Source organism: Medicago sativa, chromosome 2 (genome assembly GCF_051527215.1).
Source record: "Medicago sativa cultivar Bolivia chromosome 2, Bolivia_mono, whole genome shotgun sequence".
In the NCBI taxonomy this organism is placed as follows: domain Eukaryota; kingdom Viridiplantae; phylum Streptophyta; class Magnoliopsida; order Fabales; family Fabaceae; genus Medicago; species Medicago sativa.
In genome coordinates, this window is record NC_140750.1 from 77934389 (window position 1) to 77984870 (window position 50482).

The 50482-nt window shown below is 30.9% G+C and overlaps 2 protein-coding genes and 1 pseudogene across 3 annotated transcripts; 1 reads left to right on the forward strand and 2 right to left on the reverse strand.

Moving 5' to 3' along the window:
- Positions 1 to 17697: 17697 nt before the first annotated feature.
- LOC146951027 (serine/threonine-protein kinase UCN pseudogene) lies at positions 17698 to 19164 on the forward strand (annotated as a pseudogene). The gene has a single exon (XR_015027759.1). The product of XR_015027759.1 is annotated as a serine/threonine-protein kinase UCN pseudogene (transcript).
- A 10484-nt stretch (positions 19165 to 29648) lies between these two features.
- LOC146951028 (uncharacterized) lies at positions 29649 to 31678 on the reverse strand. The gene has a single exon (XM_085746991.1). It carries the CDS (start codon positions 31337 to 31339, stop codon positions 30212 to 30214), a length of 1128 nt encoding a protein of 375 aa, XP_085603117.1. The 5' UTR covers positions 31340 to 31678; the 3' UTR covers positions 29649 to 30211.
- Positions 31679 to 45441: 13763 nt separating this feature from the next.
- Positions 45442 to 50131, reverse strand: LOC146951029 (protein FAR1-RELATED SEQUENCE 4-like). Its single transcript, XM_085746992.1, has 4 exons — positions 49939 to 50131; positions 47776 to 49820; positions 47642 to 47692; positions 45442 to 45854 (listed from the first exon to the last, which is right to left on the reverse strand). The coding sequence occupies exons 2-4, from the start codon at positions 49810 to 49812 to the stop codon at positions 45714 to 45716; spliced, it is 2229 nt and encodes a 742-aa protein (XP_085603118.1). The 5' UTR covers positions 49813 to 49820; positions 49939 to 50131; the 3' UTR covers positions 45442 to 45713.
- Positions 50132 to 50482: the final 351 nt, after the last annotated feature.

Sequence of the window (50482 nt, forward strand, 5' to 3'; positions counted from 1 at the left end):
TACGACGTCCGACCTTATAATTTTGGCATTTGTCAGTTGAACTAAGACTTCTAGACGTTATTATAAGTTGTTTTTATAAGCTATATTTAAGAACTTATGAAAATTGTCATAAGATGTTATCATAAATTCTCTCAAAACAGTCTCATAATAATTAACCATATACTTCAATTAATTATCCGATTCATTTTAATGTGAATGTGAATATGCATTCAAATTTGTATCATTTCAATATTATTTTGTTATTTTGTGATCTCTTTTTTTTTTTGTAGTGGTTGGGGTTTGAACCCCGGACCTTGCATATTTGGTAAATAATGTCTATATTAAATATTATTTTAAACACGCACGCGCGCTTACACACACAAATATATATATATATAGATACATACATACAGGGCCGTCTTAACAAATTCATAGGCCCAGTTTTAATTTTACAAGGAATGCAAAAAAAAAAAAATTGAGCGCCAAAAAAATTAATAAGTCATTTTTAAAAAAAAATTAAAAATAAATCACTCTTTAGTGGGTGTTGAACACATGACCTCACAACACAAAAATACATGGTCACGCCACTGAAGCAAGCTATACAAATTGACAAATTCTGCTTTTAATGGATATATATATTCATTATTTTCTTGTCTTACATATAAAAAAAAAATTTTGGGCCCCAAAAAATTGGAGGCCCGGTGTCGTAGCCCAGCCTCGACGGGCTATGGGCCGGCCCTGCATACATACATACATATTAAAAAGGTCACCCACTAACGGAGTTGATTATAACGAAAGAGGATATACTTTCACAATGTGACAAACCAAAGATTGATTTCTAGCTGACAAAATACTCATATTTATTTAGTGTTAACATACTCATATAGAATTACTTTCGATTAAGGGAACTTATGGAATTTTTTTTATTAATTTTGTCTTATTATCTATAAACGCGCTTAATTTGAAAACATTTTCGTGCTCAATTTAAAATATTTTGGTAATCAATCGAAAATATTTTGGTACTCAATCTTTAAAATATTTTAGTCCTCAATATGAAATATTTTTGTACTCGATCTAATTATATATTTAAAAACATTTTTGTGCTCAATTTAAAATATTTTGATACTCAATCAAAAATATTTTGGTACTCAATCTTTAAAATATTATAGACTTCAATCTGAAATATTTTTGTAGTCGATCTAATATGCATGGTACTTGTCCCCCAAGTTTCTCATGGATTAGTTGTGAATGCTCCCTATAAATTGAGAGCTCACGTAGTTCATTCCACACATCAAAGAATTCTATTGAGTTATCGAGAATTCTTTCACTCGTATCTCCCTTTCTCCTGATGCATTATGAGCCACATTTCCCTTTTATTTTTTGTACCTTCAAAATTAAGAGTGTTCTTAAGACCATAGACCCTTTTTAGAGATAATTTCCCTTCAAAATCAAGAATCATTATGTCCTTGCACTCGGATTGTTTCAAGTGCCATCTGACAATTAAAAAACCAAACCAACTAAAAAATAAGTTTATCAAATACAATATTAATGTTTCAAAATACAATATTAATATTTGATCTAATATTAATACAATATTAATATTTGATAAACTTATTTCTTAATTGGTTTGGTTTTTTAACTTTCAGATGGCACTTGAGTTTCTCAAGCGGCATATAGCACGCTTCCAATATTTGATAAACTTATTTCTTAATTGGTTTGGTTTTTTAACTTTCAGATGGCACTTGAGTTTCTCAAGCGGCATATAGCACGCTTCCATCAAAACAATCTGAATGCAAGTGCAGATTGGTTTCTTAAAGGAGCATCTGGAATAATGATCGCCTGTTTAACTATTTTGGGGACTGTTTTAGATGATTCTGATGTCAAAAAAATATCTTGTCATGCTATCAAGGTGTTTTTTCGACAGATCTTTTTTCTAATGACTTTCGTTTGTTCTTATGTTATATCCATGGCTTCCATATTTCTGTCGGACTTTGACTTCAAATATTTCAGCATTGCCATTGTGTTGTATCTTTGGCCATTTGTCTACGGCTTAACCACTTGGTTTCATAGACCATTCTTGATTTCAAAAGGATATTTAAAGGTACAGAAAATAAAAGGGAAACGTGGCTCGAAAATGCATCAAGCAGAAAGAGATATAAGAGCGAAAGAATTCTCGATAACTCAATAGAATTCTTTGATGTGTGGAATGAAGTACGTGAGCTCTCAATTTATAGGGAGTATTCACAAATAATCCATGAGAAACTTTGGGGACAAGTAACACATATATTAGATCGACTATAAAATATTTTAGATTGAGGACTAAAATATTTTAAAGATCGAGTACCAAAATATTTTCGATTGAGTACCAAACTATTTTTAGATAAATAATTAGATCGAGTACAAAAATATTTCAGAATGAGGACTAAAATATTTTAAAGATTAAGTACCAAAATATTTTTGATTGAATACAAAAAACTTACTAATGCTACATTATTACATTTTTTTTGAACAAAAAAACAGAACTATATATAAAGAAAACAACCACTTTCAGCTTTTTTGGCCTGATTTTTTCTCTTTTCAAAAATACCCTCAATTTTCAATACAAATAACGCATGTAACAAATAGATAAGAATAAATTTAAATATTAAAAAAAATGTAACAAACAATATATAATATATATGTTTGGTTTTTTCTCCTTTATCATTTAAAAAGTGTAACAAACTAGATGAGTATATTTATACATACTTACTTATTATTATACCCTTAAACAACTTTTTCCATAATAATGATTGTTGTTGGTGTCATTATAATAGATACTTAGATAATTTGATTTGTTATAACTTGAAAGCAAAAAACATTTATATTTTTAGTTAAAATCAAAATTTAAAAAAAAACACCATTTATAATTTTTAAACATTAGTGTAATAAAAAAAGCGAAAAAGACGGGCACGCCCGTCTTTTCGTTAGTCAATTACGGGCACGCCCGTCTTTTCGCTAGTCAATTAATAACAATATGATATGAATTAAAAATGACTGAGAAAGCATACGCATACACGTTGTGTTACAATTAGCTTCATATCTAAGGACAAGTTATTGACCTTCAACCCTTTTACGTTTAACTTAATATTTTTATGTAACATAAAAGGGTTAAACGTAACATCATTGAATGATAAGAACTTCTGCTAAGATATGAAGCTAATTGAAACATAACCCATATGCAATCATATTTCTGAAAATTATAAAAATGATATTTTGGCATTTTTGTAATTTGCAAAAAAAATGCACATAATTATTCATTTTTAGAATCTATTATCTTGTGGAAGAAGTATGGTGCAATCTTGCAAACACATCAAAAATCACATTTTCTTCATTAACTCAAAGCATGAGCTGATCTTGTTGGACATTAAAGCTTTACCCGTGGTAATAAATGGTCCCCCAAAAACAAAACGGACCTTTGAATCTTCATCCACGTCAAGAACCACAAAATCAAAAGGGAAGGGAGGATGAATAATCAAAAGGGAGTGTGTTTGGATGATATGATTTGGAAATTTTAAAGAATTTTAAAATTCTAGGCAATTTACCTCAAAGTATTTGAACTCCCTCATAACATTACATTTCCTCAACATTGCATTACATTCTCTCAAAACATTCCCCCATCCAAACACACTCTAAGGCTAGTTGAAGGCGCCGTCTACGGTGGGAGACCTTGATAGGTCTCCTACCGGTGAGAGACCTCATTTTTTTTGTTTTTTTTTTTTGCAAAATGAATGGAGCCATTGGATTAAATCCAATGGTTGAGTAAAAAAGGACAAAAATGATGCTTTTGTTATTTCATTCTTAAATTAGGGGTATTTTGGTAAAAGCGTTAATAAATTTAAAATATTAAAATAATTTACCGGAATTTTTCGAAAAAAAATGAAATAATTTTTTAAAATTGAAATTTTCGTAAAAAAATGAAATAATATATCCAGATTTTTCGAAAAAAATGAAATAATTTTTTAAAATTGAAATTTTCGTAAAAAAATGAAATAATATATCCAGATTTTTCGAAAAAAAATGAAATAATTTTTTAAAATTTAAATTTTCGTAAAAAAATGAAATAATATATCCAGATTTTTCGAAAAAAAATGAAATAATTTTTTAAAATTGAAATTTTCGTAAAAAAAATGAAATAATATATCCAGATTTTTCGAAAAAAATGAAATTTTCGTAAAAAAAATGAAATAATATATCCAGATTTTTCGAAAAAAAATGAAATAATTTTTAAAATTGAAATTTTCGTTAAAAAATGAAATAATATATCCAGATTTTTCGAAAAAAATGAAATAATATATTTTCAAAAAAAAACAGATTTTTTAATGATTTTCAAAATTATATATTCCATTTTTTTTCATTTTTCAAAAAATTATATAATTTTCCATTTTTTTCATTTTTTGCAAGGAAAAAAAAAAGGAGGTCTCTCACCGGTAGGAGACCTATCAAGGTCTCCCACCGTAGCCTTTGCCCTAGTTGAAGATCTAAGTTTGTTGGTTTTACACTTTCAACCCCATGTTTTCATCATGGATAAAGGTGTGACAATTATACCGACTCCCAAATCACAATTGGTATTTTTTACTCACACTTGACATTCACAACAACTTTTAGTTTAGGTATTCACGATTTTGGGGTCGGCTATTATAAATCTAAAAATATAGTCCCTAATTTTCAAAATTTATAAAAAAATTCCAACCACGGAATTTTGAACTTATTTTTTCTGACGTGTCATTTTGAATAACGAACTAATATTTTTCAAGTGATGCTCTCGTCAATTAAAAAATTAATTAAAATGTTTAAATTCCAAGAAAAAGAGATAATGGAAAAAATTAATTCATGTAGATTTTCGTTGAAATTTAATTTTTATATAATCTCTAGCAATCGTAATTGGCATATCATTAAGAACATTTGATTTTAATCATAAATAATTTTAAAGTCACATTGATTATGATTTGTTGATAGTGTAAAAAAAAATACACTAACAATGTACTAAAATTAAAACCATTAAAATATTAAAAATTCAAACAACATTATTATACTTTTTTTAGATATTGTAAAAAAAAAAAGGTGCACGGTCATAATTTGTTTCTGAATATGGAAAGTCATACACAAGGTCTAATTGTAAAAGGGTTTTACAGACGGTATATCAAATTTAAACCTCAAAAAAACTAAACGTTTTTTTTTTAAAATAAAAATAGTGACAAAAGAAATTGAAAAAATGTGTAACGTGTGCCTAATAAATGAATTGACCTTCATTTTTGTTCTCACAAACAGCAAAAATACCAAAATACCACCCAACAATTAACTGAGCTAGCGACAGCTAACTGCCGCTTGAGGTATTTTGGTATATATTTTTGCAATGTGTGAACAGCAAAAATAAAGAAATTTTCTCTCCACCCAGCAACTTTTACTCGCACCCTGCAGCCATGTCGAAAATGTCCATGCGCTAGTTAACTTGCGCAAGTGTAAGTTTCTGCGCAAGTTAACTTACGCAACGCAAGTTAAGTGGCGCAAGGATACTTTTTCAAATTATTTTTATTAACTTATTCGAAATTATTTTGTTTATTTTAACTTTATTCAAATTATGTTATTTTCTTAACTTTATTAACTTTATTCAAAATTATTTTATTAACTTTATTTTGAAATTATTTTGTTTACATTAATCTAAATTATTTTCTTAATTTTATTCTAAATTACCGATTCAATATTATTCTTTATATTAATACAAATATAAATAAACGTAAATACAATACAAATATAAATAAAGGTAAATACAACAAATATAAAACAAAGGAACAAAATTGAGGCATAAATAATCTCTCATTTTATTAATAATTCATAAATTACATTACAATAATTCATATGATAAAAAGTAATCTACTTATTCACTAAATCTACTTATTTTATCCTTCTTGGGGTAAAAAGTGAACAATCTTCGTGGGGTAAAATAGTGAGCAGCTTTCTTGGGGAAAATACATCATCAACCCTTGGGCTAAATTTAAAGCTGTTTTTTTACCACACGAAGTTCTTTTTACCCACGGTAAAAAGTTTCTGCGGTTAAAAAAACAGGTTTAAAATTATCCCAAGGGTCGATCATTTCCCCAAGTCGGCTACTCACTATTTTAGCCCGACGAAAATTGATCACCTTTTACCCCAAAGAGAATATTGAAAAGAAAAAGAAGAAAGAAGAGAAATAGAGGGAGAGTGTAACACCCCGTTTTCCCAACGTAAAAATTTCTTAAATAAAATCAGAGTTTTTCATCATAAAACGGAATGTCACATTTCTTAAAAAAAACGTAAATGGAATAATAATTTATCCTTCAAAAATATAACAACATAATCTTTAAAACTTCGCAGCGGAATAGTTTGACAACTTAAATAATCTTTGGCACAAGGGCCTCAATATAAAATTTCATAAAACTTAGTTCAACATCAATTCTTGAAAGATTCATAAAGTAATACGTAAGGAACAGAAAGTAAAGACATAATCCCATCCCGTTACGTATCAGAGCACCTAAGACACACTTGTGAGGAGTCCACTCACGACCGCAACTAATCCTGGTTACCTGCAAGTTACCCATACGAAGAGCAACATTTCCAAGCAGAGGGGTGAGATTTCTCAAACAATAATATAAAGCATATAAATCATATAAAGTACATTCAACAACTTAAACATCTTATAATTCATTAATCATATCTAACAACTTAAACTTTCTTAACTAGTGTCACTATTCTTCCTATATTAGTCATATACTTCATCTTATATTATCAATAATATCACATACATCATCACATATCATCATTAGTAAACATGTAGCATCATATCATAAATCACATAGCATCATACCATAAATCACATAGCATCTTATCATAAATCACATAGCATCTTATCATAAACAACTTCATAATCAACCATCATAAGCAACTTCGTAATCAATCATCATACACATCAAGTACTAATCATAACCATAATCATCAAATCATAATCATCAACTCATAAACAAACATCATCATCAAAACAATCATGAACATCAACAACAATAATCATTTAGCATCTTATAATCATCATAACAGCTTCTTAATCAAACTCATAATCGACTTCATAACGACTCGACGACTTAACAACTTCATATCATATTAACGTCTTAACATCTTAGCATCATGACAACATATGGATCACATAAATAATTCATTTCATATCATAATATAACAATATCAAATGATAATAAACAACATCTTAAAACATCATATTCATCAATCATAAAATACATCATATAACATCATATTTAAACATCAACAATAATTCACTATGTATCTTTGTAAAAACATAATAAATTATCCACAACATATTTTCATGTCAAACCAAAGCTACTGGAAAGGTATCACAAATATCAACAACTTTCATGTTTACAACAAAGATCAATTCAAAACAGAAACATATGAACAAAACGCAAAAACATGAAACAGAGAATGCTGTCACCGTACAATTTTGTTAAGACCTCCCTGTAGTATTTTCATCATAACTCAAAGACCAAACATCATTTTCACGTCAAACTAAAGCCACTAGAAAGCTAACAAAATTATCTAAAACTTTCATGTTTACGCCTAAGACCAATTCTATACTTATCAATATCAGTTTTTATTTTAAATTCGGAAAAGTTGTGCTGAAAGTCCATAAAAATTCACTGTGACCTACGTGCAGTAATTTGACCATAACTGAAGTTCTATAAATCCTATTGATGTGAGACCAACGGCATTAGAAAGCTAACATCCATACCTACAACTTTCGTGTTTACACCTAAGACCAATTCCCCACCGATAAATACAGGTTTTAATATCAAAATTCGGGCAGAATGCAGATTTTCTCCAAGTTTCACCTAATCTCATGGTTATAACCTCCAAACTACTTCCAATAATCATCCTATGGATTATCTAAGGTCTGTACATAATTTCTACATCAATTCAACAAGTTTTCATCATCTAATCATCAAATCTCTCTCAAAACCCTAATTCTCAAATTCTCACAAACTCTCCCCAACTTGTTAGATGTAATCTAATGATTTAACAACTTAATATTAATGCAAGATAGTCTCACCCTCACCTTAGATTAATTCCTGAATCAGCAGCAGCGTTCTTCTTTCCTAAGATATTCTCCTCTTCTCTTGACTTTTCTCTTCTCTTCTCTTCTTTCTTGTTCTTCTCTTTTCCAAAAAGCGGTTTAAGGTAAACTTTTTCCAACCTAAGCTTCTCTATTTATAATACTAAAATATTCTTCCCAAATCTATTTAGGCCCAACAGCTTATTCTTCTTTCTATTCCAACCCTCAAATCCACTCACACTAATAATCCTCATATTCTAATAAATAATATTTCTCTACTAAATATAGTCTTCCACTAAATATATAATAATACACCATATAACAATAATAGCATATTTCATCAAAATATATATGTATATAATATTTTAACACCAAATAACAAATATACCTCTTCATTGAATAATAAATATATTTCTACACCAGATAACATATATATTTTCACACAAAATAACAAATATATTTCTACACTAAATAACATATATATTTCTACACAAAATAACAAATATATTTCTACACCAAATAATATATATATTTCTACACAAAATAACAAATATATCTCTTCATCAAATAACAAATATATTTCTACACAAAATAACCCCACAACTTAATATTTATTTTATTTTCGAATCTTATTTTATTAAACAATAAAATAAGTCACAACGTCTCATAAATTTCTCTAAAATCATATAAATCACATAAATCTTATAAATCACACTAATCATATAAATATATTCTAAAACTCATTTAAAATAATTAAATAAAAAGGAGGGCGTTACAACTCTCCCCAACTTAAAGGAATTTCGTCCTCGAAATTCAAGCACAATAGAAAATAAGTTTAGTCATTACTTCATCAAACAAAACACAAAAACAACATCAAGTTGGTCAGTTAAACATAAAAACATAACTACTAACTAGAAAACATGACGACACGACACAACGACTCATCTACTTGGCCGGACGGACCGACCTGCTCTGATACCAATTGTAACACCCCGTTTTCCCAACGTAAAAATTTCTTAAATAAAATCAGAGTTTTTCATCATAAAACGGAATGTCACATTTCTTAAAAAAAACGTAAATGGAATAATAATTTATCCTTCAAAAATATAACAACATAATCTTTAAAACTTCGCAGCGGAATAGTTTGACAACTTAAATAATCTTTGGCACAAGGGCCTCAATATAAAATTTCATAAAACTTAGTTCAACATCAATTCTTGAAAGATTCATAAAGTAATACGTAAGGAACAGAAAGTAAAGACATAATCCCATCCCGTTACGTATCAGAGCACCTAAGACACACTTGTGAGGAGTCCACTCACGACCGCAACTAATCCTGGTTACCTGCAAGTTACCCATACGAAGAGCAACATTTCCAAGCAGAGGGGTGAGATTTCTCAAACAATAATATAAAGCATATAAATCATATAAAGTACATTCAACAACTTAAACATCTTATAATTCATTAATCATATCTAACAACTTAAACTTTCTTAACTAGTGTCACTATTCTTCCTATATTAGTCATATACTTCATCTTATATTATCAATAATATCACATACATCATCACATATCATCATTAGTAAACATGTAGCATCATATCATAAATCACATAGCATCATACCATAAATCACATAGCATCTTATCATAAATCACATAGCATCTTATCATAAACAACTTCATAATCAACCATCATAAGCAACTTCGTAATCAATCATCATACACATCAAGTACTAATCATAACCATAATCATCAAATCATAATCATCAACTCATAAACAAACATCATCATCAAAACAATCATGAACATCAACAACAATAATCATTTAGCATCTTATAATCATCATAACAGCTTCTTAATCAAACTCATAATCGACTTCATAACGACTCGACGACTTAACAACTTCATATCATATTAACGTCTTAACATCTTAGCATCATGACAACATATGGATCACATAAATAATTCATTTCATATCATAATATAACAATATCAAATGATAATAAACAACATCTTAAAACATCATATTCATCAATCATAAAATACATCATATAACATCATATTTAAACATCAACAATAATTCACTATGTATCTTTGTAAAAACATAATAAATTATCCACAACATATTTTCATGTCAAACCAAAGCTACTGGAAAGGTATCACAAATATCAACAACTTTCATGTTTACAACAAAGATCAATTCAAAACAGAAACATATGAACAAAACGCAAAAACATGAAACAGAGAATGCTGTCACCGTACAATTTTGTTAAGACCTCCCTGTAGTATTTTCATCATAACTCAAAGACCAAACATCATTTTCACGTCAAACTAAAGCCACTAGAAAGCTAACAAAATTATCTAAAACTTTCATGTTTACGCCTAAGACCAATTCTATACTTATCAATATCAGTTTTTATTTTAAATTCGGAAAAGTTGTGCTGAAAGTCCATAAAAATTCACTGTGACCTACGTGCAGTAATTTGACCATAACTGAAGTTCTATAAATCCTATTGATGTGAGACCAACGGCATTAGAAAGCTAACATCCATACCTACAACTTTCGTGTTTACACCTAAGACCAATTCCCCACCGATAAATACAGGTTTTAATATCAAAATTCGGGCAGAATGCAGATTTTCTCCAAGTTTCACCTAATCTCATGGTTATAACCTCCAAACTACTTCCAATAATCATCCTATGGATTATCTAAGGTCTGTACATAATTTCTACATCAATTCAACAAGTTTTCATCATCTAATCATCAAATCTCTCTCAAAACCCTAATTCTCAAATTCTCACAAACTCTCCCCAACTTGTTAGATGTAATCTAATGATTTAACAACTTAATATTAATGCAAGATAGTCTCACCCTCACCTTAGATTAATTCCTGAATCAGCAGCAGCGTTCTTCTTTCCTAAGATATTCTCCTCTTCTCTTGACTTTTCTCTTCTCTTCTCTTCTTTCTTGTTCTTCTCTTTTCCAAAAAGCGGTTTAAGGTAAACTTTTTCCAACCTAAGCTTCTCTATTTATAATACTAAAATATTCTTCCCAAATCTATTTAGGCCCAACAGCTTATTCTTCTTTCTATTCCAACCCTCAAATCCACTCACACTAATAATCCTCATATTCTAATAAATAATATTTCTCTACTAAATATAGTCTTCCACTAAATATATAATAATACACCATATAACAATAATAGCATATTTCATCAAAATATATATGTATATAATATTTTAACACCAAATAACAAATATACCTCTTCATTGAATAATAAATATATTTCTACACCAGATAACATATATATTTTCACACAAAATAACAAATATATTTCTACACTAAATAACATATATATTTCTACACAAAATAACAAATATATTTCTACACCAAATAATATATATATTTCTACACAAAATAACAAATATATCTCTTCATCAAATAACAAATATATTTCTACACAAAATAACCCCACAACTTAATATTTATTTTATTTTCGAATCTTATTTTATTAAACAATAAAATAAGTCACAACGTCTCATGAATTTCTCTAAAATCATATAAATCACATAAATCTTATAAATCACACTAATCATATAAATATATTCTAAAACTCATTTAAAATAATTAAATAAAAAGGAGGGCGTTACAGAGAGAGTGATGAGGGGGAGAAAGTGAGATGGTGTGAGGAATTAGGGAAATATGTAGATGTATTTATAGGTAGAAATGGTAGTATATGTGGTAAATACCATTAATGTGGTCAAAAAACGTGTAAAATTTGGTAGAAAACGTGTGGATTGAATGTTGAAACAATGACCATAGACCAAAAAAACGTTTGTTCTTCAGTTCTGACCACCGGCCAACGTGCGTGACTTAACTCACGCATGACTTACAACGTGCGTGACTTAAGTCACGCATTGCTTACAACGTGCGTGACTTAACTAACGCAAGGGTATATTTGGAAGCAGTGCAGGGTGCGAGTAAAAGTTGCTGGGTGGAGAGCAATTTTCAAAATAAAAGTGAGATGAGCAGCTTTCCTAATAGATGGGTTGCATGAAAAATCATACACTATATGAAGCCCACAAAGTTGGCAAACCCCAAAGTTACACTCACGTTTGATAATGATTGCTATTTAGGTATCCAATAATTGCTCACGGATAACCACTAAACCACAATTAATTGTCATTCGACACTTTTTAGATCGACTAAGATGCTTTTTATATAAGTACACCCGATAGATGTCTAACGGGTAATTGTCACATTCAATTGCAATCTTACAAAGCTAGTGACCCTTAGGAAATGTGCCAACTCATCTTAGCGGTACAAAAAATGTTGAACTATTTCTTATCCCATTCTATAGTTTCTTGTGCTTTATTCGAAAATCCTTATTATTACTTTTGTTATTTTCGAATCTAAAATAGGACGTGCGAGAAGATTGGAAGATAAGATAATGAATGGGCATAAAATATAGAAATTATAAGCAAAAAATCAATGAAGAAATATATTTATATTATATGTTGTCTAATAAATTTGTTAGGACTGCTACTTAATAATCAATTACGTGTGAGATGGACTTTTGGGAATATATTTGCTATGAGATGTATTCTGCTTTTTCAAATTACGTATGGCCAATGATGGACTTTTGGGAATGTTTATAACCAAGTTAATAATGAATAAAAGATGCATGATTGCCCAATATATCTCTTGAAATTGTTCACATTTCTAAAAAAAAAAACTGATCGAAAATTACAACCCTATCAGAGATTACACACAAAAAAGTGGATCGACAGTTATGATCTGATTGATGGAATAATTTGAGGATCTATTGAGCAACCATCTAAAAGATGATAGAAAGAGGAAACAAAAAAAAGTTGGTAGAAAAGCTTAGGCCTATTTCCTTCTTAGTATAATTTCTTTTTCTATAATAATAAAATTTAGATCAGGGAATTAAGGTCACAGAGAATCATCAAACTAATGTTTATAATGAAACTTTAAAATTTGACCGATTGTGAAATTTCAAATTTAAACTCAAGTCAAAATACGTGTGAGCCTGCAAGCCCGTTGCTACCTTTGAATGTTTCATCCTTATTCAAACAAAACCAATCAGTTGGAGGTTTTACCCACCAAATATTAGTGGTGGTTTTGGTTCTCATGATCATAGCGCAATCAACATGTTTAGTCTTATAGTAAGAGTTCAATATATAAATCACAAAATCACAAGGGTTGTTAACAAACTCACAAAGAGGTCATGGACTCGTTGGTTATGCCACCTCCATAACCTATAACAAGTTGTAGCCCACATTTCAATCTAATTACTACTATCCATCCAACAAATCTAACTAAATAAATTTAGTTTGAACCAAATGAGTTTGATAGGATGATGATCGAGCTAGCTTTTTACAAGACTTTGACTTGATTTGGTTGATTGTGAAGTTGAAACATTTCATGCAGAAAGCAAAGCAACCAGTTCCTTACCCTATCAAAAGTGGGTTACCCATCTCTCCTTTACTTCCACTCCACGTCCATATGGCTAGCTTTGGAGGAAAACTTACTCTTAGTACAAGAAACAAATAATTTTAAAATATTCCTTCAAAAAAAAATCATTTTAAAATATTTTTTTAATAACAATAGAGTACTCTTTGTCACTTCACGTTTTCATAATTATAGCAAAATCAAAAATAGAAGCATACGTTCATATATAGCCACATTGTGATCTTCAACCACATCGTGAAGACAAAGTGGAGTCCACAAAGTGAAGACACATTTTACTCCCTCACAAAACACGTGGAGTCCACATTAGTACTCGACAATAAAAACGATCTTCCGTTAATATTTTTGATCTGTACGTAGATTGTGTGGTGCTTGAGTTGTCTTAGTGTCTTCAACTTATATTTAGGTTCCTACATCAATTTTTTCTGGGGACAATTTGGTCCAACCGATTTTGTGACTCAACCACAAATTTTAAGAAAATGTATGATCTAAAATCATTTGTGGACAACAGAAGTAAGGTAGAGAATATGTGAGAAAGCATATAATCTAATACATTCCTCATAAATCGAGATAGCATCTAGTAGCCATGTATGAGAGGTTGTGATATATATACTTTGGAATCAGATCCCAGTCCAACTGTATCATACACAAGAAAATAAAGAATATGTATATAACATGATTAAAAGTAAGTAATACGAATTGAACCACCAAAACAACTTTAGGTTGAAGACATTCCTCTACTGCTCTCTCTATACCTTTTTGTACAGTCGGTAGGTAAATTGTACAGTCGGTAGGTAAATTATCAAGGATTTAGATCCAATGGAAGATCACCTAATTGTACCCAGGTCACGATTCCACGTTATATTTAATAATTTGTCAATTGAACAAATTCAAAGGATTTAAATAAATTAAAATAACTTGTTTTATACGTGAAGTTGTTTCATTTGTAAATAAAATATATCTTTCTCCTCAAATTCACAGTTTCAACTATAATATTAACAAAACCAAAAGCTAGTTTGTTGTTAGTGTTAAAGGAAGCATAATCATCGTGTCCACCACTTGTCTACCCTAGATTTATTTTAAATAACCATAGTCCAATTTATATATTTCAGCATCTTTTATGTTTGCATAAAGCCCGCACTTTTGACAATGAAGCCATTACTAATTTAGCATCCACCTAATGGATCATCAATATGGCAATGGCTCCATGCATCTAGATTATTTAATTGACCATTTCTTTTGTAGTGTGTTTAGCAAAGGGGTTTATGAGGTTTAGTTGTGTTTAATTTAATTTTAGTTAAAAGCCAACTATTATTCAAAGATTAAATAACACCATTGCTCAAAACAAAACAAAAAACGAAATAACACCAAAATAGAAAATAGAAAACATAAATAAACTTCACGTTGTCAATAATAAGAACTACATTAAACTAAAAAACTATTATGTATCATAAAAATTAACAAATAATGAATTAATACAAGATCTCATACTAATAATAAAATAAACAAGTTTTAAATTTATATTTGTAGTTAGGACTTGGTATCGAAAAGAAATTGAAATCTAATATGGGGGTGTAAGCAATTTTGAAAAAAGGAATGTAAAAAAAATCATTAAAATATGGTTCGATGAAGTTTTCAATTTTTGTTGATCGATCTATATATTCACTACTCTTTATGTCAATTTTTATAATTGTCATTTGCAATTTTCACATACATTCATAAAATTAGATAATGTATTTAATACATGTATATTATGTATAGTTGTACCTACAATATTATTTCATATATGTATATAGTTAACTCCAACTTCTCTGTATCGTTTCAATTTTATCGATTGTTTTCGATAAAATACGTGATTTGAGCACCAACTTATCGATTGTCTTCGAATAAACAATAGTTAACTTCAATTTTTCATCTTCAAATATCCTTATTGGTATTAATTAAAGGTTTATTTAAAAAAGTAAATAATTTAAAAATAAGCTTATATTTAGAGACGATTTTTCTTCTAAATTTTTTTTTTGGAGCAGAGTGGATATTTCTTTTTTTTTGTTTTGGATGTGTATGATATACAACCAAGGAATTAACAAAATTAATTGGTACCTATAGTGACTTACGACTCAAGAACAATGAACATGTGAAATGTCACACATCATTTATTGCTTTGTCTTTCTTTGGCACTTGGCAACACTATTCCTCTTCAATTTGTGTGGTTACCCGGGTTTATAGTTCATAACTTAGAAATTTATAAGCAATATATAATAGTATATTTTTTAGGTTTAGAAAATTTTGATGTTAACAAAAAAATATTAAAGGTAAAGATGACAAAATACCTATTTTACTAGTGGACTTCTGTTTCACATAACCAAATGGGTGCCAAGTATAAAAGGAAGCCTATAAATGCAAAATATAATCAAATAATTAACTCCAAAACTCATAGTTGCAGTAAATATATAATGGAGGAGTCCAAGAATAAAAAAACAGTAAATATGCATCTAAGTTTGAAATTTCATAATAAAAAAAGTCAGTTTGACAATATTAAGCATTTTGAGAATTTGAAGTGGTATGATGAAATGATGAAGGGTGAGTGAAATGTCCTGTTTTATTAATACAAGAAAGATGAACAATATATAAAAAAATGGATTAGTAAATGACAAGGTCACAAAAGGTCCCAACAGCGAGTGTTATAGCATAGAAAGTGCACGTTCACGTTCTACATGAATTATTGCTTTTTTTTTTTTTTTTAATACATTTTGCCATTAAGAAAAACAAACTTAGAAATATAGGGGAGCCCCATGTGACTACCGTACGACCAATTCATTTTGTCCTTTTGTTTGGCAAGTTGGCATTATTGTTAGATAAGTGTTTTTTATGGGTCTCACACGTGTGATTACATACATTCATAATATGGTTTCTCTTCTTGAAATCATGTAAAAAATTATGTTATCCCAATATGTCTCTTATTGATATTATTATAATTTGGCTATATATAAGCAATAATGTCAAATAATATTATATTTTTATTGTAAATTATGTTGTATCAAATAAAAATCTCTTCAAGGGCTTCTTCTCTGTGTCTTAGTTAGAAGTCACAAATTTTGTCAAAACAAAGTTAGAAGTCATGACTAATCAAATGAATATTTGTAATCAAGTTGGTTAAAATAATATTAATCCCATGATTCATACTATAAGTATCGTGTATTTGTGAGATAGGTAACTAGCTACAATTATTTAGTCAACTTCTTTTTTTGTTTTCTAGTTATGCTAACAACAACACTATCTAGTGCTTGTTTAGTGAGCAAAACAAAATTACAATAAGCTGCTGTAATATTGCAAAAGCGCTATACTATAGGCATGTTTTTATGGGTGTTCAAAATTAAAATCAACCTAACATAAAATCGTAAATCAAACTAATCCAAAGCAAAAATTGTAAAAAAAACAAAATTGTATGGTTTGATTTAATTTATTTTGCAGTTTTTATTTTATCAACTAAACCAAATCATCGCAACATAAGAGAAACATTAATTAAACATAACTTACCAAGTCGTATTTATAGAAACTCAATGAAAACTTCTATAAAATGACATGATTTTTCTTTTATTAAATTTCTTCCTATTTTTTATTTCAAAAATGTATTTATGTGCTTTAATTTAATTTTTTTTCTTTCGGAAATGTACATTAGTTTGATATACCTGCAAAACGCTTTTGCATGCAACGCTCTCAAAAAAATTGTTCATTATTTTGGTTCAACTAAATTTAGGTCAAATTGATCATGAGACTTATTAAGGGCACGACATCCCTCAAATTTCAAGGGTTCTTACACGACAACATGGTACAGGTCAGCTGATTACTAACTTGATCGACCTCAATCAACAATGTTATTCTTTATATGGATGAAATTATAATTGAAGTCTACTCAATCAACAATGTTATTCATAGAAAATGGAATTTTTTTTTTGCGAAAGGATACCCTATAAGGCTAAGCCTATATCAAGTAGAATATATTTACCCAAACAAAACAAAAGAGAAAGAAAAAAACAAAAGACACAAAAGATAAAAGAAGTGTTATAAAAGCCAAATGGGAACAATCACAACCATATATCTCTCTAAATTCACTATCTGTCTCTCAAACCAACCTTCACTTCTCTATCTCACTCAAGACAGAAAATGGATTCACCAACATCACCTAGTACACAAGACCTTAACCTCAACAACCTCAAACCACTCAAAATATTAGGCAAAGGAGCAATGGGAACCGTTTTCCTCATCCAACAAAACAACAACAACGTTAACACCACCATGGCACTCAAAGTAGTTGACAAATCCTCCACACACGACGCCGAACGTCGAGCCCGTTGGGAGATCGACGTCTTATCCACTTTATCACATCCATTCCTCCCATCCATCCTGGGCAACTTTGAAACGGCTCAGTTAATTGGCTGGGCCGTTCCATATTGCTCAGGAGGTGATCTGAATGCGCTCCGTTACCAACAAACGGACCGTGTCTTCTCAACAACAGCAATCCGTTTCTACATAGCAGAGATTCTCTGCGCTCTTGAACATCTTCATACCATGGGCATAGCTTATCGCGACCTTAAACCAGAAAACGTTCTTATTCAACAATCTGGCCACGTCACGTTAACTGATTTCGATCTCTCACGTAAACTTTCACACAAAACGGTTAGAACTTTAACCGTCGAAGATAGCAGAATCCACGAATCTCAACGTAAAACTCGGCGATGGAGAATTCCACTCAATCGTCGAATTAGTCCGGTGAGTCGTCGTGGATTGAGTTTCTCCGACGGTGAAAAGTCTAACTCGTTTGTTGGCACAGCAGAGTACGTCGCCCCGGAAGTAATCCGCGGCGACGGACATGAATTCGCAGTTGATTTTTGGGCTCTTGGAATTTTAAGCTACGAGATGTTGTATGGGAAAACACCGTTTAAGGGGAAGAATAAGAAAGAAACTTTTTCAAACGTGCTTTTCAAGAAGCTTGAATTTGTTGGAAGGAAAACAGCGTTAACGGATTTGATCGAACGGTTGTTAGAGAAGGATCCATTGAAGAGATTAGGTTACGTTGGAGGAGCTAATGAAATTAAGGAGCATGAGTTTTTTAGAGGGGTAAAATGGGAAATGTTGACGGAGGTTGTACGGCCACCGTTTATTCCGTCGAGAGATGACGGTTATTTGACGGCGGAGGAATTCGGTGGAGTGGATATAAGTGATTATTTCGATAAGCTGAAATTGCCGTCGTCGTCGCCGTTACGGTCACCGTCGTCTGAGTTTGAGGATAGCGTTTCATTTGATGAGTTCTGACACGCACGTGTGGGTTTTTATTGCACGTGTGATGAGACGGAGTTAGTTATTCTTTTCTTGTGACTGGAAATTCTGTTTGTGTAGAAGTACGTAGAGAATAACGGTAGAACGTGTAGAAGCGGCGTTGGTGTAATAATAATTACCTGAATTTTGTGGTCATAAAATAATGTATATTAGTACAAAATACGTATATAGAATTGTACAATACTATTGTTTATACGTTAAACACTTTTTGATGTGTTTTTTATACGTTCCTTCTACTTATCTTTTTTTGTCGACAATCATCGCTAAAACTCAATTTGAAATGTTTAGGGTTTAAACCCTAAACCTTATTCCTAACTGAATTAAGCCAACGAAGACGTTAACACTTGTGTTTATAATAAAGCATAATATTTTATTTAATTTGACATGAGTGCATATTGCAGCATACGTAATTGCTTACCGTAGTTGGATTCAGTGGTTGATACTTGATACGTAAATTTATTGGTAGATAAAAATAATAATATTATGTAATATTTTATTGAGAGACATGTACTCGAATTAGTTTGAATTAGACCATTAATGAACCAATCTTGAATAGATAGGGAAGAAAACTAGTCGTACATGAATGATGAAAGAGATCTTATATTTGTCTTAGTGAAAGCAAGATTTAGTATTTGGAATCATAATGCTGTTTTTTGTGGTGTGCAAAATTCATGTCACCATTATCCAATTTTAGTATTTGTACTTGAAAAACTGATTTTCAGATTGTTTGAGGGGTCTTTGATGCCACATATGAAAACATTGCTAGTTTACTACAGTTGAGTATAAGCACTAATGGGTTAAAGCTTAAAGGCATTTCTCTTTTGAGAAGAAATTAAGCAGTGGTTGTACCAAAAATAAAAAGAAATTAAGCATTAGTAGCAGTACCAATGATTCTAATTATAATTCTTACTGACAACATTTGATTCGAATAAAGATTATTATCATTATAATGACACTGTTTAGTGTGATTATCGAATAAAGTCTATGTGCATAATAATGAGCTACTGAAGTAATAATTCCATAACACGTGCTCAAGCTTGTTCTCTTCTTCCGGTAAAAAAAGCTTATTCTCTTGGTAATCAAATGCTTGAGCTTTTTCTTTTGGACAGATCAAAAGCTTGTGAGCTAATGAAGTACCCTTCTTTCTTTTTTTGAAATATTTGTTTAAATTGGAACCATAAAACTTTTTTTTATTATGATATGCAACATTTTGTTCCAAACTTACATAATACATAGAAAAATTGACTTCAATAAACGTTGGTTTGTGAAATTTTCAAATAAAAAAATTACACATTATTCACTTATTATTGAAAATTGTTTTGTATGGCTCATAGGTTGTTTAAGTTGTAACTATTGAGGAGTCCAGGGAGCGCCGAGAGCGACAATGGACCTGATCCACACTAGGATTCCGCGCCGGGAGTGACAATGGGTCTGATCCACACTAGGATCCTACTTTCGCTCCCCCGCTGATACCACTTGTTGGGGAGTCCGGGGAGCGGCGGAAGCGGCAATGGGCCAAACGTACAGGACCACCAAGAGACTTAGACACCACATCTTCATCCAAAACCTTAAGACATTAGGTACATAAAACTCATCTCTTATATATCCAACGTTTCCTCGATTCCTAGTCGATGTGAGACATAATCACTCACAGTTAAAACCCAACGGAGTGTAAAACCCAACAGTAACATGAATTGTAACATTTCCATATAATTTGTACATGGTAAACACTAATCATTCATTGATAATACAAACGAATTGTGGCAGCTTCTTGGAGACATAAACACAATTAGGCGCACTTCGTTAAAAAATATCGTGCGTTCATTGTTTGCGTTTCTTTAATTTTTTGTATTAGGTTATTGTTCTAACAAGAATTTTGCCAAATCTTCTAATCTAATATACATGTACATGGTGAGCAATTCCTGGATGTCACTTCACTTAATTGTCCTTTACGCAGAGAATCTGGTGCTCAGTTGAAAACAAGAGGTTAGAATAGGAACAAGTTCCCCTACACCTAGCAGTAACGTAACCAAGTATTCCTTGTGTCGGCTAAATTTTGTTTTTGATAAGGTATGAAATTAATTGATTATACAAGAGATTACTTCTAAATTCAAAGGATCTACAGTTTTAAATTATATTTACAAGCTCATAGTTTATGTTAGTCTTCAATTTATTTTGCTAAGTGCCATATTTTCATTTTTTGGATTTACTAGTAACATGTCGTGACTCGTGATAGATACTTGTGTGGTATGGACATGTTCTATTTAATGTTTTGTATTGTATTTCCCTCAGCAAACAACAAAAACCTACAATGTTTGATAGATATTTCAACTATTTGTTTCTATCTTCTAGCTAGATTTGATATCTTCTCTCGTGTTGTCTATGTTCTAAGGTCTTACTCATAATTTGGCTCTAGTCTTTATTTTTATTTTTAAACTAGTACTATAATGTACTCATATAAATATAAGATTACATAATTGAAGGAATAAGTTGCCGAAAGCTATACCATAATTATAACTAGCAAGAATTTAGTCCAAGCTTTTAGAAAAAGGATTATTACCTTTTAATATTGGATGTAGAAAGTGATTTGAAAGACTTTATATGTGCTGAAAGGAAAAGTGGTGACTTCAATTTTGTTCTATTGATTAACTATAAGTAGTGTATAATCCCCCAAATTATGCTTTTTTTGCCGTCAAAGTGGAGAACAAATTATACAATCATTCCTTCTTATGAATAAAAGTTCTCTCATTCTTTTTGGACCATAACACTTGATTTGTTGTGAATAGTTTATTATGAATTTTACCAATATATAGAAGTGAAAAAATTGTTAGTTAGTTAAATTTTTCTCAAAGTTACCAGGGATCCAATCCAGGACCAATCATTCGATAGCACTTGAAAGACAGATTATTTTTCCAACTTATTGATTTCTCACACGCCCTGCAGATTTTAGATTATGATCCAAAAAACGTAAAACACCCTCGTAAACACGTTAAAATATCCTACAAAACGCTCCATCCTTTTGGATTTTATAATTCAAATAAAGTGTGCCAGAAGGTTGGAGGGTGGAAAAAGAAACAGTATACTTGAAATACTTGGTTTTAGAAAAGGTCAAGTATACTTGAATCAGCCCATTGGACAAAGAATATTCCAAGTTGGACCATCTGTGCGCCATTTATTTGGAAATTGCTATTTAGGTTTCTAAAATTGCTCTCACACACCCGAAAATTCTCAAAATATCATCAATGACAGTTAACTACTATTTCAAATGACAGTTAACTGCCGTTGACGATATTGAAGGGGATTTTGGATGCGTAGCAGAAATTTCATAAGCTCAAAAACAATTTCCCATTTATTGTTGGTCTACTAGGCTTTTTCCAGTTTCTTAAAACTTTTATTTGGACCAACAAAAAAATAACTAACATGCTTGGCTCTTGTTAACAAGTAAGGACATTGTAAAAGAAAAGCACTTTCCATTGTTTTACATAAACCAACGAATTATGCAGCGGTCATGAAATAAGACTTTTTTTTTCTTAAATACCATCATATAGGTACCATGAACAAAGACTTCTTTTTTTATACAAGTTAAACTACTAATATTTGATCTATCTTATGACATAGTTCAACCCTGAGTGAAATGTTGGAAAACAAAATGAAAAAAATAATATCCCAAGGACGCCTTCCATATCCACAAGTTTTTTATTATGTATATATTATGCACATAACTTTTCAAACATGCGTGACACTAATTTAGTAGTCAAACATTTCACATTCTCTTGAACTTTTGTGAAGTATCGTGGAATAGAAAAAATACACTATGAATATGATGCAGCATTGAAAAAATAGCTATAGTTAGATTTTGCAATGTCTCATGGTGATAAAATAGGGAGTATATTAATTGGTGGGAAGCAGATTTCCTGCCGTAACAGCAGGATGCTGTAAGGCATGTGAGCCGTCCGATCATAAATAAGTGGTTGAGATCAAACTGTGTGAAAACTAGTAGAACAAATCTGAGCCGTTGGATCAATGTTTTATGGCTGAGATTTACCACAGCGTGAAACTGTGTGTTGCTGTTACAACAGAGAATCCAGGTTCTGGAGACCTTCACATAATTCAAGCTGACACTTGGTACTATCAGATTGCAAAGGTTGATCTGACTATTTATTTTTTACTAGATTTAAGTTTTTGAAAAAGAAAAAAAAGTTTTTGAAAAAGTCTATTTAAGCAAATAGGTTAGATTTAGTCTTTAAAAAAAACCTACGAAGTCTGATAGACCGACTTGTTTATGAATAGTCGTGTAAATAGGCTTTCAGTTCAAGCTAAACTTTTAAATTGGTCAGGCCAGAGCAAAAAAATAGATCTACGAAAGGTCATAGACCATAATCAAGCTTGCAAATTTTTACGCAGGCCAAACTCAGCATATCAAAGTTTGTTCCACCCTTAGTATTGAATACTCAGAGGCCAATTATTATTTTATGTTGATTTAAGAGCCTATAATTTTTGTAAACCAAGAATTTAAGAAGTAAAAAACTATTTAATCTTTAACATACACATATTTAGTCATATAAATTTCTTAACTAGATTTATAGAAAAAACAAATTGCTTTTCCATAAAATGTCCCTATGTGAAAATTTTGGATAATTTAGAAGGGTGATGTAATCAAGTTGTTTTTGGTAATTATGACAATTTTAAAGGTTTTATTTATTTATTTGGAGAAGCTTTTTATTTGGTATTGGATTAAATCTAAAACTAAGGACTTCTCTTATAATTTCTACCAAATGAGTACTCAACGATTTAGATGTTGGTTACGTTGTTATATTTAAATGCTTCTATTTTATTTTATTTTTGTACTTTTGCATCTTGCCAATGATAACACTTGTTATTCTCTGATTGCTATGATTAACATAATTCTGTTCAAGCCTCTTACAAAAAAAATGCTCAAGACCGCCACTACATGCTAGCTTAGTTATGCCATGATTAATAAGTGATTTATTTCCCTAGTTTTCTGGCTTAGTTTTCTAATTGAGAGAGGGAGAGGGGGAGAGCTTGGCTTTAGTGCTCTACCCAATCACTTATTTTCGAGAGATAGAAAGAGACTCTAGTGTCCTACCCAATCACTTTTTTTTTAGTCTCTGGCTTTTTGGCATAACCGACACACTCTTTTTTACCCCAAATCTATTTGAATGTACACATCAAAGAAACCACAATTTTCATATTTTTTCAATGTGTAGATTCGTAAAATAAAATACTGTTTTTGTCTGATCCAAAAATATATTTTCCGAAAAAATTTAAAATTGTGAATTAGACAATATTGTTTTCATTTTTTTTAGGCTAAAATATGGTTTTGATCCCTGCAAAATAGGTCAGTTTTGGTTTTAGTCTCTGCAAATTTTTTTTATAGCTTTTGGTCCCTGCAAAAATAGGTCAGTTTTGGTTTCAGTCCCTGCAAAAAAAATTTATAGCTTTTGGTCCCTGCAAAAATAGGCCAGTTTTGGTTTTAGTCCCTGCAATTTTTTTTTCTAGTTTTTGGTCCCTGCAAAAATATGCAAGTTTTGCTTTTAGTCCCTGCAAATCTTTTATAATTTTTTTTATAAATTAAAAAATTCTGGAAAATTGAAAAATTAATAAAAAAATTTAAAAAATTCTGGAAAAATTAAAAATTAATAAAAAATTGAAAAAAATATTAAAAAATTTTGGAAAATAGAAAAAATAATAAAAAAAATTAAAAAAATTTAAAAATTCTGGAAAAATGAAAAATCAATAAAAAATTTGAAAAAAAATATTAATATTTCATTTTTCCAGAAATACTAATGAAAATTTCGAAAATTTTTCATTAAAATTTCATTTTTCCAGAATTTCATTTTTATTTTCGAAAATTTAAAATTTCATTAAAATTTAAAATTTTGAAAATTTCATTTTTCCAGAATTTTAATTTTTTTAGAAAATTTTCGACATTTTATTTTTTCCAGAATTTTTTAATCTTTTTTATTTTTTTCAGAATTTTTTAATCTTTTTTATTTTTTCCAGATTTTTTTAATGTTTTCCTTTTTTTTCATTTTTATTAATTTTTCAATTTTCCAGAATTTTTTAATTTTTTAATATTTTTTTTCAATTTTTTATTTATTTTTAATTTTTCCAGAATTTTTTTAATTTTTGAATTTTCCAGAATTTTTTAATTTAAAAAAAAAACTATAAAAAAAAATTATAAAAAATTTGCAGGGACTAAAAGCAAAACTGGCATATTTTTGCAAGGACCAAAAACTATAAAAAAAATTTGCAGGGACTAAAACCAAAACTGGCCTATTTTTGCAGGGACCAAAAGCTATAAAAAAATTTTGCAGGGACTAAAACCAAAACTGGCCTATTTTTGTAGGGACTAAAACCAAAACTGACCTATTTTGAAGGGACCAAAACCATATTTTAGCCTTTTTTTTTTATTAACATCTAGATGTGACATGGTTGATGTTACAACTAGGTAGCCATCGGAAGCACTTTCCATGTGGCACAAAATAATTTACTTATACACATTTTGTACAAGTGCTATACTTAAGAACAAAAAACGCAAATACGAACATCCTATTTGAGATTCAACCCTTTGAGATCTTAAATTTCACTTTGTTTCTGTTTGCTATACATTTTGAGCTTTCCTAAATCGGTTTCATGTGAAAGTTAAAAAAATCAAATCAATTTGTTTTATATTTTTAATGAAAATTGCTTCGAACCGGTCCAAGGCCAAACCCTCGCAAACATAAAGTGTACTTTCGAAACATGCCTACTTTTTGAACCAAATCGTTTAGTGGGTTTTTGGATTTGCTTTTGAAGGCTAATTTTCATTTCTCAATATACTTTTTTTGAAGAAATTATTTCTCAATATACTTTAAACGCGAAAATTGTGAAGCAGGAATTTCTAACTTTTAAAATAATGCACGTCTAGAAGCCTTCCGTCACAGTCCCAAACACTCACTTAACCTAGACTCATGCAATCCATAATGCCTCAACAGATCATGGCATTGAAGGGCTTCTTCCATAAGGACTCCTCCATTACTTGCCAACTTGATGTCTATAAAGTTGAGCACTCTCACTCACTCTATTATACATTCCCATGTGTTTAGAGAGAGAAAAGTAATGCTGTTTCCCATCTACCAAGTACCAACTAGTAGTAATAGAGAAGCCATAAAGAAACGAGAGTGCATAATCCGACCAAGATAGGTTTACCATGACCAATTGATTACCTATTACACAAACATGTGAGAGTCATTCTTCTTAAAAATAGAAAATAGAACATGTGCAAGGCTCCTCCAATGCAATGAACCAGCTAAGGATTATGTCGTTTTCTCACCACGTGCGGTGGTCCTTCATCTCTTATATTATCCACACATTTTGTCGCTACATCGGACATAGAAATTTATTTACTCTTTTGTGATAGTATCTTCATGTGCATGAGAGTGGAGATGTTTGGATTTATATGATCCCATATTCGTTGTCAACACTATACCGGGATTCAGCCAATGTTCATTTTTTTTTAGAAAAAAAATATTACGAAAGACTAAAGAAACGAACACTATATCTCATTACATCAAACAAAAGCTTAAGAGATAAAGAGAGACAGATAAATTGAAGAATCATCCAAGAGAAAGAACTACAATGACCAAAGTTGGTAAAAAAATCACACGAAAGTTAGCCGGCCCAACAAATTAAGAGGCCTAAAACAAAATTTTTAACGTGACCTTTAAAAATATTTTTTAAATAAAATATTTATATAAAATCAATTTTGTGGAGACCAAAATTTGATTTCATGATCAAGAGTAATTGAGGCCTGTTTGATAATCAGTTAAGCTATTAAAATGTCTGTAATTTATCTGTTATATAATATACTTATAACCAAATTAATTTATTAGAGGCCTTTTTTTCACCAAAAATTTTGAGGCCTAAAGCCCTTGCTTGGGTTGCTTGGCCCTTAGGCCGGCCCTGCCAATATATAGGAGTTTATATAAAAAATTCAGAAGAATTTACATAAGAAATTATAAAAAAATTTGGGCCGGAGCCCGGGCGCGTGCCTGAGGTTGCCGGGCGGTGAAACCGCCACTGACAATAGTAATACTTTGTTCACGTGCGAGTTTAAGACCCAAAAAATAACCTCAAACTCCACAAAAATAGCAGTAGGGATTCCAATATTACAATAAAATTCTTTGATGAAGTTGCCAAATGAATCTCAAATTAAGCCACCGCAAACCGTGAAAACTGAAAAGAGTGGTGGAATTATGATAGCCTTCGACTTTAATATAAACAAAAAAAAAAAAAAAAACTTATGTACAAAACTTTGCCAATAAAAAAAAAAAAGTTAACACTAATTTTTCTTTGAGGTATGGTCGAGCTTAAATTTCTTAAATAGATGCCATAAATTTTTATATGATTTATTGTTCTTTTTTTTTGTTACAAGATTTATTGTTTTTTAATTTATTTAAAAGAACAACAAATCAAATACAAATTGACTGTAGCTATTTAAGAAAGTTGAGCTAGACATTACTTCAAAGAATTGAATCCATCAATTATCAACTTTTTACCAAATAGATTAATCTTATATTTCTCAAGGTAAATAAGTAAGATATTTTCAAAAAATTCGTAATTTTTTTTTTAATATTGTCTTGACATTTTTCATTTTTGAGAAGAAAGCTCACTCGGTAGTTTTTTTTTTTTTTTAAAGAACTCTCTCAGTAGTTGTACAAAACAATAAGGTATTGTACTTGTTCTTGTTACGTCTCGCAGAACTAATAGATTGGTTTTGAGTAGCTGAAATATATCACAATGATAGTTATAAATAAAAATTATTTACTAATTCTAAGCAAAAAATAGGGTAGTACCTCGTTGGTATACTAGGCTTCGTGCCTGTTAGCGTGTGAGTTCTCCTACTGGATCGGTACTTGCAAGCAAATATTTAAAAATGGATACGGAGATCGAACGGTGAGATCTCTAGTCATTGTTGAATTGGTTCAATTAATTTAACCAAGATTGGACCCCATAACAAATAAGTAAAAAAGAAATACGAAAAAAATGAAAACCAATTGAACAAATTGTGATTCAACCACGGTTTAACCCGATTCAATCAATCTACAATTCAACTAAGATCAATTTAACCACCAAACAAGTATTTTCGATTCAACCAGCAGAACTAGCTGACCATTTCAGTCTGTTTTATCTAACAATATTACACACTCTACAACTCAAGTATGTAATTGATTTGTTTTATCTTACAATATTACACCTTGATTTTGATGAGAAATTTATTTAACAGTCAAGATAATTTAGTTGTATAGTTCATTACAAGCGTAAGTAAATTAATCATGACAATGTGCAAATCATCGTTTAATTGATCATACGTGTTGAAGTTGATTTTGAAGTAGTTTGTAATTTGTTTCTATTCCACATTACTCACCTTCTCGGGCTGTTGAACATAGAAATTTGTTTGAGTACTCTCATTCTTTGAACTAACTTTTCAAATGAGATTCAAGCCTATTTAACTACACGCACAACTTCTCCTTTGGAGAGGGTTTGGGCATGTGACGTTGAGCTCTAGTTTAGATTAACCCTAGCACAATCCTGAATAAAAAAGTTAGAAGTATTTTTAGGCCAATTCTATTGCTTGATTTTCAGGACAAAGCTATTTTACATTTTTTTTAGTACTGCGGTTGTCACTTGTGAAACTATTGCACAACAAGAACTTTTTAGTACTGCGGTTGTCACTTGTGAAACTATTGCACAACAAGAACGGCGTTTGTGTGACATTCATTGGAAAGATTGATGAAGTGGAGAGGAAAAAGCACAAAATGATTTGATTATCGTTGGCCTCTCATCACCACAGAGGTCTTATCTAACTACTACCTGCTCCTTGAGTTGGAATTTTTTGTAGTATGGCACTGTGTACATGCAGCCAACAAACAATCAAATTTCAATGTATGTTTTATAGGAAGAAGGTTCCATGAAGAGCTAGTATTGCTACAGTTAAGGAATTTGCTCAATGGTAGAAAATTAGTCAACTTGCATGCATTTATTTTTGATATTAAACGCCTGTTTGGTTCAGCTTCTGCCCAGCCAAAAGCAATTCTCTACAGTGCCAAAAGCAATTCTAGCCAAAAACAACGTGTTTGGTTTGGCTTTTCAGAATTGCTTTTATCCTCCAAAAGCAATTCTCCATGAAGCTACAAATCCTAGCTTCTAGCTTTTCTAGAATCAATTATAAACAGTAAATATTATATTTTATTATTACAGCATATTATTTTCCTTTATTGCCCTTTATCAATTCTCCTTTAGCTATGTCTATTTTAGTAATTGTACATTCAAAAGCAATTCTACATAATTGTATCCAAACATAAATCAGTTTGTTTAATCAATTCTACATAATTGTATCCAAACATAAATCAATTCTCTCAGAATCAATTCTGTCAGAATCAATTCTATCAGAATCAATTCTGTCAGAATCAATTATATTCAAAGCTGAACCAAACACACACTAAAACTAGCAACAAGAATGACATTTTAAAGGACATTTAAACTAATTAGAATACACCGAACAACCATTTTAATTTGAGAGATTTTTTAATTGCAACCCGCAACCAAAAAATAATTGTTTCAAACCGATCAAATACATCAAACAATGACTACTCAAATATTCAAAACCCATTTTTCATCGAAAAAAAATATGTCGAAGACCTTCATTATGGTTTACACCTTGAATACCCATCTAATTATTTATAACGGACCATACATTATAAGATAAAAGACGAGAGAATAAGGGATGATTATTAGAGTCAATATCACTCGAACAAGAAACATAGGACATATCATGAATGGTGGACATTACCCCTCTTTTGAGCAAATGTCTCTAGTTGCTAGTCTTCCTTTAAGTAATCCCCAAACTATAACCTATAACCTTAGCTTTAGATGAAACGTAAATCTTCCACACCTTTTTCAAAGCCTTTACAAAACCACATCACTAGGTTGAACATTTGTATTTATATGTGAGACCAAATGTTTAAAACAAGAACTTGCCGAGAATCCCGCAGCATTGTTTGACAACGAAATCCACCCATCACCATCTTCTAAATTCAGTATCTTAATTATTGTAACATATGTAAGATATCATGATCATGATGAAAATTACAAACACAAATACAGTAATCAACTAACTACTAATCAATAAACACAAGAAGACTCTTCTTCCTGTTACAAATTATACAAAAATACATATAATTTCAACACACGAGAAGAGTAAGTTTGTTTAATTAGCACCACAAGCTTTAAGTGGCTTCCCACAAAGACAATCATTGTAAACAAAAGAAGAAGCTTCCAAATGATCAAAAGGATCACCAACAGGAATCTTACCACACAAATGATTATAACTCAAATCCAAATGTCCAATATAAGAAGCAGAACCCATTGATTTAGGTATAGGACCCTTAAGATGATTATAACTCAAATCCAAAACCGTGAAATAAGATCTCACGCCAAACACATCAGGTATAGTACCTTCTAAACCATTTCGGCTTAAATTCAAATCACTTATTCCCGAATTAAAAAGACTTATTGGAATGGGTCCAGAAATTTTGTTCATATCCAAATTAAGTGTGGACAAAACCGCCATTTTACCTAGGGACTCAGGTATGGGCCCAGAAACTTGGTTTCTTGATAAATCAAGATCTGCTAAACGGTAAATACGAGAAATTGACTCGGGTATGGGCCCGGATAATTTATTACCGCTTAGTAAAGCCCGGCTCAACATTGGAAGCCTGCCGAAGTCATTAGGTATGGGCCCGGAAATCTGATTGTTACGGATATCGAGATGCATCAGGCTTCTAAGATTTGTTAGTGACCGGGGAATGTTACCGGAGATAGCGTTATCGGCGATGTTGAGAACGGTTAACCGTTGAAGTTTCCCGATGTCGGTGGGGATGGTTCCGGTGAGGCGATTTCCGATGAGGTCAATGATACGGAGGAAAGGAAGGGAGGATATACAGCGAGGGATTTCGCCGGAGATACCTTTCCAATCGGCGACAGTAAAGCTAGAGAGACGGTTGAGGTTACAAATTGCTGGTGAGATGTAACCGGTCATGTAACCGGTACGGTGGTGTTTTTTTTGGAAGATTGGATCTTCTGACTCGCCGCGGAGGTTGATATCGGCGACGCGGCGGGATTCTTTATCGCAGCTAACGCCGTACCATTTGTGGCAGCAATCTGCTCCTGTCCATGAGGTGAAGATGCCGAGTTTGCCGAGTTGGGGTTCGTGGAGTGCTGCTTTGAAGGCTAATAACGCCGCCCTGTCTGACGGTGGACATGAATGGACGATGGCGGTGAGCGCTAGAAGTATTACTGCGACGGATATAGTTTGGAAAAACCTAACGTTACTCATGGTTGAAATTGAGGATTTTATTATAGTATAAAGTTTATACTATATGATATGATATATGAAATGAGATTAATAATGAACTTGGTTTATGGTCGGTTGTGAACTACAGTTTCTGCATGGAGTGTTTGAGTTTGAGGTTCTGACAACGTAGTTATTATATAGTGTTGAAAATTTTGAGTTTTGTGACGATTTTGCCCCTTAGGCAGGGAGTATCTAGTGAAATCTTGAACTGTGATTTGGTCAATATTTGGCTGTTCTACATTTTTATTCAAACATGTATCTGTAGACATCCAATTTTTTCATATTTATGTTAAATGTCCGGAGATCAGGTGTAAAACTGGTTAATTGAATAAAGACCAAATATCATATGTGATTTTAAGTTAGATGTTTATAACAAATCAAATTTTAAAATTTTCTATTTTTCTTTTACAAATTGGTCATTTAATTTAAAAAATATTTGCAGTGTGATCTCATTTTGAGAATTAAAAATTATAGTTAAGTATGTAATTTTTTAAGAAGATAGTTAAATATGTAATTAAATGTAAGAGATATGATATTTGCACAACCATTTTATGATAATTTTCTCATTCATATTCACATTATATTTTTATTTACTATCTTTCTATTATTACGGTTTTCGTGCCAATACTTAATTTTTCATTGTAAATTTGTGATTATCAAATAAGTTGTCAATCAATAATTGTTCAAATAACACATCTTCATCTTAAAATGTAAGAAAAAATGTCCATCTGTATTACTGTTTTATTATGGTTGAATAAATTGTAGGAATATATGGGGTGAATTTGGGATTGTAGAGGATAAGATTGTGGGATTTTTGTGGGGATAGAAGAAAATATGGCGCCAGACAAAGAGATTGAGATTTAAAGGATGCACATGGTGCTCTGAACTCAATTATGAGGCTGACAGTGTTTTTCTTCTATATTTTCAATGAACATATATTCACTCAATCATGTTAGGTATTTGTCATTAAATCCCTAAAAAAAATACTACCTCCGACCCAATTTAATTGACACAATTTTGTTTTTTCACACATATTAAAAAAAATATATAAATAAAGAGGAAAATGGAATATATTGTATTGGGAATGATGAAAGTTGTATTGAAAATTGAAATAGATCAGTTATTTTGGGACACTTTTTTTTAAAAAATGTGTCAGTTATTCCGGGACGGAGGGAGTATTTGTCATTAATCACTCGCTTTATTCGATTTCTAACTGATGTTTTAATATTTTAAATTTATTTTAAAACTCTTCATGTTTTATATGCAAGAAAACTATCGAGTATCATAAGCAAGCACAACCAAATGTTAAAAACTTCAACGAATTGAACATTTGATATATTAAGGTAAGAGTTTGAATCCATAGTTCTGCACTTTTTCATTCTTAATATTTTGTGATTTTCGATAGTAGATTTTTAAAAAATAAAATAAATAATTATATACCCAGAACTGTCTACTTATTTTTGTAGAGGAGAGGGGAGCTGTCTACTTATTAGGTATTATTATTATTTTTTAACCAAAAAAATATGTTCATAATTAATGATTTATTTTGTTACTTAGCTCGTTAATTTTTTCGTAACGTCGATCTTGTAATTGACTTTGTATATTTTTGAGTTCTATCATTGCATTTTTTGTGATAGGTTTAATAATTTGTTTGATTAATCTTATTTATAAAAGGTCTTAAGTCTCTTAGATAATTTTTTGGAGCCAAAAATGTTGTTCCACATTTCCTTCCTAATATTATGTTGTTTTTCTATTTTTTTAGAAAATGATCGCATATCTTATTTATAAAATCTTATTTATCTTATTTATAAAAGGTCTTAAGTCTCATAGACAACTCTTTGGACCCGAAAAAGTTGATCCGCATTTCCTTTCTAATTTTTTGCTGTTTCCTTATAATTCACATATCTTATCTTATTTATAAAAGTTCGGAAGTCTTTTAGACATATTTTTGGACCCAAAAATGTTCTTGAAGTCTAAATTACTTCGGGGGTTTTAGGATTTGTCAATTGGAACTATTATCAACGATTTTCTTTTCATAACAAGGATTGGACCGTAATCCCTATCAATGTATTTCTCATTACAAGAATTGGACCAAGGGTCAACCTTAATCCCTTATCTTTTTATGTTAGTTTTGGATGTACTTATAAAACACGTCCAATAGCTAGCACTAAGATGTATGGGTTTTGTGGATGATGTAGTCTTAATTGGAGAGTCGATGTAGGAATTGAATGGGATATCGGAGTTCTGGAGTCAAGTCTTAGAAGCGTAAGACTTTTGTTTGAGTAGAAGCAAGACATGGTATATGTAATGTAACTTCAACAAAAGACGAAGTAGTTCAAACTTAGAGGTGAAAGTTGGAGATCATATCATAGAAGTTACACAGTTTAGATATCTTGGGTTCATGGTACAAAATGATGGAGAAATAAAATCAGATGTAATTCATTGTATTCAAGTTGGATGGTTGAAATGTAGGAGAGCCTCGTGTGTTTTTTGTTATACAAACGTGCCGTTTAAGTTGAAATGAAAAAGTACCAGACAGTTGTCAGAACAAAGATGTTTTATGGAACAAAGTATTGGCGGTTAGTGCCGTTTAAGTTGAAATGAAAAAGTACCAGACAGTTGTCAGAACAAAGATGTTTTATGGAACAAAGTATTGGCGGTTAAGAACCAACACGAGAATAAAGTAAGTGTGTGGAGATGGGGATGTTGCGTTGGATGTGTGGTGATATTAGATGGGATAAGATTAGAAATGGCAACATTGTAGGGATAGTTGGGGTAGCACCTATAGTATAAATATTGTGGAAAATTGGTTTAGGTGGTTTGGACATGTATAGAGAAAACCTGTAGATTCTATGGTAAGAAGAGTAGATCAAATAGAGGATAGTCATATTACAAGAGGTATAGGAAGACCTATAAGAACTATAAGAGAAACTATCAGGAAAGGTTTATAGATTAAGGAGTTGAATTTAAATATGGTTTATGATAGAACAATATGACTTACTTCAATCCGTGTAGTCAAGCCCACTTAATGGGATAATGTTTGGTTGTTGTTGTCGTCATCTTTTGGAAGCATTAACTCATGCTCAACAACAACTATTATCCACTTCATGATCAACTACCACATTTAATTGTCAATGAGATAATCAACTTTCCGTGCATCGCACGGGTCCAAAATCTAGTATTAATGTATTATATTTTAGCTTGTTAAAAAAAACATATGTAAGTCTTGTTTTTGGAAAAGTACGTAGGCCTAAAACATCAACCTAAGGAGTTAATAGAGGGGAGTGTCGAGTTTTTTTTAAGCAATAGGAGATATTAAGTTATAAAAATACAATTAGTTTATTTTTTTTCCCTCCATTATTGTTCATTCACGATAATCATTTAGTTTAGATGTATTTCATGTATCAAAGATCTGTCTTAAGTTATTAGAAGCTATGGTGCAACAATTATGGATGTTCGATTTGTAGAGGTGCTATGCAAGATCATATTGGTTTTCCCTGGAAGTCTTGAATTTACGTGATTTAACTCACATAAACTTTGGTATTTTATAATAAAAAAAATCAAACTTACATTTTTTTTTGAGAGAAAAAAAAATCAAACTTACATATGTAGTCATTTAATTAAATTCAATAACTTGCTCATTATCTTTTTTATGTTATTTTAACTCTTTTGTTCATTTGCATATGAATTTTTAAACTTTAAATTTAATATTTATATGTAAAAATAGATGAAGACCATGTATTTAAAGATCGAAAACTAGCTGGAAATTCAACCATGGATTTGAAACTTGAACATTCATATACAAATATATCAAAATATGTTAAAATGACGTTAAAAAATAAAAAAATTAAAGGTCAGGTCATTCTCTAAGTAAGAAAGGACCACAGGTATAACATTGGGTTTCTTTCGGGTAGCACTTTGGTGCCATTAATGGCACCGTGCCATTAAATCTGGGCCACAAAAACACATTATCATTGTATCTGGGCCACAGAACACATCTATCTTGGTGCCATTAATGGCCCAGATTTAATGGTACGGTGCCATTAATGGCACCAAAGTGCTACCCGTTTCTTTCGCTATCCTGTTGTTTGTGTATTTTTCCCAATCATGGCACGTATAGGCTTTTCAATTACAATAGCTAGACTTGTTTGAAAATGGAAAATTTATTTAAAATTTGGTTTTATTTTTAGATAAATTAAAACAAATATACAACGTGATATTGCATAATTGGACAATGAATACCCAACCAAACACTTCATGAGTGCTACAATATCACCTTTTAAATAGAAATCCCTAATATACAAATTTACTATATAGCCTTTGATAATTGATACTCATATCAGGTAATAAAGGATGGACAATTTAAGAACCAAAATGAAAGTTAACGAATTTGGGAGGGTACTTGTGCAAATAAACGGAATTAGGACCCTGTCATGCTCCATCTACACCTAAATATTTGTCTCTCTACCTCATTCTGCACTTCCAAGGAAAGAAGTTAAATTCCATAATAAATAGACTTCAATTTAAACCTAAATATCCCATGGTGGCCCGTGAGATAGCAATTATTTTGCGGTGTCAGAACCTGAATCTGTGAACTAAAGTGCAGGATTTATACTAGTGTGGTCACACCATAGAAGTACAACCCACTAGCTAGTAGTACTATGTATTTGTATGATGATGATGATGATGATACCTGTGTGAATCATGCATGACATGTGGGTTGTGATAGATGTACTATTACCTCAAATCTATAAATAGACATGGCTTGGAATGGAGACCATACTCGTAGATATCCACTACTCGAATTTGTCCTGACATTAACTAAGAAAATGCACTTTAACTAGATTCATATTTGTGTTTTTCGTAAATTCAAAACCAGAAGTGAAGATGGAGACGTTGATACTTGCTCCACCTCAAATTTGAACTTGACTCTCCTAGTCTCCTTAGTGTAAAATATTTATATTGGTCACTTATTCTATTCTATTTTTTATATATTTTAATAGTGTAATATCGTAAAACTTTTGACCATAAGTATGAGTTTTAATCCAGTAAAAAATAATATAAGCAATTTATTTTAAATTATCAGATAATTTACAACTTTTGTCAATTATATCTTTAATGGAGAATTGTTTCAATTTTTCAGACTTATTAAGTGTTATCAATCTTATCATTGAATGGAAAAAGAAGAGAGGGGTTTTTAGTATGAAAAATGAAAACAAAATAGTTCAAATGGTGAGTGAGATTAATACTCCATTTATGAGAGGTATGAAATTAATTTATTACAGAAGAGATTACTCCCTCCGGTCCTATTTATAAAAGAAAGTTGGATCAACAAAAGTTGATGTATCTTGTAAAAAATTCAGTCCAGATACATCAACTTTTGTTGGCCCAACTTTTTCTTATAAATAGGATCGGAGGGAGTAACACATTAGAGATATGGCAGAATTTTTTTAAGAGAATAAGTATGATATTAATCAAAATGTAATTATATGTAGAGTTTAATAGTTATGCAAATACTACCAGTAAGGTTTTGTTGATCAACCAACAAAGTCAACTGTTAGGCTGGATATTTTTTGTGGTGATTGGTGTCTAACGTTCGAATTTGGAAACTTTCATTTTTGTGTCCGAGTTTGTGGTTGTGGTTGTTCTCATATTGAACCAATGAGCACATCAATCTTAAGAAAGTAAGAATCTGCCAAATCGACTCATAGAAGCCCCGTCACCACCCCAAAACTAAGTAAAATGATGAGTGCAATTGATACTCTCCTATTTGATGAACCATGTATATGTCTCAAACTTTGATAATGAATCTCACGTAAAATAGTGAGATCCACGTAAGTTCCATTCAATAAAAGAGTAACTATTAGAAAAATGATAGAAAGAAAACAATACAAGCGATTTTTCTTAATGAATAAATGCAATGGTTAATTTTATCAAAAAATGGCAATGGTACTCCATCCTCTATAAAATTATTTATTTATTTTTTCTTAATCTACAGTATTAAAAAAATTTAACTTATCTTAGGGAACAGAAGAATCAAGTAGGAGTATCAAACAAAAACACTCATCGGGAATATTCAATAATTTTCATTTGTTACTCTTGCATTCAAGAGAAAGAATCCAACAATCCAGTAATGGACAGTAATGTTCCAGAAAAAACCTTATCTGCAAGATTCCGTGCTTCGTCATGGGAACTATCCAACCATTGAAATTTTTTGTTTGTTTCAACTGAGATTCAGCACAGGACCTGACAGTTAGGTAAGGTGGTGTCAAACAAACTTATTTTAAGATTACAATTAAACAAAGGATTAGTGAAGATACACAAGACAAAGCATCCAGTTTTAGTTTAATTTGACTAGGTAACAAAGAAAAATGTTTATAACACATTCCTTCTAACACTCTCCCTAACATTTATTATCTTATTAGGCAAAACTAATGTCGATCCTACCATCGATCAGATCAACTGTGCTCATTATAAGTCAACTTTACGTGAAACATACATGAATTTCACTCAATAAGACGGTAAATGTTAACGGGAGTATTAAAAAAAAAACGTATCAGTAATACTTTTCGTCGACAAAAACACACGATCCCACCATTTTTTTAGTGTGAGATGATTTTCAACAAGCATGTGTTCTCATGTGCGGAATTATCTCCCCAAGATGGTTGGTCATCGGTCCTGGATTCTCTTTTCTTCTCTAAGTAATTTCTCACTGCCGCAATGACTGGTTTATAAAAAGGAAAATTCTATGCTGAAGTTCTTTAATTGACTTTTTCGGTGAAGTTACTTTACATCCAATAATAATGTGCCACATGTCATGTGTGCTGATTGTTGCATGGTATGTATTGGGTACCTGCTCAATATGTTCCACCGTAGACTAGCTTTTTTGAACCATCAGATTAAGCACCTCACTAGTGTTATTGTGTTGTCCTTCACACTATATTTATTCCCTTTCTCCTTTTTGACTTTTTCTTCCTTCTATTTCAAAAAATATTTAAATAAACCTTTTTATAAAAGCCACATTGGCTAATCCTTTTTATAAAAAATATTTCATTATTAAAAATAAGGTAAAATTACATTAGGGGTCCTTTGTCTTATTTATTTGTAACACTTTGGTTCTTTATCTTTTTTTTTTTCCATTTAAGTCCTTTACCTCTCATAAAAGCACATATAAATCATTTTTTTCATTTTTTTTAAAAAATACATAATTTTATTTTTTAAAATATATTTTTATTAAAAATAAAAAAAATCCAGAAATAAGATGAACATGTTCATCATCTTCATCTTCTTCCTTTAAATCTTCATCTTCTTCATTCAGATCTTCATCATTTCCTTGAATCAAAAAAATTTCTGCACAAATATATGTCCAAATATCACGAATTTTTGTTATGTTCACCTCAAATCTTCTTCTAAACACAAAAATCAAAACTCAACTTCTAAATAATTAAATTAGGAACAACTTCCTTTCAAAAAAAAAATTAGGAACAACAACTTCAATAAATTGATAGTTGATATTGCTCATTCACGATGCCATTGCTCATTCACGTTGCCATTGATATTGCTCATTCACGATGCCATTGCTCATTCACGTTTCTAATTTCAATTATTTTTTCATCAATTGAATTCCAAACCCATTGAATTGGTTTCTGCACTTAATGTTTCCATTCCCTTATTTCCTTATTACTGCACTCGTCCCATTGAATTTGATTTCCTGCTGCCGTGCTACTTTTTTTCGTTATGTTGATTATTTAACTGGGCCGTATCAAATATCAATTCATTCAAGCTGCAAAATTTTTTTATTCAAGGAAGATGATGAAGATCCAAATGAAGAAGATGAAGATTTAAAGGAAGAAGATGAAGATGATGAACATGTTCATCTTATTTATGGGAAAATGTTGAACATTAAAAACGTACTAATAAGTAATAACTACCATTAAAACGCCCTTAAAAAAACTAGGATTTTCGTTTCTTCTTAAAAAAACTAGCATTTCCGTTTATGGGTTTTTTGTTTTTTTTATTTTCTGGTGTGTTTGATGAATGTATGAAGAAAATGATGAAGAAATGTTAATAAAAATGGATGTTGGTGATGCACCGTTAGATACAATAGACCTCCATAATTTAGTTTTCACTTTTTCAAAAAAAAAAAGATCAAAGGGTTGAAATTAAAAAATTAATAAGGTCTGCGATCGATCATCTACAATGTTGGTTCACCTAATATATTTAAATTAGCTTTATTAATCAAACAACATACTAAAATAATCGTCCTCGTGAGCTTAACTCAGTTGGTAAGGACAATGCATAAAATATGCAAGATCAGGGGTTCGAACCCCGGCCACAGCAAAAAAAAAAATAATAATAATATTTTCGTGCTTCGTTCTTATTCCAATAAGGACATGTTCAACGGTCTGATTGATTATATCTGATACCGTTAGTCGGTTGGGTCTGTTTTGTTCGTCGGAGCAATGTCCTTCCATGTTGACTAGATTTCTAATAGTTCGTCAGATCGACTTACATTGAATATTCTGATTTCCAAAATTCAAGTTTCTGCTTCGTTTTATATACAAAATGACTTATTAATTTTAATTTTCGTAGTCCTCCATAAAAATTAATTTTTAGGGATTAATGATGATTGATTAAGACTTTGATGATATTTTATTTCATAGAGATTGATTTCAATTTTTGGTTAAGAAAAAACAACTGTAAATATGGCCTTATGCTACGATTCTATTTTTTTTTTGCAAGTGTGTGTGTCTATATATATATTAAAAAAATAATATGTTTTATTGTGTACACTTGATGTTAAAAAAAATGTGTGCTTTAAAAAATATTGCTACACATTTAATTAAAAAAATTATGCATTTAATTTTTGAACACATTTAAATTAGAAAACTATTTCGCTCTTACTATAGTTCCTACTTCGTTCTTATTTCAATAAGGTCTATTTCAACGGTTCTATTGATTTTATTTGATAGCGTTAGTCGGTTGGGTCCATTGTCCTTTCATGTTGACTAGGTCACATGTAGACAATTAATTTTAATTAAATACCCCTTTTTTCTTTTATATGAAAAAATCCGTTAAATATTTGCACCGCGCCCGTTACATGTTTATTTGGTTATATCCGCGATGCAAATTTTTATGTGCTGATATGAGAAAGTCGATATATATATATATTTTAGATAATAATTGATATGATAAAATTTTGAAAATTAATTTACACCGCACTCATTATAAATATTATTATTTTGTATGCAAAACATAGTTAACTATTTGCTTTGTGTCCGTTGTGTTTTTAAATGTTTAAATCTATGGATGAATTTTTTTTTTTAAACCGATGTTATAAAATTTTGAAAACTGCGTTAAATATTATGCTGACATTTATTTTATTTAATATTGTAGTAGATACCTAATTATAATTTCATTAAATTAAAAATTCTTTTAAAAAAAATTATTAATGAATTCATTGGCTTTTTGCAAAAAAAAAGTACTAATCTATATCTATTTCAACTGTTCTTTGTTATATTGTATTATTGTCGATGTCGTTGAAATAGATAATCATGGTTAGTTTGACTTTTTATAACTTAAAAGCGACAAATATTTATATTTTTTTAAGTTTTAATTAAAACTAAAATTTCATATGAAAAACACCGTTCATAATTTTTAAACGTTAGCGCAATTAAAATAGCGGAAAGACGGGCACGTGAGTGCCCGTCTTTTTGCTGGTAAATTAATATTGAATTCACTGGCTTTTTGCAAAACAAGTAGTAATAAATTAATAATAATTATTTGCATAGCAGTATAATGCTGAAATTTCGTGTAAAATTAATGATAATTAAACTAATAATTTATTACTTTTTAAAATTTTCATAGTAGTTTAGTAGAATAATAATGCTGAAATTTTGTGAATATATTTGATGTTGTGTTGGTTTTGCCTGATTTTGTGATTGTTGAGGTCACGGGTTTGATTTCCGTGTTTGGCCAATTTTTTACTTTTTTTATTGGCCAATTTTTTAATTTTTTTTTCTATTATTTCATATTCTACCTCCAGACGGGTCGTTACGACCTGGTTGAACCCATGCGACCCGAAAAATAAAAACCTTACTTTTTAACTCATTTTATAACCGAAAACTCAATTCGAAATGTATTTAATGGTAGTGTTTTAGCATTCTCCTGTTATATATATATATATATATATATATATATATATATATATATATATATATAAGAAAAGTTAAATGCTTGATTTCCCTTCATGTTTATGAACAATAAGAGATCGTTTGGTTTCATTTAATTTTTTTTCTTTCTTTTTGGATTACATTACAGGAATCGAGTTTCTATTATCCTAACCTATGGAATATTAAAGTGATGATATTGACGTCTCTTCCAATGATAAAATCAGTGTTTGTAATGTCGATTGCATCAAAATTGTCATTGGAGACCTTGACTATTAACAGTTGCGATGAATTGGAGACCTTAAAAGTTTTTTTTTATCATGTAATTTTTAATTTTTTGGGTTTTTTTTTCTCATGAAGATTATGAATAAGTTGATGAAGATATGATGAAGAAGATGAAGGAAAGATGAAGATGTTAATTTAATAAAAATCTGGAAGAGAGAGAATATGGATAAATAAAGAAAGGGAAATAAAGAGGAGAGATAATTGGTACTGGAAGAAAAATTATGTGTAGATGGTGTACCACAATAACATAGAGACTAAGTAAATCTAACCATTAAGATCATCAAATAAACTTGTCCATGGTGGAACATATGGGGCAAGTGGTCCATATTAGAATTTGCCCTTACATATGATGTGTCATCACTTAAAATCTAATTGGCCCATTCAAACGACTTCACCGAAGAAGTCATTTTCCTGACTTCTTCATAGAAGCTCCCTTATAAAAATTGTCCTAAAATGCTCCTAAAAATTAACAAAAAGTATTTGAGATTAATTACTTCATATGTTCTAAAATGGCTAACCTAACTTGGTTGAATGTTTCACATTTATCAAAGTAAAATTTGGACATTTAATATTTGTAATTGCTTATTAGTAAAAATATTAATAAAAATTATAAAAAGTTGATATTTTAAAAATATTTATGAAGACAAATCTAACAATGTCTTGTATGTTTTTTTTTTACAAGAACAATGTCTTATATGGTATTATTTGGTTTTATATATTAATAGAAAAATATAGTCAAACTTATGTGAGTAGTGCACATGATAAAAAAGATAGATATTTTAGAACAGAGAAGTAATTGTCAAATTTAATTATATTATTTTAATTATATGATTTAATTAATATCACATATATATACCTTCCAATTAGCATAAAATCATATTTTTTACGGCCTTACTAAATAGATATCAACAAAATTTTACTGATTTCTTGATTGCAACCACCCCAACAACCCTTAGAGCATTTGTATCCAAGCGAGTTTCATGAAGAATCATTCCTTATTTTTCTCTTCATCGGACGAACTATAATGTGGTAGTGTGGGTAGTAAAGAAATGGTTCGAGTAGATTAAATAAGCCACTATATTGTCAAATTAAAATTTTGATATTTTCTCAAATTAAAAATTGCAAATAAAAAAAATCATTATTGGTGTGGGTTTCATAAATGTTGTTTAATTTGTGTATAATTGGAATAAAACATGATTGAGTTGTATAAGTGTGATTTACATTGTAAAAACCACTTAAGAATGATTGTGAAACAAAGTTTGAGTTTCTTACAAATTTAATATTGGAGATGCTCTTAACCTCTTAGTATATTGCTCTATTATATCGTTGACGAATACTATTAAGAAAAAAGGTTATTTGCAGTTTTGGTCCTTTTATTTTTATCTTTTTGTGAAATCAATCCTCCTATTTTAAAATTTGACAGTTTTAGTCCTCCGTCATATTTTTGACTAAAAATAGTGATGTGATAAGTTTTAAATGCGTGGTATATTATTTGAAGATGAGAAAATATCAACATCAATAAAATCGTAAAAAAATTGTTTGAAAACTTTATTTAAAACATGTTATATCATATTTTAGACAAATTTTGTAAAATTCCCTCAAAAACAAAAAAACAAATTTTGTAAAATGAAAAATAAATAAATAAATAACCACCTGCAATTAAGTCTAAGGAAAATAGTCGGCTAATGTTACTTTTTAGTATTGTTTTTCACAGGGTCTTTGTTTACATGTGGTAATCAATGATTGTTGATTGAGACACCGTGAGAAAATAGATAATGACAACTTTTTAGTTAGGATTTAGAGATCAAAATTTGATTTTTCTTGTGAAAAATACTCAACTTCATATTCATTGGTATATTGTTGGCTAAATTTCATTCCTCATATGGAGTAGTTAGACTTACGAGACCTTATTTTGAATATCAGAAAGAAAGAAAAATTATATCCATAAGTATAAGGCGCCAAACACGGGATTATGCTTAATTAAGCACGGCAAATATGCCATTATACAAGGGTTTTACGCGTTTTATTTCCTTTCCAATGATCAAATTACATGAACAAAAACTTTAGTCACGCAATGTTTTGTGCATAGTCATAGTTTAATTTTCATTTACGATAAATAATTAGTTTAGTGAGCATCCCAACAAGCATGAGGTGTAATAAGAATAGATACTATAGACGAACATAATCGTATGTGCACTCATTAAAAGATTGTACTCTTTGTCAATAAGAGATTGTATTCTTCATTCTCCAACCTACGTTTTCTGTTTATTAAAATGTTTATGAGAATTTGGTTTATAAATAAAAAATTAACTTAATGGTGTTTTTTTTAGTGAAAATATTAAATATAATGAAATTATTTAGAAATTGCTTATGTTTAAGTCTGCCTAATATGACATTTTTTATTTATATTTGACTATGGAGGAAAGGAGCTACTAAATGTGCACGAAATTTAGTTGGGTCCTGTATAAATTAAAAGTTTTCTTAGTCAATATTTGCTTAAATGCAGGAGAGAAATCCTTTAAGTCTTCCAAAGTAAAATAATTGTTTTGCAGATTTTCTGAGAGTTCAACAAACATCATTCAGGAATTGTTTATTTGGCTTCTGGAAAAGGTATTCCAAACTTTTCAACAAAATAAAAAAAAGGTTTTCCAAATATCTGCCAAAAGGCCTAAAACACACACTCACACCATTTTATGATTTATTTTTGTTTCGTTGTTTATAATGGGAAAATATTTTTTTTTTAAGAATATAATGGCAAAATGTTTGGTGTATAATATGTTGGTGGTATAATATGAAGAGAGAGTGATAGTCAAAAAATGATGTGTTGAATAAGTTTATGAAATTTAGAAGTGTTGCTATATATGTAGCAAGTGTCTGTATTCGAATCTAGGAATTCGTTAGTGGTTAGTTTTTTTTTTTTTTGTCCTTATATTTTTTCACTGCATTCCTTCCTATACTGAGATCTTTTTTTTTTTTTTTAGTCCACCGACTAAACACGCGAATTAAATGTTCAAAAGTTAAAAACTACTAGTTTAAGATTTGTTTTCCAACATATCAAATGTTCCTTGCAACCTTTTTTTACTACTTGAGTTGTAATTTTTTTTACTGTTACTTGAACTATGATTACATGACCCTGCATTGAGGATATTATTTCAAATTAATTAAAATGATTTTTTTTTATCAAGGTTGGAACTTTAGCTATAGATGAACTCATACACAATGAACACATAGGGAAATAATAGTTTTGCAGAATCAAAATGATCAAGTAACTTCTATTAGTTTTTTTGAAGGATGGTAACTTCTATTATTGTGTAGTGTTAAGTGTCAACTACTTTATACATTCTGACACATTATGTTATAATCTCATACAGTAACATTAAAATTGAAAATTACTTATACAGCTAAACGGAAGAAAGGGAGGGCAATCACATATGATGCCACTCTTCAAAGACTATTTTATGAAGTAAATAAATCATATAACTACTTCAAAATTGCGAACTCAACACCATCAAATCGTTAATTTCACGTGGTTTGATTAAGAAAGTGATGATTTAATTAGAAACTAGGAGTATTGCATAAGTGAGAAAATGTTTAGCTAGTTACATTTCAGTTAGTTATAAGACTAAAGACTTGTATGGCTAGCTACATATCTAATGACTAGCAATTTACTATATTAGATTTCACTTTGATCATCCAACTGATCATAAACAAAATCAACACAAGATAATTACCGGGATGACAAAACCTATCCTTGCAATAGTATGGTTCTTAAGGTAGCACAACAATCAAATTAAAATGTTCATCTAGCCTAGGTGAAATGTAGATACTATCAAGTCTAAATATATATTGTGCCTTTCAGAAGTTGTCTCTTATGTACAGTTCAATACACGGTGTCTTTTCAGTTAAGGAGGAAGTTGATTGTCATGCAAATGAGTTGAGGCTGCACTGTGAAAGGGGGACGAATCATTATGGAACATAGCCGCCGGCACCATGCTGTGAAACTGCACTGGCATGACATTGTGTGACCTTATATCAGTATGCTCCTGTCACAAACACACAGAGATATTAAAAATTTGGAACCACACGTCCATACCACAAAGGCACTCAAGCTGTCAAACCTCGAGAACAGATTCAGAAAATGATCTCGTCAAGATTCAAGAATACAGATATTGATTGTTTGCCAAAAATTAATGTCTAGCCTAAACTACTATATATTGGGTCGAGAAACTAAACTAGCCTGCTATTCTTTATTTTCCCTTCTAAGCCCAAAGTCTCACCTTAACAGATATTTGTCATTGGTGGCAAGTTGAGAAGTCGGGTATTGAAACTCCCCAAGAACATAACATATGAGCAAAGCAAAATAACCAACTTCAACAACAACAATGTTCACAATAAAATGTCGTGTAACGTGATGGTTGACATCATTAGGGAACATAAATCGTAGATTAATTAGAATGTACTGTTATAATTGGCAAAGGTGAAACGAAACACCTTAGTATTTCCACAACTTGATTCAGACCTGCTTACTAATTGATTTGTTCTTTGTTGCTCTGATTCCAAAGATTTAAACAATAACTTCAATGGTCTAAATAATATAGAAGCTTGATTAATTTAGTAATTACTATTTAATCGTTTGAGTGCAATACATCGGACTTCTGTCCGTCATTACTACTGCAAATGGAGTGCCCTTGCACTTAAGAGTGGTTTTGGCACAACAAATATTATGTGTAAATCTAGCTTAGAAATAAAGCATTTTTGTTGGAGAAGAATCGCACGTCTTGAGGGGAACACTCCGCCCATAAGTACTTTTAGACAATGTATTTTCTAATCTACTCTCTGGTTTTAATGGTTATTTCAAAGCGGCATTGTGGACAGGTTCAATATGCATGTGAATTATGTGCAATACGCCACTACTGCATTCCTACATCCTTGTTTCCTTGGTTTTGCTTTTGTTTCATTTTAAATTGTTTATGGTTTCCTGTTCAATCTCAATATACGAGCATTTTTAAGTTGATGAAGAGGAAATTACATTGACATCCTATGAGGTCTCTTTAAATGACACAAACACCCCTTTTAGTTTTAAAATATGCACCAACTCCTAAGTTCTCATCAAATACATAAATGAGTACCTCCCTTCTTCGTTAACACCGTTTGTTTCTCCGTTGAAATACAAAAAAATATAATGACAATAACCTCAAAAAAAAATATGACAAAACATCACAGTAAAATCACATGCTCCCAACAATATTCACCAAGCTTGACTCCCCCATTTAGTGACCCCCTTCCAAACTTTTTTTACACTTGACAACATGACTACGAATTAACGCTCGAACATGTTTTTCTCCAAATTCACATGACAACAGCATCAATTTCTACGTGATAGCAACCATTTTGAAACCAAAAAACTGTTTTCAAAGATAGTATTTTAGCATATGACAGCTGCTATATAATATAAACCAATTAACTTTGAGACAAATAAACCAATGAAAATTGGACAAAATAAACTTAAAAACTACTCCAAAACTGGAGTAGTAATTTTGATGAATTCAAAACTACAAAAATGTCTTCCAAACTAAATGAACCAGTCAACATATTAAGCATTATAAGTCCTCCAAATATCTAAGTGTTTTAATTTCTCCAAAATCTAAACCAGTAAGGGAAAACGAAAAGGTTTCAAAGATTAAAGAATTTTTTATCTTCTAACAGAAATCCGACAGAATGTAATGAAAGGGGAGGTTAGTTGCATTTAGACAAAACTAAGAGGATAAATTATCAGAACTTAATAATTGTAAATTTGAACGCAATAGAAAAAGTCAGGGCATAAACATACCATTTGTTGAAAGCCATGGTTACTACCACTTACTGCTCCAAGCTGAGGCACCTATATGACATAAAGAATGCCAAGTCAGAGACAATTTTAAAATAGTACAAGGAGGTCAATCATTAATCACAAAAGTAACCAACCTTTCCCTTACTTCCTTCAACACCTCCTGGACTCCTACCAGCTACACCAGTCCTTGCAGCCTTCTTACTCGTATTCATTTTCGGATCGGAGACCTTATCGTTAGATGGTATAATAGATTGATACTCTTCTTCAACATTGCAACCAATATGGGTAGCTAAGGCTGCATTCTCAACAGAGTTGTTCAAATTTGTACATTGCTTTAGAGCCTCGCTTAAGGAACCTAAAGCCATGTAGTAACTTTCTTGGGATAAAGAACCTTCTTCACCCAATATTATGGCTCGTCTACATAAATCATTTAATCTCCGGACCTTGGATTGAACCTCTTCCAAGTTTTCACCAATAGGATACCTACTTAAAGCGACGTTTGTCCATCTTTTCAATATATACTTTGGCGGGATGCTAAAAACACCAGACATTTGTAGAACAACAATTGCATGTCTACATAGGTAACCTTTATATTCAAACAAGTGACAGGAACAGGATATATCCGAGTTTGATGTGTTCCATTCTACCATGTAGTTCTGATTATTTTCGAAGTCTTTCACATCATAAGTAGTAATCACGCCATCATTTTCTTTCTTTAGATGGCAAGCAGAAGCACCCAAAACCTCGAACTGAAACTTTTGATAGATTTCATGAGTATAAACTAACAGCAGTTGTTTTTCGAAAGGGGAAGGTGACTTTAATTCAGGTGTTTCATGCCATGCATCAAAATTTGCTTTGGCTTCCTCTTCATCTCTATCTTCAAGAATCAATTGGTACTGATCTATAAATTGTCTTAATGAAGTATCAACTTGGATATATCTGTCAAATATAGAATTTAAACTTTCAAAGCGCGAGCCGGTAGACAAGCCAGCCAAAGAAATATCCTTCATAAACGTTGGCACCCAACATGCACGATCATCATACAAGGTTTGAACCCACTTAACATCTCTAAGTTTAAACCTATCAACCAGCTTCCACCATCTCTTTTCAAATTGCTCCTCTGTCCATGATTGATATATACATTTGTTGAACTTTTCCATAAAGCTATCATGCCATGTACTTAAGAACTCAAGCTGTTTCGGTATCTTTTCCAAAACATGCCACAAACAAAAACAATGACGTGTTCCGGGAAAAACAGCAGCGACAGCAGCTTTAATAGCATCATTTTGGTCAGTTAGAATCACCTGCGGAGCACGTTCCCCCATTGCTACAAACCATGTTTGCAGTAGCCACACAAAAGTAAATACAGTCTCATCAGCTATCAATGCACATCCAAGCAATGTTGGTTGAACATGATGGTTAACTCCAACAAAAAGCACCAACGGTATCTTATACTTGCTTGTGAAATACGTTGTGTCAAAAGAAACAACATCAGAAAAATAACCAAAATCCTCCAAACCTTTAGAATCAACCCAGAACACATTTCTAAGCCGATGCTCTTCATTCAAATCAATGGCATAAAAGAATTTCGGATTCTCTTCCTGCATATGCATAAACAATTCAAGAAGCAATTGAGCATTCCCCGGTTCTAAAACCAAACTCCGCCCTTTATCTTGTTGACGATTCATCAAATTCTCCAAACAATCAATATTCTGATACGCGCTAAACAACTTACCACCACCTGCAGTCGAATTCTTCCTCCGTCTCATCCGAACATCATTACTCAACGTATCATTATTCCTATGACTCCGAAAAAAATGAGCTTGAGCAGGTAAAAGCTCGTGATTATGCTCCTTAACAAAACTATAAACATACCATTTACCATCCTGTTTTCTCTTCACATGCATACTTGCTTTACAACCGATTTTCGGGGAAGGACGCGGATTAATCGCGTCATCCGATTGTTGTTTATTACCATATCTAATACATGAAAATTTCGCATCGATGAATTCTTTCGATGCCCTAGATCGGCGACTACTTAACTTAGCAGTACCAAACCCTGCTGATTTTGCATACTCTTTGTAAAATGAATATGCAGCTTCATGTGATTCAAATTCCATTTCATTATTAGGGTCTTGAATTGTGTTAGCCATAATAATAGAAGAATCCATAATTGCACCTAAATGGAGGAATAATGACTTATTGAAAAATTCAATTAAACTAGAGCTAAAAAAATGATTTTTTTTAGATGGGATAATTCAAATCACGTTGGAATAAAATTTGAAAAAAGTAAATACCTGGACGGTTGTTTGTGGCGGCCGGAGAACAAACTCCGGTGATGTTTTCCGGGGAGTTGAGAAGATCAGTGGTGAGACATCAAGTTGTTTGAGACACTACAAGGAGAAAGTGGCAGGGGCTGCATTTTTTGGAGCTGTTAAGGTTGGTGGTTTTTTTTGTAGAATGTTTTTTTTTTTTTGTTAAAATGTGTATGTTTTGTGTGTGTAGAGAATGAATGTGTATTTTTTGATTGGAGCCCTCCTCTTTACCCAAACAGTATTGCTCATTTCCAAAGTAAAAGACCGAACTGCCCCTACGCATATTAAGTTACGCTAGTACAAATATTAACGCATATTAACATGCGCTACGTAGGTTAACATGCGTTAGTGTTATTTGTTGAAAAGCACTGCGCATGTTAACATACGCTGGTGTTATAAGTAAAAAAAAAATAACGCATGTTAACATATGTTAGTGTAATGGAGTGCGTGAGTTAACTCACGTTGCCATTTGCACTGGCGTGAGTTAACTCACGTTCATAGCAGAAACAGAAACTGCATGCATGCA

What these genes read in the sequence shown, in the direction of transcription:
- LOC146951028 (XM_085746991.1), bottom strand. Translation starts at nt 31,339, where the DNA reads ATGAGTAACGTTAGGTTTTTCCAAACTATATCCGTCGCAGTAATACTT.
- LOC146951029 (XM_085746992.1), bottom strand. Translation starts at nt 49,812, where the DNA reads ATGGATTCTTCTATTATTATGGCTAACACAATTCAAGACCCTAATAAT. An exon ending in TTGAAGGAAGTAAGGGAAAG is followed by an intron (nt 47,693 to 47,775) that starts GTTGGTTACTTT and finishes TATGTCATATAG; the next exon opens with GTGCCTCAGCTTGGAGCAGT. An exon ending in ACCATGGCTTTCAACAAATG is followed by an intron (nt 45,855 to 47,641) that starts GTATGTTTATGC and finishes TGTTTGTGACAG; the next exon opens with GAGCATACTGATATAAGGTC.